Here is a 52,739-nt window from a genome sequence, read left to right on the forward strand (position 1 = left end):
CTCGGCATCATCCGCCGCTCCAACAGCCCCTGGGCCTCCCCACTCCACATCGTCACCCGACCCGACGGGGGATGGTGCCCCTGCGGGGACTACCGGCGCCTAAACGATGCCACCACGCCGGATCGGTACCCCATACCGCACATTCAAGACTTCTCGGCTAGACTGGCCGGCCGCTCAGTCTTCTCCAAAGTCGACCTGGTGCGCGGTTACCATCAGGTGCCAGTCCACCCCACGGACGTTCCCAAGACGGCCATAATCACCCCTTTTGGGTTATTCGAGTTCCTCCGAATGCCCTTCGGCCTCAAAAACGCGGCCCAGGCCTTCCAGCGGCTCATGGACTCCGTCCTCCGGGACCTGAAGTTCCTCTTTGTCTACCTGGATGACATCCTGGTAGCTAGTTCCTCCAAGCAGGAACACATCGAGCACCTCCGCACCCTGTTCCAGCGGCTCAGTGAGCACGGGCTCATCATCAGCCCAGCCAAGTGCCAATTCGGCCTCAGCAGGATCGAATTCCTCGGCCACCACATCACGCAGGACGGAGCCATTCCCCTGCCCGCCAAGGTGCAAGCCGTCCAGCAGTTCCCCCGGCCTACCACCATCAAAGGCCTCCAGGAGTTCTTGGGGATGATCAACTTTTACAACCGCTTCATTCCCGGACCGGCCTCCCTCATGCAGCCCCTATACGAAGCCCTCCGGGGTAAGAAAGACAGAATGGCGATCGAGTGGTCGGCGGACATGTTGACCGCTTTCGACTCAACCAAAAAGGCGCTCACTGGCGCCACCATGCTCGCTCACCCACAGCCCAACGCCAGGGTGGCCCTCACCACGGACGCCTCTGACCACGCGGTCGGCGCCGTGTACGAACAGTGGGTCGGCGGGGCCTGGCAACCGCTGGCCTTTTTCAGCCGCCAACTGCGCCCCCCGGAGGCCAAATACAGCGCCTTTGACCGCGAGCTCCTCGCACTGTACCTGGCAGTCCGCTATTTTAGATTTCTTCTGGAGGGCCGCCCCTTCACCGCGTTTGTCGATCACAAACCCCTGACATTCGCGATGGCGAAATCTGTGGACCCGTGGTCAGCCAGGCAACAACGCCAGCTCGCCGCGGTGTCCAAATTCACCACGGACATCCGGCACGTCTCCGGTCGAGACAACGTGGTGGCCGACTGCCTATCCCGCCCCGCCGTCCACGGCGCCCACCTGGCAGTGGACTATGCTCAACTGGAGCGGAGCAACGCACCAACCCCGATCTGCTCTCCACACCCACAACCCTCCCAGGGCTGCGACTGACCGACGTCACCTGCGGCCCGTCCGCCGTCACAGTCAAATGCGACACCTCCTTGGCGCAACCCCGCCCCGTAGTCCCGGCGTCCTGGCGAAAACGGGTGTTCGACATCGTCCACAGCCTCTCACACCCCGGCACCCGCGCGTCCATTAGACTGGTGGCCAACCGATTTGTCTGACGCGGCCTGCGCAAAGATGTGCGCGTCTGGTCCAGATCCTGCATAGCTTGCCAGCGTGCCAAAATCCACCAGCACGTCAAAGCCCCACTCGAGGAGTTCACCGTGCCAGAAAGAAGGTTCGACCACGTCCACATCGACCTCGTCGGCCCCCTGCCGCCATCACAAGGTCACACGCACCTGCTGACAATCGTGGACCGTACCACCCGCTGGCCCGAGGCCATTCCACTGACGTCCACCACCACCGCCGACATCGCGAGGGCGTTCATCGGTACCTGGGTCGCTCGGTTCGGCGTCCCCTCTGACATGACGTCGGATAGAGGCCCGCAGTTCACCTCTGATCTGTGGGCCGCCATCGCCCGAAACCTCGGGGTGGCCGTTCACCGCACCACGGCTTACCACCCCCAAGCCAACGGACTGTGCGAGCGATTCCACAGGTCCATGAAGGCGTCCCTCCGCGCCAGCCTCGAGGACGAGGCTTGGATCGACCGCCTCCCGTGGGTGCTACTCGGCCTACGCTCCGCGGTCAAGGAAGACCTGCAAGCCTCGGCGGCAGAACTCGTGTATGGCCAGCCGCTGCGTGTACCCGGAGAGTTCCTGCCCACCGCCACGACCCCCTGGTCAGCTGACCAGCAACGCCGCGCTTTCGCCAACCGAGCACAACAGTTCGCTCCGGTACCCACCGGCCGGCACGGTGAACCAGCAACCCGCGTACCACCTAGCCTGCACATGGCCAAATTTGTTTTCGTGCGCCATGACGCCCACCGAGGACCTCTACGGCCCCCATACGACGGACCCTACAAGGTACTCCAGACGGGGAACAAGTTCTTCCTCCTCGAAGTGGGCGGCAGAACTGACAAGGTGTCGGTCGACCGGCTCAAGCTGGCGCACCTAGAGCCCGATGAACCCGTTCAAGTGGGCCAAACCCCACCGCGGGGCAGGCCGCCTAAGAGCCCGACGCGTCCGACCGCCCCGCTCCCGACACCAACCGCCAAGAGCCATTCCGGCCATGCCATCAAGCCACCACGCCGGTTCGTACACTCCCTACTAGCGGATTCTGGGGGGAGCTGTGTGGCGTACCGATCACAGAAAGGACACAATCCGCTTTCCGGTCCGTAGACTATAAATCAGGCGCCATGCCTTTAAGAAGGATCACACCTTTAAGAAACTCGATCTGCAACATAGTTAAGCCCAGAGCGGGGGAGGAGCAGTCGAAGCTGTGCACCAGAAAGGCAGTCATACTTTGTGTAGTCTCTGACTCCATTTTGTGTTCAGCATGCAGCCTCAACAATTAAACCTTTTCTGTTGAACCTCTCTGAGTTCAGTATTTTTTGCTAGGAGTACGTAGACTCCTACAAAGTGGTCTATTAAGTAAAATTAGAAAGTTTTTCCACCGGTTCATTTTTTTGGAAGACTTTACAGTAAGGTAAGTGTATTTTTAGCCCCGATTTTTTATAATAATTTTTTTCAAAATTTAAAATTATTGTTTAAAATAGTTTTTTTTACAGTTATTTATAGTTTATTTAAGTAGTGCGATGTTTTTTTAAATTTTCTTTCAAGTTTAAGTAGTGTTTTGGGGCCAGGAGTTTTCATGAGTTTTGACAGTTCTTACTATCAAACTCATGAATGAACTTTTGCAACCTCCCATTGGTTGCCCAGTGCTCACGTGATCCCAGCCGGCTCATCGCACTAAGTACGCCGCTGGGTCATGCATGCACAGGACCTGAAGTGGGCCAGTGACAGGAAATGCAATGCGGGCCAGGATTGAAATGTCAGCGCGCCGGGTAAGTGCACATCGGGGGCTTGCACGCGCGGCAAGTCCCCGAACCTCATTTCTGGCCCGTTAACTCTGTTTCTCTCTCCACAGATGCTGCCTGACCTGCTGAGTGTTTTCAGCATTCTCTGTTTTTATCTCAGATTTCCAGCATCCGCAGTATTTTGCTTTTGTGTCACCGTGTTCAATGGGTGCTTGGTGATTTTATATCACACAACCATGTATCTTTACACAGACTACAAAATATGGAGGATTGCCTCATTCTTACAACAGCCTCTCCCAACAGTCTGCTGTGACTCTGGGAATTCACCTCAACAAAAAGGTGGATTATGACCTGATTAACCGTTTTCTAGAACGGTGTTAATGATAGTACACTTACCTTTTTTTTAAAAAAAACAGCTCTTTCATGCTGAAATTTGGTGACACAAACAATATTTCTTTATTGCAGGCAGTACCATTCACATCGCTTTCAAGAAAATCTGCCTAACAATATTTCCAGTGACGTATCTTTAAATGGGAAACACAGCGCACGGTGTAATAGCGCCGCCTGGCAGGGAGTCGCGTCAATTTCACTGTCCAGTGGAACCTGGAAACTGACACACATTGAAGTCAGTTACATTGGGCAGCATTGATAAAATCCGGGTGGGACAGTAAACAACCTGCCTGCAGCATCACTCGAGCTGTCCCCAGGAATATCCACACAGTTAGTAGCAACAATCACCTCGAACCCTCCTTAACACTTCGATTTCTACACTCTGCCGTTAGATGAGACAATCATTTTTTTTTTAATTGCCAAGGATTTAATATACAGTCATCGGTGAAAGATAATTGAGAGAGAAAAATGTACGCTGGACGAAGAAGAAAGAAACCTATTAAAAAAACGTAAGTTTAAAAAAATTAAATATATTGTGTGAGTTTAAATCTGCGATTTGGAAATGCATTTAGAATTATATTAACTAATGTATTTAAGAGGGTTAAAGAACTGTTGTGGCCTGAATTTTTTAAATATATATTATGTATATATGTGTGTGTATTTATGTGTGTGTGTGTATATATCTTGAGACATAACTATCTTGAGTCTTATGTTTAATACTTTGCCAAATTGCAGGAAAATATAAAACAAAGAAATGAAGGCACTGTAAGTTTCAAACTGTAAAATTTGAGACTGTGTAATTACAGTCCATTCCTCTACAGTTAAGTGCATTAAATACTTGGTTAGCCCTCCATTGTCCTGCCCTCCTTGATTGCATAGAATGTACAACACAGAAAGCTATTCGTAACAAAAGTGAGTTATTAAATTGTATATTAGACATTGGATTCCGCATAAATTCTGACTTGTGCTTCACATATATGGACATATTCTGGTAGAGCTGATGAACTGCACTGAACATCCGATTAAGCCACGAACGATTGTTTGCCTACATAACAGAGACTGCACTCCAAAAATGATTCACTGTGTGAAGCGCTTTGAGACACTTCTGGAAAATGTGATAAGTCGCTGTGTACAGGTACTATATACAAAGGAAGGCAACATTACACATATTTGAATAATTATAAAAGCACCACGTTAAGAATTGACCTCCCTCCTTTCAGTTTCTTTAATATTTTATGGGATTCAGAATGAGGAGTGCTTGGGGTGGTATGTGACTGGAGACATGAGTATAATAAGAACATAAGAAATAGGAGCAGGAGTAGGCCAATCGGCCCCTCGAGCCTGCTCCGCCATTCAATAAGATCATGGCTGATCTGATCCTAACCGCCAGTCCACTATCACAGAACCATCTCCTGAATCTAACAGAATTAGACACACGAAATAGGAGCAGGATCAGGCTACACGGCCCCTGGGCCCGCTCCGCTAGCCACAGGGCCATGACCGATCCGAACCTAGACTCATGTCTAAATTCCTGCCCGCTCCCCGTAACCCTTAATTCCCTTTACTTCTAGGAAACTGTCTATTTCTGTTTTAAATTTATGTAATGATGTAGCTTCTACAGCTTTTTGGGGCAGCATATTCCATGGACCTACCACCCTCTGAGCGAAGTAGTTCCTCCTCATCTCAGTTTTGAAAGAGCAGCCCCTTATTCTAAGACTATGCCCCCTAGTTCTAGTTTCACCCATCATCGGGAACATCTTCCCCGCATCCACCCGATCCAACCCCTTCACAATCTTATATGTTTCAATAAGATCGCCTCTCATTCTTCTGAACTCCAATGAGTAGAGTCCCAATCTACTCAACCTCTCCTCATATGTCCATCCCCTCATCCCCGGGATTAACTGAGTGAACCTTCTTTGTACTGACTTGAGAGCAAGTATGTCCTTTCTTAAGTATGGACACCAAAACTGTACGCAGTATTCCAGGTGCGGTCTCACCAATACCTTGTACAACTGAAGCAATACCTCCCTATTTTTATCCCCCTAGCAATGAAAGCCAACATTCCATTGGCCTTCTTAATCACTTGCTGCACCTGCATACTAACCTTTTGAGTTTCGTGCACCAGGACCCCCAGATCCCTTTGTATTTCAGTACTTTCCAGTTTCTTGCCATTAAGATAATAACTTGCTCTATGATTTTTCCTGTCAAAGTGCATAACCTCACACTTTCCAGTATTGTATTCCATCTGCCAAATCTCTGCCCACTTACTTAGCCTGTCTATGTCCCCTTGCAGGTTTTTTATGTCCTCCTCACTCACTACTTTCCCTCCCATCTTAGTATCATCTGCAAACTTTGATATGTTAAACTCGGTCCCCTCCTCCAAATCGTTAATATAGATTGTAAAGAGTTGGGGACCCAGCACTGACCCCTGCGGAACACCACTAGTTACTGATTGCCAGTCTGAGAATGAACCATTTATCCCAACTCGCTGCCTTCTGTTAGATAGCCAATCCTCTATCCATGCCAGAATATTACCCCCAATCCCGTGATTTTTTATCTTAAGCAATAATCTTTTGTGTGGCACCTTGTCAAATGCCTTTTGGAAGTCTAAATACACTACGTCCACTGGTTCCCCTTTATCCACCCTATATGTTACTTCCTCAAAGAACTCCAGCAAATTTGTCAAACATGACTTCCCCTTCATATAATGCCACAGCTCCAGTGAAAAATGAAAGGCAGACTTGCATTTCTATAGCGCCTTTCACGACCTCAGGATGTCCCAAAGCGCTTTACAGCCAACTAAGTACTTTTTTGGAGTGTAGCTACTGTTGTAATGTAGAAAATGCGGCAGCGAATTTGCACACAGCAAGCTCCCACAAACAGCAATGTGATAATGACCAGATCATCTGTTTTAGTGATGTTGGTTGAGGGATAAATATTGGCTGGGACACCGGGGAGAACTCCCCTGCTCTTCTTCGAAATAGTGCCACGTGATCTTTTACAGCCACCTGAGAGGGCAGACGAGGCCTCGGTTTAACGTCTCATCCGAAAGACGGCATCTCTGACAGTGCAGCACTCCCTCAATACTGCACTGGGAGTGTCAGCCTGGATTGTGTGCTCTGGAGTGGGACTTGAACCCACAACCTTCTGACTTATAGGTGAGAGGGGTATGAACTGAGCCATGGCGAACACTTTTGGTTTCAACAAGAGGTGTGTTATATTTAAATGAAATTGTACGCCTGTGATTCCCTATCGTAGGGCAAGTGAGTTTCAGCCCTTGTTCCAGGAGGTGCTGAGCAGTGATTAGGGAAATCCACGTGTGGGGAGGGAGGGAAGTTCAGTGAGCAAATCAGCCCAGTCTGCTCTACGAGAAAAAACCTTGATAATGTCAATTGCAGAAGCTTGGGAATAGACGACCTGCCCATTCTCTTGGATGGGGGATGCGTGTAGTGGCTGGGGAGCAGATCAGAGGGCAATGCAATAAAAATAAAGAATAGACTTGGGGGAATAATGTGCAAGATTCATACCTTAGCATTTGCAACTTGTTATTGATGAATTATTTACACTTGTTTAAGATATAATATGCAAAGGGCAATGCTCAGTTTTGGCTTGTTCTGACTCTTGGCGTTATGTTAGTGCCAAAGTAGGGCCTCTAGAGGAAGTGAAGTCAAATCCATCCAGAAGACACAGGGAGAGGGTGAATGCGGAGCTGGAACAGCTGGCTGGGCTTCTACCATTTCCTGAGGAGGTAACTTCAAAACTCGACAAGCTGTCGGTTCTACGCCTGACTGTCAGCTACTTGCGGGCAAGGACCTTTTTCAATGGTAAGGCTCAGTTACAGACCTCACTCAAAAACTGTTTTAACACCAGCTCATTTCTTATTATTTGTAATGGCATCTGAAAGGATTCCCTGTCAAATTAAACTTTGTCTACATGATCTGCTTACCTTTGTTTGTAATAGTTTCCAATAACTTACTAATTAGGTAAAGAAATGGCAAGAACGTTATGTGTAATGTAGTTGATGTAAAATAAACCTTTGATACCGATTGTGACTACTCAATCAAAGGCTAGTTTGAAACTGAGGCATTGAGTGACACAAAAGGTTACAACACTGACTTATCACCTCTAGGATTTGGGCTTGAATGCAAGACTAATGTGTGATGTAAGAAAACTACTAGGCACTGGGTCTAAGCATTAAACAAAGCTTTAATCAACTGTTTTACAACATGGAGGTCTAGTTGTGTCCTTCACTAGTTCCTGTTAAGAATGTCCTGCGCAAGCTGGGCCCCTGCCCGAGTATTTATACTCTCCCTGGACAGTGCCACCCGCAGGCCGCTCAGTATTATTTCATAAGTCTTTCTTTCATGAATGACTGATTCATGTCAATGTGATCAGTCAGATTTTCTCTCTGTGGCAGCTGAAATGCATATGGGCAGTCTCAACTCGGTTCCGAGTAGGTGCAAGCCCACAACATAAAACTGCCTGGATCTAATTGGCCTCGAGTGTCCCAGCGCACTCCGAGAAGCCATCAGGATGGATAGTGGTGTGGGAAATGGAACTGTCAGATTGGTTCAGCACAGTGTACTCTTCAGGACATCATTGGGGCAGAGTAGAGACAGCTTAATGCTGCATCTAAGCTGTGTTAAGTCTGACCTAGACATTTTGATGCTGACACAGCAAGCAAAAGGTGAAAATAAAATTCCATTCTCTCGTCCCTTAACTGAAAGGGTACAAAATTCACGCCCAGAAAAAAAAAACAGAACTTTAGAATGAGGGGGGGTGGGTGGGAGGGGAATTTCCTGTGGGGGCATAATCAGGAAGTTACACCTGAAATTGCACCCATTTTGCACCCAGATTTCCTGCCAATCTCATTAACACATGCCAGAACGTAAAAATGGACGTAAGCAAGCGGAAATCCACATAACCAATCGGGGCCTGAGGAAAGTGCCAAACTCACACCATATATTCCTCCTTTAAGTATGAAAATGAATGTTTCAAGCCATCCATGCACATTAATCACAGCGTGTTTAAGAACATGCAATCTTGGAAGCTTTTCAATTTTTAACGTGACTTATACTGATGCCATAAAAATCATTCAAAGAAACATTAAAATACAGAACAAGTCCAAGTGAGGATACAAAAATATCTCTCAAAATTGCGATCAAACACCCAAAAAAATGACGTCGTTTCCTGCTGCGCCTAAAATTCTGGACTTAATTTTACACCCGATTTGAACTAGCGTAATTGCAGGAAATTTGCATGTATGGCTTTTTATCCTGGGGGTGGAGCCATTATAATGAGCAGCGATGCTTTCGGGTGCAGGGATTGATAGGCGAGCAGAAAAGAGCCAGGAAATTCGGGCGTAGTGTAATTTACGCCCGAGTTTCCACAATCTTTTACGCTGGGTATTTGCTTTATGCCCCGACTACACGTGTCTCTGGACACAAATAGATAGGAAATTCCACCCCAGTGTTTCTTCAGCATACAAAATTAGACCATGGAATCATGTAAACAGTTTTGTCATTTCATCTCCATCCCAATCTCTGTTGCTGTATCAGCAGAATATGTTGAAGTGTTTCTCCATGTTTGAAAGTGTGAAGTTTTTTTTGGATAGAGTTTACTTACACAGTACGTAGAATGATGGGATGGGGCGAAGAAAGGATGGGAGTTATCACTGCAGATAGCTTTTCTTTAGTGAATGTGATTCCAGAACACACACTGGTTCATCATTTTGTACCAATGGACACATGGTGGGGCAGAGTACAGGGAATTTTATCCTGAATCTAACCCATGTTACATCTGATTTACAAGAGATTTATCATAACACCATAAATAGAAGTTATCATAAAGTGGGAGAAAACGGGAGAGGGGAATTGTGTTTTTTAATCACAATGTGTAATTTATTACAATAAATTGTGTAATTTTGTTTTTGAGGTAAAAGTCTTCATTCTGATTGCCTTAACCCATGCTCTGTCCATTGACCTGTCCCAGTTTATGCTTATTAAAGAACATAGGAACAGGAGTAGGCTATTCAGCCCACTGAGACTACTTTGGCATTTTTGTTAGTCATGCCAGCTCTACCTTTTATTCCTAATCCATTGCCCTTTCTCCTTGTCCCTTAATACCTTAACTCCCTAAATCAGTATGCATCTCCCTCTTAAATACTTCAATTGATTCTTTGCCTATGTGTTTCTTTGCAATACATTGTACATTCTCGCAACCCTTCAGAGAATCATAGACCAGTACAGCACAGAAGGGGTCCATTGAGTCTGCGCTGGATATCACACTATGATCTGCCCAAAATCTTACCATAAGTATGTGATACAGGAAACTTTCGTTTAAACGGAGGTTAAATGTCCGGAACGCTCTATCCACCGGCAAAATTCAGGAGTCGGTTCAGATAACTTTTTTTACTTTTAGTTGCTTTTTTTCTCCATTTGTGGCTCTGCACGCGTCTAGCTGAAGCTGTTGCTTAGCTACAGAGACGCTTGCAAGCTGCGCCGACTGTTTTGAAGCAGGTTTGTTGCTTTAGACGGAGCTCTGAGCTCCGTATCTTTTAACTATAGCGCTCGTTTCTCCGGCAGTTTTGATCGACCGGCACCTTCTCGGTCCCGTCAGTGCCGGATACCAGAAAGTTTCCTGTAGTTGGGCACTATACCATTATGTTTTTTAATTTTAGGGTCTTCATGTTCAGTAAGGAAGATAAGATAAATTTATATTTATGAAAATTAAAAAAAACTCTTTGGGGGGGAAATTCGGTTGCTTTGCACCTCCCGTTAACACCCTAAGAGGGCGCTAATGGGGCGCAAAGCAACTAGCGCCCGGGCGCGGTGATGTTTGCGCCGCTCGCGAAATTGACCAGACATTTTGCGGCAGCGCTAAACACTACCGCCACGATCTCCTGCGCCCGCAGATTGTTTGTGACATCAGTCGAGAGTACAATGGCCCGGTAGCGCCCCAGACCGGATATTGAGTGATGCCCCCTGCCTTAGCAACGACAGGTTGAGGGGAACGTTTTGCAGTCGGGAAGAGACTGGGGGAGCGCTATTTAAAGGCGACCGCTTCCTGCCTTTTTTTATCGGCGACATTTTTGCACCACGCATTCTGAGAGAGAGAGAGACTTCTGGAGAGATTCAACGTTATGTGAAGGAGTTTTGGGTGCTGAGCAGCACTTTGCAGGTTCATTTTGATTTGACCTTCCTTGCATCGATTTAGAAGAGACTATGGGGGCTGCACTCTGAGCTCTTTCCCCGGGCCTCTCCATTGTTCTTTCCAGCAGATTTGATGTACAGGTCTCTCCAGGCCGAGATTCAAGGCCGCAATGAGCAGGGTGTGGATGGAGAGCAAGATCGACCCTCCCCTTTAAGAACTGGCCGGCGCCAGTGTGTCTGTGTTCCATTGTTGGCTGACATCACATGAGCTTCGCCAGCGCTCTGAGGTAGCGCCTCGCTCCTCAGCGTTAACGCCTTAAGAGAGGTGTGTAGTGCCTGATATAGCGCTGCAATCACCTCCAGGGGCGATAGAAGCCAAGTTTGCAGTCGGAGGCGATAATTTACGGCAGGCGCTAAACTTTGCGCCTGGCCAATGATTGCGCCCCCAAACGGGGCGATACCGAATTTCTCCCCCTTGGGATTTAAAGAGTGTGATAAGCCTTTCACTGAAAAATAACCCACTGGCAGGATCTGTGGTCTAACCTTTGCTTTGTAGTTTCTCCTTAAGTAAAGCACTTCCTGTGATGTATTCCATTGATGTCCTGCGCTAAGCTTGCCAGCAGGAACCCTAAAGGCTGGATGATTAAGTTGCAAAGCAGCTTGTTGGTTTACTGTATAGAGGAGGAGAACTGTGAGATGACACTGGCTTCAAAGGGAATCCAGTCTTGTACCTGTGGAGGGGTTTATGGTCAGCTTAACAAATCAAACATGACAGTAAAGTGGATAGGAAACTCCCATGGGCCAAGCATTGCTATTTCACAGTTTCCTAAGCATCTGCGATGCCCAGCAACACAAGCTGTGTAACATTTCAATAAGACAGGTGCGCATTTGGGTTAAATTTGTAACGTACTAGTGGTGAGTCTTAGAGGTGTGAGAGCAGAGACACTTTACAATGACAATGCTGCCCCTTAAAAGAAAATGGGCCAGAACTTCGGGTCCCCACGGGTGAGTACGCGCTGGGTACTCACGCGTAGGCCCAACGAAAGTGCCGGTTTCGTGCATGCACTGTGCATGCGCGAGAAACCGGAACATCCATTCCCTCAAAGGAAGGGGTTCAGCGGTCGAACGCGTGCGCCGGAGAGGCAGCGCGTACGCCTGGAACTTCCGTTTTTTTTCCAGGTTTTTCCGGGAGGGTAAGTCTCCAGCAGCTACGCTTATAAAAAGCAGTCGCAAGGCCTGCTTTTAACAAGGTAAGTGGTGAATTAAGTAAAATTAAAACATTTTTTCCACAGGTTTATTATTTTTGAATACTTTAAAGAAAGGTAAGTTTATTTTTAACCCCGTTAGCGGAGTGGGCCTTTGGCGTAGCGGTAAGCATCCCCGCCGCTGGGCCAGAAGGTGTATGGTTTTGAACCCCGCTCCAGACAGTCCCGGCGAGTAGAGTCGGAGCTCCGGCTCTAAATTCTGGGTTGACATCCAGCGGGATACTTGCGTCCATGGGTGTGGGTGGCCCCCCCCCCTCGTATGGGTTGTGGGAGCCCGTAAAACCCTCCCGCCATAGGACTAACCACCCTAATGGCTGGCATGAAGATGGTTACGGTCGCGGGAGGAGCATTTAACGTGGCCAGAAATCCGTCCACTACTTCATACTGTTCCCCAAAGGGAACAGTATGCAGACACGATAAGAAGAAGAAGCCCTGTTAGAAACTGTAATTAATTTTTTCAAAAATTTAAATTATTGTTTAAAATAGTTATTTTATGTAATTTATAGTTATTTAAAAATGTGATTTAAAAAAAAAATTATTTGAAGTTTTAGTGATGTTTTGGGGCTGAACTCTATTCATAAATTTGACAGCTCTTCCTGTCAAATCTATGAATAGGGAATCCCTGCTACGATTGGCTCACCATGGCCCACGTGACCCCAGGGGACGCATCGAACTAACTGCGCCCCTGGGATACGCAAGCACTGCGCGCCGGCAGTTGGAGCAGGCCCAGGGTCGGAATCCCACACGGCCCCACAGCACAACGGCCGGCGCGCTAGGTAAGTGCACCCGCGGGAAGCCTCCAACCCGAATTTCTGGGCCAATATTAATAAATAAATGGGCTTTTGGTCACCTCCCCAGTCTCCTGCTCCCAGCTTGGAACTGGACGTTCCACAGCTGTACTGAGGTGTCTGGCCCGGAATTTGCAGTCAGCGGTGAAGTGAAGGCATTCGCTGCTGGCACTGAAGTGCACTTCGCACAAGGATCTCTCGATCCCTGTGTCGAGAACTTTGGGTTTTCCGATGTTCAATTCAAATGAACAAAGTATAATGGGGATCCCCTTGTGCGAGCTGCTGTGACGTCAACAGAATGTCTGACCAGCCAATCAAAACGCATAATTCTCACAGGAAGTGGGTAAGCTCTTGAAATTCTAATTTTTTTAAAATGTTGGAGAGCAAAACAAAGATTGGGGCTCTCACATGGGGAAAAGGCAAACCTGAAATAAAGATGGACAAACCTTAAAAAAATATAATTTTTTTTTTTAAGTTTCTTAAAAAATAAATTTTTTATTTAAATTGGCAAATTTCACACTGCACAAAATTAAAATTAGTTTTTCAGGTGCTTAACATTTGTTTAGCAGTAATAACGCTGTCAAAACCCCAGTTACATCTAATCCCTTTGGGTCTAACATTTAGTGAGGAATTCAACAGTGTAATTACTGCGGAAGAGCATTTTGTCAGTTTCAATGATTTGGGTGATTACACAGATTGCCGGCTCTGTGAGTGGGGAGAGAGGTTTGGGGGCACAGCGCAGCCTGTTTCGGAGCTGTCACCGACAGACCGCAACTTCACGATTTCCACATGCGCCAAGTCCCAAAGTTGCGGTCAGTTTCAAAGGCGGAATGACGCCGAACGCTGCCAGTTTGCAGTCATTCCAACCGCAAATTCCGGGCCTATATTTTTGGTGTGGATTTTTTCTGGATTAAGGTGCGGGTCCTCCGTATTCATAGAAAAAGAATTTCCACGTTTATGGTCTTATTAATGGCATCAACACCACCAGGTCAGGTTAGATGTAGTCTAAGCTCATAATTTTCTGCACTAACAATATGCATTAATCACAACTTCAAAATAGCACCCCCTTAAACCATTGTGATATTTCCATTTCACGCGCCAGTCATCCTTGTGGATTTTCTGAATGGGCGTGACAATATTGGTGACAAGTATTGCAGAATTATGGGCAGTTTTGTAGCGTCGACTTGTACCCATGAGGAACAAGGTTGAATCACATTTCCCTTGGGCACCTTTCAGCTATCTGAGAGAGGAGAGTTTCACCACATCAATCTGGGTTGGATTTGACCCCAGGTCTCGAGCTGAAAGGTCAGTGTGTTAACCCATTATACCATCCAGTCAGCTAAATGGGACTGTTTTAAAGCATTTTTTCTTTGATAAATTGTGATTTGTGTCACTATAACAAATATATCTGTCCGCGAAAGATCAGCTTTTTATGTACAAGACACTCTTCCAAAAAGAGTTTAAATCTGTTGAAGTTCTGAGCAGATTGTTTGTTTGTATCAGCAATACTTAGCTTGTAGTCTATCGCCGGCCCTTCAACTGGAAGCTGACCATCTTTCCATCTATTATAAAATCTTGCGTAGGGCATGCGCTTCCTGTACATAAACAGTACTGCTTGGTGTCATCATTTGTGGACACACTTTTGTGTGAATTGCAGTGCCAAAATTTCTCATTCAGTTTTGCTACGTTAGCTGTCACAGTGTAGTTACAGCCTTTGGCTACGAGGTACCTCTTGGAGGGATTTTCGAAAGTCTCTCTCCCAACTCGGTCACCATCATATATAAAAAACTTATATTCATCAATTGCCACTAATTGTGCTGTTTCTGTTGCAGTTGCTTTGAAGAACCACAGATGTCCCTCTGTGGGTAATGGGGCTAAAGGCAACAATGGGCAACAAGCTCTTAGCGAGGTGCACTTGTCCGAGATGGAACTGATTTTGCAGGTAAGGAAATTAGTTTTTTCAAGAAAGTCCAGTAACTGCTACCCATTGAGTATTCTGTGAGTTTCCTTATATATATATATATATATATATATATATCAGGGGGGAGCTAAGGTCGAAGGATTGGGGGATGGTCAAAATCCAGATTTTGTCGACTTGGCATAGAAATGCCACAACGACATCCTCCAATGCCGTACTGCCATTTGCGTCAGACTCAAAATGGCAACACGATCGGGAATTTAAAAGCTAAGTTTTGGTCGAGTGCTGACCTACAAAATTGGCTCTCCCCAATGTGACCCTCCACCCCCCCCCAACTCCCCACTGGCTTCCCCACTGGATATATAGGCTTGTTCTCCAGGCGACCAAAACTATATAAAGATCATAACACATAGAGAATTATAGATACTTGTAGATTGGTGCCTGCCTGCAGAAACATGGTCAAGAGTGGGAGCTCAGTGGAATGAGCGAGTGTCCGCCCTGCACATTGCCGTTCCAGTGCCATCAATAGACATGGGGAGAAAAGTGGGGGGAACAAATCCCTCTTCCACTATTGATGTAACAGGTGAAAAACATCTCAACTCCAATCTCAACACTTAATATACAGGAAACTCTTTGGTATCCGGCACCGACGGGACCGGCGTATTGCCGGTTGATCAAAAATTCCGGATGACGGAGAGGGTTATCTACCGAGGCTATTTTTAACAAAGAAAAATAAAAAAATCAAGAAATGTGCAGTATACAGTAATTGGGTACTCACCTACAGAATGTTGTGTTAAATGGATGGTGGAAGATGCTTGATTAAGTACAGTACTACCAGGTGAGGGTAATGCAATGCAATGACTACCAGCAGCGTGGGGGAGACACACAGTACCCCTGTAAAATGGCGGATCAGAAGAGACTACCCGGCAGCGCGGGAGAGTCAGACTCCTGTTACAGGGGTTTTGAGGTGTTCCGACTTCCGACAGCGCCAAGTAGTGGCAGTTTGGAGAACTACCCCCACTGACTAACTCGGCGACCGTGGGAGACTCGGACTCGGCAACATTGCCGGTTATTGAGGTGTTGTATTCGGAGTGAGAATTTTGCCGGTTAATAGAGAATTCCGGATATTTAGGTGTCGTTTAAACGAGAGTTTCCTCTACAAGGTTCCTATCCACACGGGATAAATCAAAATGCACCTACTGGCTGCAAATAATTGACTCACTGAACTTTTAAATTCTCGAGTGCGTTGCCAATTTTCCGATTGCATGTGGGTGGTGATGTAAGAAAAAGGAGGCTTACCATCAAGTAACTTTAAAGTAAGCTTTAAGTAACTTATAAACACACTATATACAAGAGAGGTCTTTACCATGCCTCTGGTAGAAGCCTCTTACAATACTGAACAGACCAGTATTTATACCAGTCCAACAGGAAGTGACACATGACAGGAAGTGAGGTATGTACACAGTTCATAGTTCACAGTTCACAGGAAGTGATGACATAACTCCCCGGAAGTTATTATTTTTATCACAGGTGGCACAGTGATGCAGGGCATAGGAACAGCAATGTGCAGGGTGAACACTGTGCCACCCACATGCAACTAGCAAATCAATATTGACCAGCAGCATCCAGTATAAACTAATAATTTGCTCATTTAGATTTAGGATAGGAACCTTGTATATTAAGGGCTAAAAATTTGGTGGCGCCGCGTTTGGGGCGCCAAGCTCGCCTGGGCGCCGGAATTTGCGCTCCGGCCAGAGCCGCTTGCGCCCTCCCGATATTCAGTTGGAGCGCCCCAAGAGGGACTCCGGGCGCTGCTCGAGGCTCCCCGCGTCCCGCTTGGGGCGCTCAAACTGAATATCGAAGCGCTACGTGCCACAGCGCCACACGCTGCGGCACGGCGCGCTGCGGTATTGCAGGCCTTCCTCCCCTTCTTAAGGGGGAGGGGCCTGCACCAGCGCGATCACCGATCGCGAGTGCCGGCAAAAGAGCTCGGCACCGAGGAGAAGTGCCGGGCTCTCGGGACACAGCCGGCACTGCCCGGGGGGGGGGGGGGGATCAGGAGGCCGGGGAGGGCGGCGCAAGGAGGTGTTGGCAGGCGGCCACCGGAAAAAATGGCTGCCCCGCATCTCCACCTTAATTTGCGCCACTACCGCCACAGGTAAGCCCCGTGAACTGGTCGCGATTTCGACCGGCGCTACGGGGGGGGGGGGGGCGCGACCCAATATTGCGCTCGGGGCGGTAGCGGGGCGCTGCGCACACCGATGACGTCATCAGTGGTGGCGCAGCGCTACAGGCTAACGCCGCCATCAGCGCCCCGCCGAATATCGCGGGAAGCGTGGCCAGTGGCGCTAAAGCCACTGAGTGCCCTCTTTAGGCGCTAACTGGTGGCGCAGCCCACCGAATTTCTAGGCCTAAGTGTTGAGACTGGAGTCGAGATGTTTCTCATCTGTTGTACCAGTAGTAGAAGTTTGTTCCTCCGCCCCCCCCCACCCCGTCTATTGATGGCACTGGCTCGTGCTCGGGTATGGTAGCAGCAACTCTGGCTGTTATTTTTTTACCTCCCCCCTTCCTAGTCCAGGGACTTTGAGGTCAATTGTCGTGCCCTCGTCACTGCCTTAGCTGAGATCACCTAACTCAGCACAGACCAGGGATAAAGCTTGGGACCTTTGAGGTCTGCATGACTTAGTACCACGCCACACAGTCCATTCACCTATTGCCCCATAGCAGGAGTCATATTTAGATAGGATTTTTATGTATGTTAAAAGCGTGATATCATTGGCACCATATAATTTCGCGTTTTTGGTGTATGCAGGCACTGGATGGTTTTGTGGTGGTTATAACTGCCGAAGGAGACTTCTTTTACACCTCTCAAACAATTCGGGATTATCTGGGCTTCCATCAGGTCAGTTTATTGATCTTATTACTTAACAAGACTCCTCCATAAAAACTGCAAAGACCTTTATTGACAATAAATGAGCTTTCACGGGTTGAGGCACTACACCTCAAAAGTCTGTGAAGTGCTTTGAGACGTCCTGAGGACATGAAAGGCGCCATCTAAATGCAAGTCCATTCTTTTTCCTTCTTTAACTATGGTAAGACTAATTGGCCAGCAGTTTCCTGGTTTGTGCCACTCCTCGTTCTTGAACAGTGGTGTAACATTTGCCACACTGAGTTCCCTTTGCAAATAATGAGTTTTCCCCTTCCATTTCAGGCTGATGTCCTGCACCAACCCGTGTTTGAGTTTATACACACGGAAGATCGTCATGAGTTTCATCGTCAGCTCCACTGGGCACGGCATCCAACGCCAGGACCCCAAAGTGACCCCGTGGGCCAGGGTAAGAACAACAGTGTTGATCTAAAGTGGCACAGTCAGGAAAAGGTAACCATTGGAGATGTTTGTGTTGTGTCGGTACCTTTCTACCTAAACACAATTTAGGACTCAGAACTCAGAGATTCAAACATGAAGTGCTTTATTGGAAGGAAAGGAAGTTCTGGAAAGTTCCGAACAAAGAGAGCTAAACTTAACAGAGAACACCCAACCATTTATCTCCTGTGACAGCGCCACCACAGGTGGGAGGAGAACACACAATACATAACATTTCCTCCCCTCTTAAATGGAAGGTCCACATTATTCCTCAACAGGTAAGTTACTTTCAATGCACTCAACGAACCTAGGGTAGAGGTAGACTGCCTCAAACCCTGACTTTACCCTGGGGTTTATTCTGCCCCAGTCTTGTGGGTAAGTCACTAAGCCTACAGATCCAAGCGTCTTGGAGGCCGCCGCTCTCTGACAGGATACCGGCGGTCATCGCTGGCTTCCACAGCAGTAGGCATTGACACAGGCCTGGATGGAGAAGGTGCCTGTGTCAGTCGAAAGTCAGGAGTTTGCACAGGTGGAACAGTCTCTTTGACTTCCTGTGTTGGAGAAGAGCACTGTGGCAAAGGATGCTGGTTTGCGGTATCATCTGGAAACAGTTCAGGCCAACCAGCCGTTGGAGCCTCTGTGGCTGTCTCTGCTCCTAGCAACAGTTGATCAGTGTGTCTTCTCCAGACGACGTCCTCAGCAGTCTCGACCGTGTAAGACACAGGGCCTGTCTGCGCGATCACCGTAGCGGGAACCCATTTCGGTCCAGTGTTGTAGTTTCGAGCTAGGACGTGCTCTCCCGGATGAAACCGTCTCTCCTTGGCTCTTTTCTCTCTCTTTTCAACTTGAGCTTGTTGTTGACAATGGACAACCTGTTCTACCCTTGAAGGTTTGAGTAAGTCAAAACTTGTCCGCAACTGCCTCTTCATCATGAGCGAAGCGGGGGAAGTTTTGTTTGTGGCATGCGGCTCGTTCCTGTAGGACAACAGGAAGCTGTTCAGACGTTGGTGGATTGAGCCCTGACCTTGCGATGCCTTCAAGGCGTGCTTCAAAATTTGCACAAACCTTTCTGCCTGGCCGTTAGTAGAGGGATGATAGGGCGCAGACCTGAAGTGTTGGACACCATTCACATGCAGGAAGGTTGCAAACTCCTGTGATACAAATTGTGGACCGTTGTCACTTACGAGTTGTTCTGGTGAGCCATAACGGCTGAACATCTCACCAAGTTTCTCAATTGTTTTCTCTGCCGTGGTAGACCTCATCACAGCGACCTCCGGCCACTTGCTACGAGCGTCCACAACCACCATAAACATCTTCTCTTCGAAAGGACCGGCGAAGTCCACATGTACTCGCTGCCACACTTCTGCAGGCCAATCCCAGGGGTGTAGGGTTGCCAGCTGTGGAACATTCTGGACCCTTTGACATGGGGAACATGTTTTGGCTTTCTCCTCAATATTCCCATCGAGACCTGGCCACCAGAAGTAGCTTCTTGCCATTTCCTTCATCCGAACCATCCCACTGTGGCCTGTATGAAGTTGTTGCAGTATAGGTTCCCTCAGAGGTGGCGGAATGATGACACGGCGTCCCCAAAGAAGACAACTTGCCTGGACGGAGAGCTCATTTCTTTTTGAAACGTAAGGTTTCAAACTAGGAGAATCTCCTATAGCTCTCCCTCGAATGACATCGTCCATTACCTCAGACAGGACTGGATCGTTGCGGGTGTACCTTCGCACATGAACTGCAGTGACAGGTGCTCCCTCCACTTGTCTAAAGTAGAAGATGTCTATCTGATGAGGCTCTGGGGGAGTAACAGGCAAGGGTAGCCTCGAGAGACCGTCTGCGTTGCCGTGCAAGTCTGATTTGCGATATTTGATGTCGTATGTGTGTCCTGACAACAGTAAAGCCCACCTTTGCATCCTGCTTGCAGCGAGAGACGGAATTCCGGTGTGGGGCCCGAAGATTGAAGTCAATGGACGGTGGTCCGTCAGGAGTGTGAACCTTCTCCCAAACAGGTACTGATGAAATTTTCGAATTCCAAAAACGATTCCCAAGGCCTCGCGCTCGATCTGTGCATAGTTACTCTCGGCCTTGTTCAAGGTGCGTGATGCGAAGGCGATAGGTTTCTCTTCACCTGAAGGCATGATGTGGGATATGACTGCTCCCACACCATATGGTGATGCATCACATGCTAGCTGCATGGGTAGCTTTGGGTCGAAGTGTGTCAGGACCTCCGATTTCAGCAATGCTTTCTTTGCTTGGGCGAAAGCTTCGTTGCACAGTTCAGTCCATTTCCATGTTTTGCCTTGACATAGCAACTGATGTAACGGCTTCAGCAATGTTGCTAAGTCTGGAATAAACTTCCCATAGTAGTTAAGTAGCCCCAGAAATGAACGTAACTGGTTCACATTCTGGGTTGCTGGGGCCTCCACGATCGCCTTGACCTTTGACGGCGCCTTATGCAGGCCAGTAGCGTCAATCACATGCCCCAGGTACTCAACTGAAGACTGAAAGAATTCACATTTGTCTTTATGAACTCTGAGTCCGTACTCTTTCAGTCGTTGTAGTGTCGCATCCAAGTTCAGAAGATGATCCTCCTCATTTGTCCCAGTGACAAGGATGTCGTCCAGGTAGCACTGGACTCCTGGCAGTCCACTCAAAATCTGATCCATTGCCCTTTGGAATAGAGCAGGGGCCGACGTAATTCCAAACGGAAGGCGGGAGTACCTGTATAGCCCCTTGTGTGTCACAATTGTCAGCAGCTCCTTTGATTTGTCATCGACATGCATTTGTAGATAAGCCTGGCATAAGTCTATTTTGCTGAACTTTTGCCCTCCGGCCAGGCCCGTAAAAAGATCATCAATGAGGGGAAGAGGGTACTGTTCCGCAGACAGCACCGGGTTAATAGTCACTTTAAAATCCCCGCAGATTCGAACAGATCCATCCTTTTTCAGGACAGGAACAATGGGTGTGGCCCATTTGCTCACACTCACAGGCTCCAGGACTCCATTCTCGACTAAGGCCTCCAAGTTAGCCTCAACTTTTGGCCTAATTGCATAGGGTACAGGTCAGGCTTTGTGAAATTTCGGCTTGCTGTCAGGTTTAATGTCCAGTTTCACGCTGATCTTTTTCATGCTCCCAAGTTCCCCATTGAAGAGTTCTGCATGTTTGTTTAACACTGCAGTCAGACCTGACTCCCCTTTTGACATCATGCGGACTGCAGGCCAGTCCAGCGTGATTTTCTCTAGCCACGCATGTCCCAGTAGTGATGGGTAATTTCCCTTTACCACATATAGTGGCAGTTTTGCAGTCTGTCCGTTCAATTTAACTGTCACCTCAATGACGCCTCTCATGGCCACAGGTTCGTCGGTATACGTCTTTAGCACAATGTTTGTTGGCTGAAGGGTAAGATGCTTTAGCATGTTGTTGTAGACAGTGTCTGAAACAAGGGACACAGCCGCGCCTGTGTCCACCTCCATCCGCACTGATTGTCCCTCCACCAGTGGTGACACCCAGTAGCCATTTGAACCACCTGCAACCATCAGTATGTGCACCTCTTCCTCCTCAGAGGTGTCGCTCCCCTCTGTTTTGCTTGTTCCATTATACTGCACTGAATGAACACTCTTTTTCCTCTCTTGTCCAAATACAGACATTTTGCTTCCATGCTTCCCAGCTCTGTCTGTTCTTTTTTTTACCTCTACAGGCGCGTTCAATGTGACCCTTTTTGCCACAATTTCGGCATTCCAGCTCCGTACACCAGCAGTCATTAGCGTGATGGCCCGTTTTCCCACAACGGTAACATGTGCCGTTCCACGCACCTTCAGGCTCAGACGGCACCTTGTGAACTCTCCCTGTTGAACTCAACTGGTGAGCCTCCTTTTCCGCCATCTCCGTGGAGACACTAACTTCAATGGCCTTTTCAAGAGTAAAGTTGTCCTCAGTAAGAAGGCGCTTCTGTGTGGCTGCATTTTGCAGACCACACACAAGTCTGTCTCTAATGGTGTCATTCAGCACCTCCTTGAACTGGCAGTGTTCCAACAACCTTTTTAAAGCAGCAATAAACATCGTCACTGATTCCCCCTCTTGATTCCGTTTGTGAAATCTAAATCTCTCAGCAATAACCAGAGGTTTTGGTGAAAAATGTGCTCCAAGAATTTCCACTAGTTGCTTATATGTTTTAGTTCCTGGCTTATCTGGCTGCACGAGGCTGCGAAGTAAATTGAATGTCTTCGGCCCGATTACACTCAAAAAGGTAGGCACGACCTTTTCATTTGCCACCGCATTCGCCAATACAAAATAGTCAAAACGTTCCGTATATGCGCTCCATTGCTCCACATTTTCATCAAAATCACCGATGTTTCCTAATATAGTAGCCATCTCACGTTTCAAATTAAATTTTCTGTTTACTCACTGCACCCGTAACGTACGCAGATTCATCCGCTCCTCGTTGCCACTTGTTGTGTCGGTACCTTTCTACCTAGACACAATTTAGGACTCAGAACTCAGAGATTCAAACATGAAGTGCTTTATTGGAAAGAAAGGAAGTTCTGGAAAGTTCCGAACAAAGAGAGCTAAACTTAACAGAGAACACCCAACCATTTATCTCCTGTGACAGCGCCACCACAGGTGGGAGGAGAACACACAATAGAACACACAATACATAACAGTTTGTTTCTGTTGGACCAGACGCCAACCTGGGTCTGTCAGACATGAAGTGCTTTTATATTTACTAAGGGAGCCCTGTGGAGTGGTGCTCAACTGGAAAGCTGCGATTCTCTGCTGTTTTCTTTACCTAGTGAGGCCCCTGCTAAGACCTGTAGAAGCTGGAAACCACTGATTTCCACTGCTATGTGTCAGGAAATCCAACTCCAGGCTTTTCCTTCTAAATGAAGACTTGATGGCAGCTCACATGTCCCACATAAAGTAGGTCTCCGCCGCAACAGCACCATCAATTGTGGGCTCATTTCTATTGGCAAGTCTGAGGAAGGATGTTCTTGCCATGGAGGGAGTGTGGTAAACCACTGTTATTGTTTACACTGTTGTTATCACTACACAAGGTTACCTCTTGCCTCGGACGCTGTTATACCTAGGCATACCTCAGCTGACTCCGCCCATGGCTCCGCCTGCTTGCCCAGGTATAAAGGTGATTGCTTGGCTAGTATTCTTCCTTGCTGGAACCGATCACCCACGAGGGTGGGCTCTGTTATTTAGCCAATAAAAACCTATAGTTACTATCTTAACTCGTCGCTTTTCATGGAATGAATTGATAGGTATATCAGGGAGTGCAGTGAAGATTCACCAGGCTGATGCCTGGGATGGCAGGAATGACGTATGAGGAGAGATTGGGTCGATTGGGCTTATACTCGCTGGAGTTTAGAAGAATGAGAGGGGATCTCATTGAAACTTATAAAATTCTGACAGGACTGGACAGACTAGATGCAGGAAGGATGTTCCCGATGGCTGGGGAGTCCAGAACCAGGGGCCACAGTCTAAGGATAAGGGGTAAGCCATTTAGGACTGAGATGAGGAGGAATTTCTTCACCCAGAGAGTGGTGAACCTGTGGAATTCTCTACCACAGAAGGTAGTAGAGGCCAATTCATTAAATATATTCAAGAAGGAGTTAGATATATTTCTTAAGGCTAAAGGGATCAAGGGATAAGGGGAGAAAGCAGGGACAGGGTACTGAATTTGGATGATCAGCCATGATTTCATTGAATGGCGGCGGAGCAGGCTCGAGGGGCCGAATGGCCTACTCCTGCTCCTATCTTCTATGTTTCAAGTGCAGCCGGTGTCAGGCTAACCAACGTGTTTGCCATTAGCTGCACTCTTCGGACATGAAAGCAATTCAGAGTTAGTTCATGTTTAAACCGTTTGAGCTGCAACATCTATTATACAGGAAAAAAAAATCTGCTGATATTGAAGAATCCAGTTTGTGTGCGGCCTGATCAAGCTCAGACGAACTTGGCTTTTCAGCCCTGTATTGGAACGTCGGTAATAGTGACTCGAGAGGCATGGTCCTTTGGGGCTTTGACATGCAGGATGGTAGAATTGAGTTCGTGCCAGTGATTTCCCCCATGTGAGGTCCTCATCTCAGCTGCACTTTCAAGAGGCGGCGCCAAGGAAAATCAGGTGCCTCTCTGTGGGGAAGGCAAGAAAATGAGAGGAATATCTATCCCTGCCGGCCTTTAAGTGCAGAAGGCTACAGGGTGCCAGTAACAGAGGTTTGGGTGGTCTCACAACTCTCTCTTTTAACCAGGAGCCCAAAGCCCAAAGTGGAAGAAGCGATGGTGGGTAGGGGGGGTGGGGGTTAGCGGGTAGAGAGAAAATAAAATCAGCGACTCAACAATGCATGTAGCCAGTCAAAGTCAAAACTCCCATTCTTTATCAATAAGTTTAAATTGCCCATCTGACAGCATACGATTTACATTGAGAGGCATGCTTGGCTCAGCTGGTAGCAATCCTGCCTCTGAGTCAGAAGGTTAGGGTTCAAGACCCACACTAGGACTTGCGCACATAATCTCGGCTGGTGCAGTGCAGTACCGAAGATGCGCTGCTTGGTGGAGCTGCCGCCCTTCACACTGCACCCTTTGACACTATTTAAAGATGAGCCTGTCGTTCTGGTGTTCTGGCCAACATTGCACCCTCAATGAACACCACCCAAAGACAAATTAACAAGTTGATCATGTGTCTCATTAATATTTCTGGGATCTTGCTGAGCGCACAGTGGCTGCTGTATTTACCTACATAATAAGTATTTACCTACAAAATAAGTAGGGATTAAAATTGTGAAAAGGGAATGTTATGCCAGCAGATTTGTTGCGAATATATCACAGTGTAATTGCAACACCGTATAATGTTATTGCTCTCCCATGATGGGAGTGCGGTGACTATGTACGCACACGCACAAAAATATATATAAAACGTGTCTGTCTCTTAGGAGAAAGTTGGCCCAATATACCAATTACCACTGGCAATCCAGAACAGCTTCCACTAGAAAACTTGTCTTTTATGGAGCGGAATTTTGTCTGCCGGTTTCGCTGTCTGCTGGACAACTCCGCTGGATTCCAGGTAATTTTCTGGTCAATATTGACAGTGGCTAACCTAAAGCCCTTGTTAAATAGTCTAGATATTAAATGAGAGGGATTAAGAATGAGAGGGAGGTAGATTTGACTGTAATAGCAAAACATAGGGGATGCATATATTCATGAATACACTGAATATTCTTCATAAAAGCTTAAAACTGGAATACGCAGCATACAGACATCTAAAAGCAGTCATGTACTATTCATATTGTTACTGAGGTACTCCTCAAACAGACATCAGCTCCTCTATAACTAACACAGTTCAGAAGGATGTTCCCGATGGCGGGGAGTCCAGAACCAGGGGTCACAGTCTAAAGATAAGGGGTAAGCCATTTAGGACAGAAATGAGGAGGAATTTCTTCACCCAGAGAGTGGTGAACCTGTGGAATTCTCTACCACAGAAGGCAGTAGAGGCCAATTCATTAAATATATTCAAGAAGGAGTTGGATATATTTCTTAAGGCTAAAGGGATCAAGGGATATGGGGAGAAAGCAGGGACAGGGTACTGAATTTGGATGATCAGCCATGATCTCATTAAATGGCGGAGCAGGCTCGAGTGGCCGAATGGCCTACTCCTGCTCCTATCTTCTATGTTTCTATGACTACTGTTTTGCGGTTACATGACCATTGTTCCTCATAAGTTTTGCCCTTACCAATCTCCTCACCTGCCCATTCTTCACCAATAGCAACAAGTCCCTTGTATTTTTTATATAAAATAGTGATGGTCAGGGAAAATGATGGCGACATGTTGGGGATAGGGCGGGGGGCAGGTGGAAGGTGCTTTGGGTTTGGGTTAGCATTCCAACACATGCCTATTGCCATTTGTACAAGTACCTCAGGAGAGGAGGGGGGACAAACTGGGGCGAAAAAACGACTGGCAAACATTTGTGCGGCAGCGTACTCAGCTGTGAGAGTTTCACCAGTGCCCCTCATCAGGGGGCACTCATTGTAAGACACAGAGGGTTGACTCTGTTCCAGGCACCTCCTTGAAAAGCTCCTTCCAAAAGCAACAAAAGGCCTTGAATGTGGGAACAACTATGACGCATTGGCATCTGTACAATTGTTTCTTGTGGTTAGCCAGAAGTAACATTCCTTACACTGTGTTCCTCCTATTCAAATATTATCCTCCCATCTTGATTTGGTTACACAAAAGATAACTCCGCTCACGTCAACAGACTAAGCAGGATTGAATTCCAGTGGATTGTGCTGGACTCTTGCACTGTCAGGCGATGCTGGCAGGACTGAGTTACTCTTTTAGATGCCCTCGCAGTACTAAGTGAAAGCCATTCTTTGGTAACCCCTGCCTCCGTTACACTGCAGGATCCAGAGCAGAGGTGCCTCACTTTGCCAACACCAGCACCAGTGAGGCAGAACAGACAGAGCCTGACATCCCCTGAATTATAGATCTCCTGCAGCTACTCTAAAATAGAATCACAAAGCAACCGATGAAAGATGAACAACCTTGGAGCCTTGTTAACAGCTTGGAGATTTTATCTCCTCTTTTCAAAAACAGTGTGGCTTTTCAAAAGGATTTGAAGTCTTTTTAGCAGCTCAAAAATACACATGATAGAACAGAGGGAGAATATAACAGCAGCGAGAAAAGCTGTGTGTTTTGCACTTTAACTTACATTCTCCAATGTAGGGAAGACAACAGAGTTGACGTTATGAGTGGGTTGTCCTCAGTATCGTAGTCTTTTGTTTTAAGGGTGATTTCCCCCACCCCCCCTCTCGCTCACCTGAAGGCACTCACTCTTGCTGGAGTGCAGTTCCAGAGGCCATGGCTGCCCTCCAGTACCTCACTGGCCATTCTTCACGTACAAGACTCGGCAGCGACCATCAGCAGGCTGTTTGACCACGTGAGGGGCAGCACAGTCAAACCCACTCCTGTCCTTGCCCAACATGCATGTACTTTCCAGCAGGAGTCAATGGATAGTGAACAGGAGTCTGTTATGAATCTTATGATCCATGAAGAAAGACTCATGAAATAACACTGGACGGCCAGCTGGTGGCGCCGTCCAAGGCGTATAAATACTCGGGCGTGGGCCCAGCTTGCCCAGGACATTTTGTAAGACAGGAACTAGTGAAGTACAACTAGACCTCCATGTTCTGAAACAAGTTGATTAAAGCCTTGCTTTATACTTGAACCAAGTTCATAGTGAGCTTTATTACGTCAGAGTCTTTGTTGATTTTTTCCCCTCTTTCCTAGCCATGGGGTACTGAGGACAACTATAGCATCCCTGCTTCCACCCTTGCTGCGATCAGGTAATTGAGCAGAGACTGGACACTGAACCTGGCGCCTTCCTGGTCTGTCTGGTTCATTACTGGGCAGTGCATTTACCCACTGAGCCACCAGGGGAGCCCTCTTTGGTGTTTTCTCTGCAACCACTAAATCTAGGGTTGAGGCAACCAACTGAAGTTTCAACATTCAATTATGATTCATTTCCATGCACTTGACGGACCTCAGTCTGAACTGAACACTTGAGATATAGAGCAATAGAATTAAAATCATAAATCAAAACTGAATCTGCAGCAATGCAGGAGTCTGTACATTCACAGGTCTTAGCAATATCATTCAGCACTTCTTTACACAAAGGGTAGTGGAAATATAGAACCCTCCCCCCCGCTAAAAAGCTGGGGGGTCAATTGAAATTTTCAAAACTGAGATTGATAGATTTTTGTTATGCAAGGGTATTAAGGCTTACGGAACCAAGGTGGAATGGTGGAACAGACTCGAGGGGCTGAATGGCCTCCTCCTGTTCCTAGTTCACATAGCAAAAAACTCTTTAGGTGAGTCCTCAAAAGGGGTTTTATTAGAAGAGCCTTATCCTCAGTGCGTGGAGAAGGACAGCTTCTTCCTGACAATGGGACGGGGGGGGGGCGGCGGTCACGGTTGGGGAAAGAGGTGACTAGTGATGATGTGAAAGTGGATAAGTATTCTGCACTTTTGCTTCATTATATTTGGGGATCGGGGAGTATTTATGTAGCACTTTTTCTCAACATTAAATGGATGAGATGGAACCTATAATTTAACCCCGTTGTAAACCTGACTCATGCCATATCAACATCCTATCAATTAATTTGGGATAGTTAAAATATGTATACAAATGTCATATATGCATACCCACTCATCAAGTTGTAGTGTATGTACCCGTCTACCTTTAAGAGAACTATTGTATGTAACCGTTCACCTTTAAGAGAACTATTTTAGGTGTGGCACTACTTTGTTTGGCTTCTGTATACGGTAATACCGACGGTGACCACACCAGTATATAAGTGTTGTGCCAGGAGTTATTGGGCAGATTCGCCCTGACCTTCGAATAGTAAAGTCCTGTTTTAAGTTACTCTTGGAGTCTGTGTATTAATTAACTAAACAACCCACAGACTTTACAGTGGCGACGAGTCCGATCGTACCCTGCGGCAACAATACGTCCGAAGCAGTTAACGAGCGTCGAGAAGAGGCAACCGCCCTCGTCGTTCTGCTGGGAAAAAACTCGAGGCTGCAGAACTAGAAAGGAGGAAGAATTTAGAGACAAAGACTTCCATCAGCAACAGGCACTGACTGTCCCTTCTGCCACGGTGAGGAGTGAGCCGATCAGCACGAGAAGCAAGGCGGCCACGGTGACTGTGAGTAAGGGAAAGTAAAATGAATAACCGGAGGATAAGGGCGGTGCACTCGACCACGGTCGAGGGGGAAAGGAGCCGGACAGAAGTCGGGCCCAGAGGCGCTGAGACTGGGGCAGCGTGGAGCAAGGAAGCCGCAGTACAGACAGGCTGGGGGACGCAACGGCGTCGTGAGACAGCTAGACTGCGACCGGCGAAAAAGGCCGGGCAGCGACTGAAGCCACGAAGCGCTGCGACCGGGAACGTAGGCGCGGGAAGAGATAAACTCAGCCGCAGCCGGGGGAGGGAAGCACCGGACTGCGAGACGGCTGGGAGAGGCGTTTGGGAGCCGAGCGAGCGGGAGAGGCAGAGCCGACCAAGGGAGACTGCGCGAGAGCCAGTCCAGCGGCTGAAACTGTTCTCCGTCAACGGGGTGTACCCAGCGCCGGTAGAGCCGAGCGAGCGGGAGAGAGACCGAGCCCGAGCAAGGGGAACTGAGCGAGAGCCAGCCCAGCGGCTGAACCTGTTCGCTGTCAACGGGGTGTACCCAGCGCCGGTTGCCCTGCCGAGAAAAGGGAAAGCCCTGAAGCCGACGCGCAGGCTGTGAACCTGAAAGCCAGCGGCCGTCGCCTGTGGGGGGAAAGTGTACCCCTCCCGCTAGGGAAGAAACGCGGGAAGCCGCCATTAGGCGGGGAAGAAGACAGAAGCGGGAAACCGCCATTGAAGTGGGCGGGGAGAGAAGATAAGCGCGGGAAACCGCCATTTTCGCGGGAAAACCGCCATCTTAGAGAAAAAAAAATAAGTTAAAGAAATAATTCGGGGTGTTATCAGAAAGAGAGGAAGATGCCTAAGCGTGGTAACATCAACGATTTTAATGCCGAGGTAGAAGACTGGGCCACGTACGTGGAACGCATCGAGATCTATTGTGAGGCCAATAAAATAGAAGAAGATGACAAAGCTATAACCTTGCTAAACTCGATGGGCGCGAAGACATACGGGCTCTTGAAGCATCTACTATCACCAGCTAAACCGGCGGATCAGACTTTCGATGATATTGTGGCTGTTCTGAAGGATCACTTGAATCCCACACCGTTGATGTTGGCGGAACGATTCAAATTCTATGCGAGAACGCAACGGAAAGACGAAAGCAACGCAGAATACTTGGTCGAACTGCGTAGACTAGCGAAATACTGCCAGTTTGGAGGGAATCTGACAGAGGCATTGCGAGACAAGTTCGTGTGCGGGTTGGCAAAGGAAGGAACGCAAAAGCGACTACTCGAAGAGAACGACCTTACACTTGACAGGGCTGTCCTTATTGCAGCATCGCACGAAGCCGCAGCGAAGGGAACTGCGGAAATGCAGCTAAAGACAGCAGCACTAAGTGTGGATCAAATTACCTCGACAACAACAAAATGCTATCGTTGTGGGAAGACAACACACGACCAGAACCAATGCTGGTTTAAGAACCAGGAATGTAGGAAATGTGGCAAACTGGGTCACATAGCTAAGGTATGCCGGTCAGGGAAGAAGACCAACAACCAAAGGACCAACAACCAAAGGAAGCCATCACAGGAAAAGTACAACAAGGTACACAAGGTGGCTGAGAAGAGTTCAGACGAACAGAATTCAGACTCAGACCCAAACGGCCAGGAGCTGGGTAGTCTGAGAATTCACAATGTGAGTAAGGAAGCTGACCTACAAACTATCTGGGTCATGCTAAAAATAGCTGGAATCCAAGTGAAAATGGAGTTGGACACTGGATCAGCTCTATCAGTCATAAATCGAAGGGATTACCACCGGCTATTCTCACATATACCCTTAAGAGATACCAAGTTCGTATTGCAGACATACACGGGGCATAAAGTATACCCCATGGGAAAGATAAGAGTCAAAGTGAGAGATAGGGGTAAAGAACACCCAAGAATGAACTTATACGTACTACATGAGGGAGGACCACCACTTCTAGGACGGGAGTGGATCAAGAAAATAGACATGGAATGGCACTATCTAAAAGCCATAACGAGTGAGGACTCGGTGCAGACAATCAGCTCAGATTCTGAAACGGATGACGATAAGACCAACCCAAATATGAAAGACAAGGCTGAAATGGACTTGCCGACGAAGGTTGGAAAAACGAAGGCATGCATAAAGGCTTATGCTCCAGAGAAGAACAAAGTTTCAGAGCAGAACTCCACCGAACAACGACAACCTAGTTTGACAGAAAATTCTGAGCCTGTTCAAGTTACGGACATATCCATGACGGAAGAACACCGAGCTCGGACTCAAACTTATTTCAAATCACGACAACAATTAGAACAATTGAGTTACCGTCTCGTACAAGAGATGAAAACAATGAAAAAGTTCTATGACACCGAATGGGAGAATCTGGAAAGACAACAGAAGCAGCTAGCTCAAGCAGAGAGCGACCATAGAGCCATCGTGACCAATTACCGATCACATCTCCCTTATGCTGTTCAGGAGTTAGAATATTTGCAGGAAGAAGCAAATGAAGAGGAATCTTCAGGAAGCCAGGATTTTATTCCAGTTCTTCTCTACGACTCCTTACAAGCAGAGTGTGAGAAGTTGAAAGAACAGTATGAACAGGCCCAGGCTACAATTCTGGAAGGGGTTAACTCGGCAACCTCCGAAAAGCTAGTTTCAGTGGAAGCATATGAGCAACTGAAGGTTGAACATGAGCAAGAAGTCCAAAGGCTGCAGGAAATTCTTGATGAGCTCAAGGCCAAGACAGACTCATCGGTAGAAGTTCCATCCATAGATGAGAAATTAGAGGTGAAAGACATGGCAGAACATGAAAGACAAGGTGTACAAGAACTCATAAAAATATTAAAGGAAACCCAAGACAAATATGGGGCGGCAATGACCGAGATTCAACAACTTGAAGAACAGATTCAACTGGGAATCCGTTCAGTGGAAGAAAAGGGAACTGTAAGAAACACAGAGACTGTAAGAATGGCCTCTGAACATGAGCTAGAGAGCATCAAGGCGCAACTTCTCCGAGCGCTGGAAGCCAAAGTACAAGAGGAAAAGAAGGTGAAAGCATTGGAGGAAAAGGTGGATGAAATGGAGAAGACTCTGACCCACAGTGTTCCCGTGGAAGAGTTAACGGTCAGCCAACTCCTTCATATGCTGAAGGACAAGACTCTACAATGGGAACAATCTGAACACGAGCTTCAATCTTCAAAGGGAAGGAGTTCGGAGCTCTCAAAAGTTATGGAAATAGCTGAGGTTGCAACACAGATTTTACAGGGATGCCAAAAGTACGCTGAATCACGTCAATGTGAACAGCAGAATGTTGAAACAGCTGCTCCAGTAGAAGGATTGAATAGCCTGATCAATCAATCCCCGAGGGAAGGGGAAGTGTTGAAATCACAAACGAGGTCATTAGTGAAGGATTTGCAGGAAACCCAGGAAGAGCGGGATGAATATGAACACATGAAGAAGTCTCTTCAGGAAAGATGTCTAGGGAGGGAACAACAGTCGGCTAACGTCCAGTTGGGTACGGAAGAAGTAGCAGGCCCTCTCGCTAGACTAGCTCAGGACGACACCGAATATTACCATGACCTGTTGAGTGACACGGAATATTACGATGACTTGGTCTGCCCAGCTTGTGATGAAAACTCCCAAAGTGCAGAAATCAGGATGAAGCACTTAAAGTCTAAGGAACATAGGGAGATGGTGGCGCTACAGCTGGCAGCGGATAAGGGAGCCCCGAGAGTCTCCAAGAAGCAGAAAAGAAAAAGATGAAGCAGAAGACGATAACCATCTAAATCATTATCACTTCTATCAGATCATGCACGTGGGCCCCACGAAGGGGGCCAAATCAGTTGGAAAGTAGGAAAAATTACCAAGGCAGTCCAGCTGTTTGTAAAAGTCAGCACTGCTGGTTCAGCAGGACGGAAGTTCAAGCTGTTAAGCCAAGGGAAAGACTATTGGATGAGTCACGCTAGAAATGTGAACCGGCTACACCACAGAGATGTTGTTCAGACCGAGTCAAGACCAGAGACTGAATCTGTGAACTGTTCCCGCAGAGACTGAATCTGTGAACTGTTTCCCGCAGAGACTATATCTGTGAATTGTTTTACATGAAGTTGATTATATGTTATGTTTAATGGGGAATAAGTATGTTGTAAGCTAAAAAGGGAGGATTGTAGTGTATGTACCCGTCTACCTTTAAGAGAACTATTGTATGTAACTGTTCACCTTTAAGAGAACTATTTTAGGTGTGGCACTACTTTGTTTGGCTTCTGTATACGGTAATACCGACGGTGACCACACCAGTATATAAGTGTTGTGCCAGGAGTTATTGGGCAGATTCGCCCTGACCTTCGAATAGTAAAGTCCTGTTTTAAGTTACTCTTGGAGTCTGTGTATTAATTAACTAAACAACCCACAGACTTTACACAAGTCACACTTGTTGTTGGTAAAACTAGTGGGATAGAGATCCCAGTTTAGAAGATAGACCATTTGCCACATTGGGAACTCACCAGAGTGAATAATATTGACTGCTGGCTTTTCTAGGAATTATCTCAAAGGGCAATGAGGCCCATGTAAGTTAGTAAGTGGAATATATTTCAATATCTGATAATAAAAATATTTCTATTCATGTGAGTGAACAGAAACTGAATCGAAACTTTCCTCTACCCCCAGGAGGTGGACTAAAAGCAGGCAACCAGAGAAACCTCTGCCCGCTCTCACATAAATGGCGCTGTCATCATTTTTCATGAAATGCTTGCTCTAGATTTCAGGAGAATGTTTCCCTTCTGTATCTTTCACGCAATGCTGTGTGCCATCTTCTGTTTTTGGTCTGTCCTCTTCTGACATGAAAACCTGCTGATTCCTCCCAAAGGCTAAGTTGAGTATTAGTGACATTTACCACAGGTCCATCTGCTGGGTGCAAGGTAGAGACAACATGGGTGGTTAGGTCAGGTTCTTAAGCTACCACGGCTGCGGTAGGCATAATGTTTGAGACCAAGAGGGGCGGAGATGTGCCATGTTACTCCCCCATCACTTTGCACATGCTCTGAATACAGGACCAACAAGAAGCTTGAATTGGAATTTTTTAAAAAGGTTTTGTGTATACCAGAATATATACATGCAATTTAAAATTGCAACCACCCGCTGGAGCAGATGTGCTTAATTGAAAGGCCTGAGTGTATTTGTCTCTGAACAGGTCCTAAATATACAGGGCAGATTGAAGTTTCTTCATGGACAGAGCAAAACCGCTGAAGATGGCTCCCTGGTCCCAGCACAGTTTGCCCTGTTTGCTATAGCATCACCACTCCAAACTCCTTCCATTTTGGAAATCCGAACAAAGAGCATGATCTTCAGAACCAAGCATAAGCTGGACTTCACACCTATGTCTTGTGATGCTAAGTAAGTATCAACCAACACAATAAGACACTCGGCCTATTGATCCCAGGGTTTCTCAAGAGATGTTGCAGCAATCCAGCCTTGTGTTTATTTGCAGACCTATAGTAGGTGCTTTAGGGTTGTTTTTTTACTAATTTACTTAATTGCTTTTTTAATTTATTTCTTTCCCTCCTGAATTTCCCAGTCTCACACACCTTCCCACTGAAAGGACAGGATGCACACTTGCTCTCACAGTTCCACCAGTGCTTCTCCACAACTGAGAGAACTCCAGGAGGTGGGCAAGAGCAGGTTATGGTTGCTAACCTCTCTCCCTTTCGAGAATCACGGGCAACAGCCCCAGATGATTCATTTTTCACTTCCTTAGCTCAGGGCACTCAGACCAGTGTTCCTCTGTCTCTGTCTCTCTCTCTCTCTCTCTCTCCCTCTCTTTTCTCACTTTCTCTCTCTTTCCTCTCCCCCTCGTCCCCCCTCTCTTTCCCTCTCTTTCCGTCCCCCCTTCCCACTCTCTTTCCATCCCCCCTCTTTCCCCATCTTTGCCCCCTCTCTCTTTGCGCCCCCCTCTCTTTGCCCCCCTCTCTTTGCCCCCTCTCTCTTTGCCCCCCTCTCTCTTTGCCCCCTCTCTCTTTGCCCCCTCTCTCTTTGCCCCCCTCTCTCTTTGCCCCCCTCTCTCTTTGCCCCCCTCTCTCTTTGCCCCCCTCTCTCTTTGCCCCCCTCTCTCTTTGCCCCCCTCTCTCTTTGCCCCCCTCTCTCTTTGCCCCCCTCTCTCTTTGCCCCCTCACTCTTTGCCCCCCTCACTCTTTGCCCCCTCACTCTTTGCCCCCCTCACTCTTTGCCCCCTCACTCTTTGCCCCCTCTTTCTTTGCCCCCCTCTCTCTTTGCCCCTCTCTCTTTGCCCCCTCTCTCTTTGCCCCCTCACTCTTTGCCCCCTCACGCTTTGCCCCCTCACGCTTTGCCCCCTCACTCTTTGCCCCCTCACTCTTTGCCCCCTCACTCTTTGCCCCCTCACTCTTTGCCCCCTCACTCTTTGCCCCCTCACTCTTTGCCCCCTCACTCTTTGCCCCCTCACTCTTTGCCCCCTCACTCTTTGCCCCCTCACTCTTTGCCCCCCTCACTCTTTGCCCCCTCTCTCTTTGCCTCCTCTCTCTTTGCCCCCTCTCTCTTTGCCCCTCTCTCTTTGCCCCCCTCTCTCTTTGCCCCCCTCTCTCTTTGCCCCCCTCTCTCTTTGCCCCCCTCTCTCTTTGCCCCCCTCTCTCTTTGCCCCCCTCTCTCTTTGCCCCCCTCTCTCTTTGCCCCCCTCTCTCTTTGCCCCCCTCTCTCTTTGCCCCCTCACTTTACCCCCTCACTTTGCCCCCTCACTCTTTGCCCCCTCTCTTTGCCCCCCTCACTCTTTGCCCCCTCACTCTTTGCCCCCTCACTCTTTGCCCCCTCACTCTTTGCCCCCTCACTCTTTGCCCCCTCACTCTTTGCCCCCTCTCTCTTTGCCCCCTCGCTCTTTGCCCCCCTCGCTCTTTGCCCCCCTCGCTCTTTGCCCCCCTCGCTCTTTGCCCCCCTCGCTCTTTGCCCCCCTCGCTCTTTGCCCCCCTCGCTCTTTGCCCCCTCGCTCTTTGCCCCCCTCGCTCTTGCCCCCCCTCGCTCTTGCCCCCCCCTCGCTCTTGCCCCCCCTCGCTCTTGCCCCCCCTCGCTCTTGCCCCCCTCGCTCTTGCCCCCCCTCGCTCTTGCCCCCCCTCGCTCTTGCCCCCCACTCGCTCTTGCCCCCTCGCGCTTCCCCCCTCGCGCTTCCCCCCTCGCGCTTCCCCCTCGCTCTTCCCCCCCCTCGCGCTTCCCCCCTCGCTCTTCCCCCCCCTCGCTCTCCCCCCCCTCGCTCTTCCCCCCTCGCTCTTCCCCCCCCTCGCTCCTCCCCCCCCTCGCTCTTCCCCCCCCCGCTCTTCCCCCCCCTCGCTCTTCTCCCCCCCTCGCTCTTCCCCCCCCTCGCTCTTCCCCCACTCTCGCTCTTCCCCCACTCTCGCTCTTCCCCCCTCTCGCTCTTCCCCCTCTCTCGCTCTTCCCCCTCTCTCGCTCTTCCCCCTCTCTCGCTCTTCCCCCCCTCTCGCTCTTCCCCCTCTCTCGCTCTTCCCCCCCTCTCGCTCTTCCCCCCCCTCTCGCTCTCCCCCCTCGCTCTTCCCCCCCTCGCTCTTCCCCCACTCTCGCTCTTCCCCCACTCTCGCTCTTCCCCCCCCTCGCTCTTCCCCCACTCTCGCTCTTCCCCCTCTCTCGCTCTTCCCCCCCTCTCGCTCTTCCCCCCCCCCTCGCTCTTCCCCCTCTCTCGCTCTTCCCCCACTCTCGCTCTTCCCCCCCTCGCTCTTCCCCCCCTCGCTCTTCCCCCTCTCTCGCTCTTCCCCCTCTCGCTCTTCCCCCCTCTCGCTCTTCCCCCTCTCTCGCTCTTCCCCCTCTCTCGCTCTTCCCCCCCCTCTCGCTCTTCCCCCCCTCGCTCTTCCCCCCCTCGCTCTTCCCCCCCCTCGCTCTTTCCCCCCCTCGCTCTTCCCCCCCCTCGCTCTTCCCCCCCTCGCTCTTCCCCCCTCTCGCTCTTCCCCCCCTCGCTCTTCCCCCCTCTCGCTCTTCCCCCCCTCGCTCTTCCCCCCCTCGCTCTTCCCCCTCTCTCGCTCTTCCCCCTCTCTCGCTCTTCCCCCTCTCTCGCCCTTCCCCCCTCTCGCTCTTCCCCCCTCTCGCTCTTCCCCCCCCCTCGCTCTTCCCCCTCTCTCGCTCTTCCCCCTCTCTCGCTCTTCCCCCTCTCGCTCTTCCCCCTCTCGCTCTGCCCCCCTCTCGCTCTTCCCCCCCTCGCTCTTCCCCCCCCTCGCTCTTCCCCCCCCTCGCTCTTCCCCCCCCTCGCTCTTCCCCCCCCTCGCTCTTCCCCCCCTCGCTCTTCCCCCCCTCGCTCTTCCCCCACTCTCGCTCTTCCCCCTCTCTCGCTCTTCCCCCTCTCTCGCTCTTCCCCCTCTCTCGCTCTTCCCCCACTCTCGCTCTTCCCCCTCGCTCTTCCCCCTCTCTCGCTCTTCCCCCTCTCGCTCTTCCCCCTCTCGCTCTTCCCCCTCTCTCGCTCTTCCCCCTCTCTCGCTCTTCCCCCTCTCTCGCTCTGCCCCCCTCTCGCTCTTCCCCCCCTCGCTCTCCCCCCCTCGCTCTTCCCCCCCCTCGCTCTTCCCCCCCCTCGCTCTTCCCCCCCTCGCTCTTCCCCCACTCTCGCTCTTCCCCCTCTCTCGCTCTTCCCCCTGTTTCGCTCTTCCCCCTCTCTCGCTCTTCCCCCTCTCTCGCTCTTCCCCCTCTCTCGCTCTTCCCCCTCTCTCGCTCTTCCCCCTCTCTCGCTCTGCCCCCTCTCTCGCTCTGCCCCCTCTCGCTCTTCCCCCCTCTCGCTCTTGCCCCCCCCCTCGCTCTTCCCCCCCTCACTCTTCCCCCCCCTCTCACTCTTCCCCCCCCTTTCGCTCTTCCCCCTCTCTCGCACTTCCCCCTCTCTCGCTCTTTTCCCCCTCTCTCTTCCCCCACCCCAACCTGCTACTGCACTCTCTCCATGGTTGCCTTACTGCTCTCTCTGTGTGGTCTTGCCATTCCTGCTCTCTCCTGGATCCAGCTGCTGCTATTGGTCTCTCCCGGGCCTTGCCGATGCTGTATTCTCTCCCCAATCCTGCCATTGCTCTCTTTTTATTTGGAGTGTCAGCTGGGGCTCAGTGGGTAGCACACTCGCCCCTGGGTCAGAATGTTGTGGGCTCATGTCCCACTCCAGAGACTTGAGCACAAAAATCTGTGCTGACACTCCCAGTGCAGTACTGAGGGAGGCCTCGTCTGCTCTGTCAAGTGGATGTAAAAGATCCCACGGCAGGGGAGTTATACCCGGTGTTCTGGCCAATATTTATCCCTCAATCAACGTCACTAAAAAAGCAGACTATCTGGTCATTATCACATTGCTGTTTGTGGGAGCTTGCTGTGCGTAAATTGGCTGCCGCATTTTCTGCATTACAACAGTGACTACACTCCAAAAAGTACTTCATTGGCTGTAACGCGCTTTGGGACGTCCGGTGGTCGCTAAAGGCGCTATAGAAATGCAAGTCTGTCTTTTTTTTCTCTCTTGGGCGCTGCTGATGCTGCTGTTGTCTCTCCTGGGCCCAGCTGGTGCGCTCTCTCTCCTCAGTCATTACAGTAACTCAGCCTTGATATTGATAATATATTTTCAATATGCAATGTTGCCTGACCCAACAACAGTGAAACTTTGACAATAGCAAAATACTGCGGATGCTGGAAAACTGAAATAACAACAGAAAATGCTGGAAACACTCAGCAGGCCAGAGCAGCATCCGTGGAGAGAGAAACAGAGCTAACGGTTCAGGTCGAAGACCTTTCGTCAGAACTGGAAAAAAGCAGGAAAAGGAACAGATTTTAAAGCAAGTTTGGGGGCTGGGAAAAGGGGGAGGGGTGAAAGAACAAAAGGGAAGGTCAGTGATAGGATGGAAGGTGGGAGAATTAAAGAGACATTAAGAGATATTCAAGGCGAGAGGAGATGGTAATGGGACAGGTTAAGAAACAAAGGATGGCTCGAGATGAAGTGTAAATTGCGCTGGCAGAATGAAGGACAGCTGCCCTGTGGGAGAGAAGAACAGAAGGCACAAACAAAAAGTGTGGATAATAAATATATATGTGATAGGGACCGAGGTTATGATCTGAAATTGTTGAACTCGATATTGAGTCCAGAGGGCTGTAAAGTGCCTAATCGAAAGATGAGGTGCTGTTCCTCGAACTTACACAGTGAAACTCTTATTGCCCTGAACCTGTGTTGACCAAACAATAATAAGACGTTTGGCCTTAAAAGGACCACAGCTCCACTTTAGCAGCAGAACAATATATACATTACCTGGTATAACACTCCTGTCCTTGTGAACAAATCATCACTCGAATTACCATCACAATCCAGACGTCGCACTTCAACGTGTCACCTTTAGTACAGATGCAAAACTATGTGAAAGAAGAGGAAGCCAGTCATTTCAGAATTGGTTCTTGTGACCTAGAGTCCGAAATTTAGAAGGAGTGACAATTGTTGGATTCACCGGTGTCCCGACAGCGAGGACTTGAACAGTGGCCTTAAAGGGACACACCAGATTAGCAACAAACCACCACAATCACACTCCAGACCCCAGTCTACATATCAGCAACACCATGGGAGATATGCGAGTGTGTCTGTATTTGTATTTACCATTAAACAAACAAGTTTTATTCATTTAGGTGATTTTATAAATTGTAGTTGTAAAAATGAACCTGGTGATTGTATGTCTCATAAAACATAATGCACTACAAAAGATGCAAAAATATTTTTTTATTGGTTTTATTTATTTTAAAATCGCCTCTGTGCCAAAGAGAATGAACTTGATTGCGTAAAATCTCCAAATAAAACATAGCCACAAAAATCAAAATAACCCTTCTTGATTTAATAAATAGAAAAATCAAATACTACAAAAGCGAACCAATTTTGGTGATTTCACTATTCCATTATTTACTAGGTCAATTTGGCCGATATTAATCTTGAACATGGACCCTTCTCCTACACTTCTAACTATACCACCATACAGTCTTTGCCTTGCTTCCTTGAAACAAGCTGAGAACATTGACTTGAAGATGAGTGTGGTAAAACATAGGCGGGACATTTTAACTTTTCTCCCTTGTTGGGAACAGAGCAGGGGAGCAGTTAAAATGGAGTGGCTCCATTTCCAGCACCATTCCCTCCAATTTCCAATTTTAGTGCCATTGGTTTTAGCGGGGGGATGAGGTACCCACTGGACTCGGGCGGGAGCCTCATTAATAAATGCCAATCGGAGTCCTATTATGTCAATAGGACCCCGACGGTATCGTAACCAGGGCCTGAGTGGGGAAACCAAGGTGGGAAGGATGAAGAGGCCCTCTGGGTGACTGAAAACATTGCCTTTGTGCAGCCAGGAGCGCTCGTCTGGGCCCCACAAGGAAAGTTAAGGCCTCTCCTGCCCCGGGCTCCCCCCTTCCATCCCACGAGACCCTGTCAAAGCCCCCTCTTTGCCACTTGCCTGGAAAATGGCCTAATTTTCACCTGCCAGCAGTCGCTTTGTGCCCACTTTCGGCCTGTGGGAAGTTGTCCGACGGTATTTAAATGAGGCCCAGGAGTTAAAGTACCCAGGGCCTGAAACTTAGGCCAGCGAGTGCATTTCACGCTGGCCTTGCTCCCTGCCCACCCGAAATCCAATGTGGGTTAAAATTGACCCAGTAATGTCCTCAGTTTCATGCTGTGCCCATTCTAGGGCCAAATCAGTCCTCAATCCAAGCCATCCTGCCCGCTCACTTGCAATGGCACATGAATCTGGCTCACTGCTCTGAAAGTTTGGATGCATCTAATGTATGTTGGTGAAAAATACTGCCGTCACTCTTTTATGACTTGAAAATAGGGAGAGGAGTGTTGGGAAGATGAAAGTAAACCTACAGATTCAGCTGCAAACTGAAGAAGCGTTCGGCTGTTGGAATGGTATTTTATTGGCTTTTGACCAATTCAGTGAGGCCTCGTTCTGTGGCTGAAGCTCAGCTGAGATCATTAAGTGGCATTCGATACTCACGGTTGAAATATTTTGTAATCCCCTTGTCCGCTCAGATTTCCAGTCAGGACCAGTAAAAACCAGTTGATCGGCTAAACTGATTTCAATTGGAGTTTGGATCAGGACTTCTATTCCATTTAGCCATCTGACCCTAACCACAAATCCTATTTGTGATTGTTTGCTTTTGACAGGGGCAAGGTTATCCTTGGTTATTCGGAGGCTGAGCTGTGTATGCAAGGGACAGGATACCAGTTCATTCATGCTGCGGACATGTTATATTGTGCTGAAAATCACGTGAGAAGTAAGTAATGAGAACCAGTCTCTCCTTAGATCGTTAACTGATACATTTTAATATCAATGCATAGTACACGGTCAATTTAGAATGACAGAGGAGCAGTGTTCCTCTTTTGGTCAGAGGAGCAGTGTTAAGTTTTGTGTTTTTAACTCAAAATATTTTCTTGGGTTCAGTGGCATAGATCACCCCAGTAAGTGAACACTTTCTCCCTATGACCCGGAGTGCGCCTTTACCTAACCAATACCCATGTGAATGCAACAAGCCCTGGGGTTGAACAGGAGAGTTCAATTAATTTTTTTAACAACAGCGGACTTATGAAGACCTCTTGGTAAGAACATGGGGGGAAAAATTCAGTTGGCTGCGCCCGGGCGTGGCACTGCCCACGCCTCCCGCAAAATTCAGCGGGAGGTTAGTGGTGACGCGAACCGGTAGCGCCCTGCGGTGCTGCGCCGCTGGCGATGACGTCATAGGTGTGCGCAGCGCCCCGGCCACGATCTTCGGGAGCGCCCCCTGACTTACCGCCGGATGCTATGTCCGACGGGGTCAGGGGGGTGTACCTGCGGCCGGGGAGGCGCAATTTAAAGGCGAGGTGCGGGGCGGCCAGTTTTGTTGCTGGCCGCCTGCCTGCGCTCCGGTCCCAGACCTCCTGAAACGCCCCCCCGGCCCCCTGCAGAGTGCTGGCTGCGCTCCAAGAGCCCGGCACTTCTCTTGAGTGCCGGGCTCTTTTGCCTGCACTCCCGATCCCCGGGGGCCCAGCTGGGCCCCAGGTCGCGTTGCACAAGGCCCCTCCCCTTTAAGAAGGGGAGGAAGGCCTGCAATACCGCGGCGCGATGTGCCGCAATATTGACTCACAGCACCCCAAGAGGGATGCGGGGCGCTTCCAGTAACGCCCCGCTTCCCTCTTTGGGCGCAACCACTCAATTTCCGGCACGGGGACGCTAATTTTTCCGGGGCGCTACTTTTAGCGTCCCGGCGATGTTAGCGTGGGGCGCTACTCAATTTTTAGCCTAAGCCTTTTAAAGACAGACTTCCAAACTTTGCATCTTATTTTATCAGTTCCTAAACTAGAAAACCCAATGTATAAAATTTAAGGAAATGCAGCTTTGATTTTTTTTCCTGAGATTCTTACAACTGTAGTACAGTATAGTTTATTTTAAAAGTATTTACCTCCTGTAATGTTGGACTGACCAGGGGGGAGATTTGATACATCTCATTGGAAGCAGTTTCCACTCCAATTAAACAGTCTGAGCTCCCCATAGTTACCAGTTAATTCAGCAACTGTTTACTGAATGGTTTATCGCTCACCACCGCATTCTCCCGGCTCTACATGGTCAGCAGTTGCCGCATGGGTGTGCTTTGGAGAGGGCGGTAAGAGGACTGGCGAGGTCCAAAATTGATGAGCGTGCGTCAATTCACTGTTGCATGCCAACTGAAGTCACGCTCCTGGTCATTAAAATACTTGCGGCGAGCGCAGGCAACGGCAGCCTTGCCGAAAATGGCAGCCGCCGCTGGAAGCGGGCGGAAGTGAGGCGGTCGCCATTTTCTTTCAGTAAAACGGGCCTTAACGGCCAGCGCTAAACCCTCCAATTTCTAGGCCTATCTCTCCAGGTTAGAGAGAGCTGCTAAACAAACACCCATAGGATGTTGAATACAAAAAATGTTTGCTAGTCGGGGTAATCTCTGGCATCTCTTGAAGCTCAAGCCCTGTGATTGTAGGATATTCACATCTACTAGCGATCTCACTGGATAGGATGGCACTGCGCTCAACAGATATTAGCATATTAAACCCCCTTTTGTTTCATGGTAGTAACAATGCTTAATTTTTGTCATAAGCAATCAAAATATTTACTGTTTCAGGTGGAATTTTCACCCATTCAGTACAGTTAGAGGACCCAATTTCTCATTTGGCCCAAGACGCCTTATAATTTGACACTAATTGGACTTTTCATTCAGAGAGGCCATTAGGAGGACCGCACTCGATGGCCCAAATGGTCTCCTTCTGTGCTGTGCTGTTCTATGATTCTATCATTATCAGTTGCATCAGGGGTGTGCTTCTGGGCTTGGAGGTGGGACTCATTTTTAAGGCAGAATAGAAGGAGCTCCACGTAATGTCAGAATAGACTTTGGCTAACTTAGGAAATCTTGTTAATGCCACTGTGCAAAAGGTGGAAAATATTCCATTTCCCACTTTATTGAGCACAGTATTCACCTGAAAATAAATAAAAATCCATGTTATTCCACTTTAAAACCTCCCAAGTAGAGCCATAGTCAATGGGGGAATAGTCCACTTTCCTAATGTAGGCTGCACCACCATTGGTGGTCATCATAAAAATAAATGGTTGTCACCACCTATAAGCGACTGCATGGAGTCAAGTCTTCATGTGATAATTCTGGAGGGACAATGATGAACAGAGGATATATATTCAGAAAAATGACTACTATTATGTGTTATAGTGGTGAAAACGGGAGAAAGTGGGCTAACTGTCTTTCGGCTCCTAACAAAGGAAAAACGATGGGCTTGGGTTCAGGCCAATGCTCGTCTGGTCTACAAGAACGGAAGGCCCGATTACATTATAGCAACACAAAGACCTCTGACGTGAGTAGATTGTATTTTTCAACCAGGAGTGATTTATCTCGGAATCTATCGCTGAATGGATACTGTCGTCACTTGAAACAAATACGGTGTGTGATATATTGAACATGATGAAAATCCTGGTCAACATGCTGCAACAAATAACCTTGCGTTACCTGAACATGTGATGCAATCTCAACTTATTTACCTGCATTGCAGTCTCCCTATCTCAGATAGTCAACCTGTTGGCAAAACTCAGCAATTACAGCAGAAGATTATTACACAAACTGCAAAAGGTTGACCATGGTGATAGATAAGAATCTACATGGTAGGGAGAGAGTTGTAATGAGCGACATTGTGGGTTAGAATACTATCATTTCACCCGTGAGACTTTGGTTTAAATCCAGACCGGACTGACTACACAAAAATCTCCTTGTTGTCCAGTGTAAGGGTTCCAAGTGAAATTAGTTTGCTTATAACCCTGCTTATTGCTACAACTCCACAAAACTGCCACTAATTTGGCACTGATTAGCACTAAGAAAAGGGAGAAAGAATGCTAGGAATCAGCCTGAAAATAGATGAGCCACAATGACATTAATGCTGGGAAGTGGATGCAGTGCCGTGGGATCCTCTTCACTTGTGTTGTCCCATCACATCCTCTTCAGTGTTTCGTTGCGGAGAGTGAGGATGTGCAAGGCTTCACAAGGTAGCTCCATAAATGGGAATGTTGTTCGGAAAGTATTTGAACTTGGATTCCAGGGCATGTTCTATTCAACAGTGCATCTTGTGGAATTGTTGCCACTGTCACTTTGAATCATATGACTCTGTGTGTGAGTGGCGGGAAGGGATGTAAGCAGGGAGGGATGGGTGTGCGTGTGTGGTGGGAAGGGTCAGGTGTAAGCGGGGAGTGGAAGAGAAGTGTTGTCTACATTCAAGAGTTCATGATACAATATTATGCAGAAGGACATAGACAGGCTAAGTGAGTGGGCAGAAATTTGGCAGGTGGAATATAATGTTGGAAAGTGTGAGGTTATGCACTTTGGCAGAAAAAATCAAAGAGCAAGTTATTATCTAAATGGAAAGAAACTGCAAAGTGCTACAGTACAAAGGGATCTGGGGGTCCTGGTGCATGAAACACAGAAGGTTAGTATGCAGGTACAGCAGGTGATCAGGAAGGCCAATGGAATCTTGGCTTTTATTGCAAGGGGGATGGAGTATAAAAGCAGGGAAGTCTTGCTTCAGTTATACAGGGTACTGGTGAGGCCATACCTGGAATACTGCGTACAGTTTTGGTTTCCATATTTAAGAAAAGATATACTTGCTCTCGAGGCAGTTCAGAGAAGGTTCACTCGGTTGATTCTGGAGATGAGGGGGTTGACTTATGAGGAAAGGTTGAGTAGGTTGGGCCTCTACTCATTGGAATTCAGAAGAATGAGAGGCGATCTTATCGAAACATATAAGATTGTGAGGGGGCTTGATCGGGTGGATGCGGTGAGGATGTTTCCACTGATGGGTGGGACTAGAACTAGGGGGCATAATCTTAGAATAAGGGGCTGCCGTTTCAAAACTGAGATGAAGAGAAACTTCTTCACTCAGAGGGTAGTAAATCTATGGAATTTGGTACCTCAGAGAGCTATGGAAGCTGCGACATTAAATAAATTTAAAACGGAGATAGACAGTTTCCTAGCAGATAAGGGAATTAAGGGTTACGGGGAGCGGGCAGGGAAGTGGACGTGAGTCTAGGTTCGGATCAGCCATGATCCTATTGAATGGCGAGCAGGCCCGAGGGGCCGTATGGCCTACTCCTGCTCCTATTTCTTATGTTCTTAAACACATCACTGTAATAGCCATTCCTCCTAAATGTTACTGCCCTTCATGTTGCTTACTAGGGAAAGGTTAGGAGAATGTTTTCTGATGCAGAGGGTTGTTAGGAAATGGAATGCCCTACCAGAAATAGTGGGGGAAGCAGACTCCATAATATCTTTTAAAAAGCAAGTGGAATTGAAAAAGAAAAAAGGATGTGGGGCAGTATGACTAAAGGTACACATAGTTAAGGTTTTAATCTTGCATACCAATATGGTTTGAATAAAGAGAAGCTAAGGGGGTAAAAATTCATCTCCGATGGTGGCCTAAAACGGACGAGATTACATCGGCCGCCCCTTATACATCCCGCCTGCTATTCAGTTCTGTTCACTTTAATGGAACTGAGTATCGGGTGGGTCGTATAACAGGCGGCTCTTGCAATTCCGCCCGTTTTGCATTACTGCCCAAGATGAGTTTCTACCCCAATATCTTTAAAGCAGTCTTTTTACATTGGAAATTGTTTCACGCTTACGGAAAATGTGAAAAAAGTAATTTCTGAATTAATTGATAGGGACGATGAAGGGGAAGAGTACCTCAGCAAACGTTCCTTGCACCTTGCATTTACATACTCTACTGGAGAAGCTGTTCTTTATGAGGCTGGAACCTTTGCTCCAGGACTTCCAGATCTTCACCAGGTGAAACGAAAGGGCGGAAAAGCCAAGAAGAGCACCGGGAAGTTTAAACACAGGGAGAAGAGCGAGAGCATTGACCCCAATTCCTTGTTAGGGGCCATGATGAAGCAGGATGAATCTGTGTATGTCAGCCACCCAGCTACAGAACCTAAATGCTCCTTCAATGCTGGTTTTTTCAATGAAATTGGTAAAGATGAAGTTGAGATTAGAATGGAAGGCATTGATCCAGTATCTCTTGGAGAACAAAAGTCCTGCTACCAAGATGATGGTCTCTTAGCTACTTTGGAAAACATCTCCGAGAACAGCCAACACAACCAAGTCAATGTTGAGATACAAAGCACACTACAGGACCTAGGTGTTGAGATGGAAGATCTAGAACTGCTCCTACTTGATGAGAGGCTCATGCAAGTTAAAATAGACCCTAATTATGCTCCTTCTCTGAGCGACTTTTTAACAAACCATGAAATTTTATCTTATGTTCATGATTCTTTGATAAAGAGTAGCGATGGATTAGAACCGGTAGAGGAACAGGCAAGTGCTGCTACTAATGCAAGTAAATATCTAGTGCATGGTCAGCAGTATCAACAACCAAGATGCAGTCAGATACAACAGCATCAAACAACGTTCCAGCAAGTTGACCCAATTCAAAAATCTCTGCTCAGTTCACAGGTGTACGTGGACAATGAGGGGCATTGCAGTGGGCACCAAATATGTGTCAGTAATCAACCAGACCAAAGCAGGCAGCAGCTTCCACAGGCAGTGCACACTGGGCAATGTAATTTGCAGTTGCAAGAAATGGGCATGCAGCAACAACAGAATAACATGCAAGGGTCTATCCAAAATATGCAGCAGCAAATGCGCATTGCTTCAGATCATTTTTGTAATTTACAAATGGAAGCAAACAGAATGGACCACAATATGCAACAACAGGACCAAAACCTCCAGCACTTGCATTTCTTCGAACACAATGTGCAACATCGCTGTAAAATCCCATATGAACAACATATGCAGTCCCTTCAGTCGCATGACGCACATCAACCAGGTGTAAACATGCAGCAGCAAATGTGTAGTGCACCAAACCACCAGCAGCATTGCTCTCGTGATCCGATGCAATGTCAAAGTCAAAGCAATCGTCAAGAGTTGCAACATTGCATACAAGAAGGAGGAGAAAATGAACAACAGCAGCAGAATCAAACTATCCAGTGGTGGCCCCAGAGTGCGGAAGAGACCCAGAGCCAGGGGTGTTGCAGTGTGCCGCAGTGGCCAAAACCAGGGGGGAATATGGCATGTCAGGAAAGTGTCAAATACTACCAGGTCTCTGCAGTGATGGGACCTCCAAAAGACAAAGTTGGCAATTTGCAGGTGACCTGGCCAGAGAGCCAACAAGGCGCAGACACCAACCATCAACAGAAAAATTGTGAGTGGCTTACCCATGAAAGTTGCCCATTTAATTCTTATGGCCCAGAACAACCTGCGAATATTTCTCGTGACCAAACAGCTGTGACTCATGAGTGGCAAATGATCAACCCTATTGAAACTACGTCCCCAAATTATAACAGCCACAGGGTTGTGATGAAGAACACCACATACCCTAGTGGGACTGAAGATGATGTTATTGCTCCTTCATCTTCATCCTGTATTAGTGCTGAATCTTTCTTGCAAATGATGACAGAAGACCAACCAACAAATGATATTGTTGACATATTATCTGCACCAGCATTTCAAAATGAGGTAAGCAAAGATATTTTAGGAAAGCTTTTAAATAAACCTTTTGATTATCTATCTATCTAGCCATATGTATGTCTTTAAAAAAGACTTAAATTTATACAGTGCCTTTCTTACCTTTAGGACATCCCAAAATAATTCATGGTCAATGAATTCGTTTTGAAGTGTAGTCACAGTTGTTTTGTAGGCAAACACAGCAGCCAATGTGTGCATAGCAAGCTCCCACAAACAGCAGAGAGATGAATCAGCAGTTAATCTGTTTTGATAGTGTTGGTTGACGGGTGAATTTTTGGACAGGACACCTAGAAAACTCCCTGCTCTTCTCTGACAATGTGCCATGCAATCTTTTATCTTCACCTGAACAGGCAGGAAGGGCCTCGGTTTAAGGTCTCATCTGAAAGATGACACTTCTTACAATGCAGCACTGAAGTGCCCGCTAAGATTATGTGCTCTGGAGTGGGGCTTGAATCCACAACTTCCTGCCTCAGAGGTGAGAGTGCGGCCACTGAGGCAAGTTGACACCTATGCGTGCCTGTGCGCCAGCCATCCAGTTACATTAATGGGTATCTCGATAGTTTTATTATTTTATACTTATAATAACATTTCCTGAGACAGCAAAAAAAATGTGTGTGTGTGTGTGTGTGTGTAAGATGGTGAAATTGTGATCTAAAATTATCTGTGATCTTACAAAATTGAACATTGTGATACAAGTGCATTCAAAACCAGACTGGACTGTGGCTGAGATCAATATGATTGTGTATATACAGTCAAAAATCATGTGATATAGGCAAATATATTCAAGTTTCACTTTTTAAATTTATCAGTATTGCTTTGCATATAATTTTGCCATAATAATGCCCTTACCTGCCCCAGATTATTGTCTATAACCAATTTTCTACAGATGTTTGTATCTTCTGGTCCGTCTGTCAGTTTTTCTGACTAGTTATCTGTCTAATTTACCTAAATGTCTCTTAGAGATTGGACTAAAAATAAGCTTATTAACCGTTGAGGATTGTCAACAAAGCCTTCAGATATTCAAAGCTCCAAAGGATTTTGTATGTCATTCAAAACTTGGTACAGTAGATGTTTAATTTCTGTGCACATGATGTATTTCACTGTCCATCTTACCATTCAAGTTCTTGGATATAATGTCATGTCATCATCATGGTCAGGGTGTTCCACGTCTAAATATATGTAAATATCCAGAAGAAAGGACAACTTTCAAGAACGATAAATGATGGAATGTTTTTTTTGGTGGTGGGTAAGCTACAATTGGTCTAGGTGTCCCCAGGTTTTTTGTAGGGGGTGTGGCGGGTTCAATCAGGGTTCCCACTCCCAATCACTATCTAGTGACCAGGATTTCCTTGCAGGAAAGTCATGTGTGGACAATGCATGAAAAAAGACTAGGTTCAGATGCAATGCTGCCTCTCAGAAAAATAGCCTACTGACACTCGCTGTTTAAACCTCACATGTGAAGGCTCACCACTTGTACAAGGCACTGGAGGATAACCAGTGCCCATGGGACTATAGCTCAGCATAAAAAGAAAGCTCGCATACGATAGTGCAGTGGTTATGTTACTGAACTAGTAATCCAGAGGCCTTGGATTAATAATCCCACCATGGCAGTTTGGGAATTTGAAAATGTCACCTGGAAATAAAATCTGGTATCAGTAGGAACGTTAGGAACAGAGGGAAGCCATTCAGCCCCTCGAGCCTTCAATGAGATCATGGCTGATCTGTACCTCAATTCCATTTACCTGCCTTTGCTCCATATCCCTTGGTACGCTTATCTAACAAAAATCTATTTATCGCAGTCCTGAAAGCTCCAATTGTCCTAAGATCCACAGCCTTTTGAGGGAGAAAGTTCCACATTTCTCCTACCCTTTGTGTGAAAAAGCGCTCCCTAATTTGATCCAGGAATGGCCTAGCTCTAATGTTAAGGTTATGTCCCCTTGTTCTTGATTCCCCACCAGAGGAAATAGTTTCTCCTTATCTACCCTATCAAATCCGTTTAACATTTTAAACACTTCGATCAAATCACCCCTCAATCTTCTATATTCAAGGAAATACAAGCCAACTTTATTCAACCTCTCCTCATAATTTAAGATGGGCAGCACGGTGGCATAGTGGTTAGCACTGTTGCCTCACAGCGCTAGGGACCCGGGTTCAAATCCGGCCTTGGGTGACTGTCTGTGTGGAGTTTGCACATTCTCCCCGTGTTTGCGTGGGTTTCCTCCGGGTGCTCCGGTTTCCTCCCACAGTCCAAAGATGTGCAGGTTAGGTTGATTGGCCATGATAAATTGACCCTTAGTGTTAAGGGGGATTAACTACGCGGGGTTACGGGGATAGGGCTTGGGTGGGATGGCTGTCGGTGTAGGGACCGGGTGCTAGGGTTTGGATGATCAGCCATGATCTTGTTGAATGGCGGAGCAGGCTCGAAGGGCCAAATGGCCTTCTCCTGCTCCTATCTTCTATGTTTCTATGTTAACTCCCTAAGCCCCGGCATCATCCTGGTGAATCTGCACTGCTCCCCCTCCAAGGCCGATATACCCTTCCTGAGGTGCGGTGTCCAGAACTGAACACAGTGCTCCCGATGGGGCCTGACCAAAGCTCTGTACAGCTGAAGTATAACTTCCACCCCTTTGTATTTTAGCCCCTTTGAGATAAGGCCAACATTCCATTAGCGTTTTGGATTACTTTTTGCACCTGTCCGCTAGCTTTTAGTGATTTCCGTAAATGGACCCCTAAATCCTCCACAGTTCCTAGATTCTCACCATTTAGAAAATATTCCGATTTATCTTTCTTTTACCTCGCACGTGCCCACATTGAACTCCATTTGCCATAGTTTTACCCACTCACTTAATCTGTCTCTATCACTTTGTAACCTCCTGTCCCCATCTGCACTACTTGCTGTCCCTCCTAGCTTAATGTCATCTGCAAACTTGGATATACAACTTCATTCACTCCTTCATCCAAGTCATTAATAAATATGGTTAAAAAGTTGAGGCCCCAGAACTGATCCCTAGGGAACACCAGTTGTCACATGCTGCCAATCAAAGTACATCCCCTTTAACCCATTCTGTGTCTCCTACCTCCGAACCAGTTTCCAACCCAAGTCAAAAGGTTACCTACAATTCAGTGTGCTCTCATTTTTGCTAATAGTAGTAAAAGTGACCACGAAGATGTCAGATTGTCGTAAAAACCCACTAATGTTACTTAGGGAAGGAAACTTGCTGTTCTTGCCTCGTCTGGCCTATATGTGACTCCAGTCCCACACCAACGTGGTTGGCTCCTAACTGCCTTCTGAAAAGGACTAGCAAACCACACAGTTACATTAAACCACTACCAGTGGTTCAAGAAGAGGCCCACCACCACCTTCTCCAGGCAACGAGGAGTGGGCAATTAATGCCAGCCTTGTCAGTAATGCCTACATCCCGAGGATGAATTTGAATAAAATCTTGCATTTATAGAGCGCCTTTCACATTCTCAGGACATCCCAATTAATGACTTTTGAAGCATCGACTGCTATTTTGTAGGCAAATGTGGCAGTTGCATACAGCAAGGTCCCCCAGACAGCAAATGAGAAAAATGACCAATTATCATCGTTTTTTGGTGGTGTTGGTTGAATAGTGCCATGGGATCTTTTACATCCACCTGAACAGGCCGACATCTCAGTTTAGCATCTCATCTGAAAGACAGCACCTCTGACAATGCCACACTCCCTCAGTACTGCACTGAAGTGTCAGCCTAGATTATGTACTGAACTCTCTGGAGTGGAGCTTGGACCCAGGACCTTTGGATTTAGGCCGCAGTGGGACTACTGAGCCAAGCTGCAAATTGATGGAATGGAAAAAATTGAATTGGGGAGGGTCACTCACATAATCTACCACTGATCCACCCAATCTTTCATGTCCTTCATCTTTTTTTTCTCCTCTTGCTTTCCTTTTTTTAACTTTCATAAACAACAGAAACATTTTCCTTGAAGCTTATCCAAAGTTATCCATCATTTCACCTGATATATTTCACTTACGTTTTTTTAGTTTTGCTTTTCTTTCTTCCCTTTGTTCTTTCTCGTTCTCTCTCTCTGTTTTCTCTCCTGGTATTAGGACTCACACCATGTTTTTTTTTTCTCTAGAATTTGCCATGAAGGAATACAAAGTGTTCAAAAGCCTCCTAACTATGAAGGGTTGGTTATTCCATCCAACTGGACCAGAGGTTGGCCTGCTCCCAGGATGAAGAAAATGACATAATTGTGAAAAAGCTTTGTAAAAGGATGAATTTTCAAAACATATTGTCATATTGTTGTCACACAATGAGGAAGGGCAGAGCTGGAAAGGGAAATTCCCTTTTAATATAGGACAGAAAGAAAGAAAGAACTTGCATTTATATGACCTCAGAACATCCCAATGTGCTTTACAGCCAATTAAGTATTTTTGAGGTGTAGTCACTGTTGTAATGTAGGAAACGCGGCAGCCAATTTGCGTACAGCAAGGTCCCACAAACAGCAATATGATAATGATCAGATAATCTGTTTTTTAGTGATGTTGGTTGAGGGATAAATATTGGCCAGAACTCCCCCACTCTAAATAGTGGCCATGGGATCTTTTACATCCAACTGAGAGGGCAGATGGTGTCTTGGTTTAACGTCTCATCCAAAAGATGGCAGTGCAGCACTCCCTCAGTACTGCACTGGAGTGTCTGCCATGGATTATGTGCTCAAGTCTCTGGAGTGGGACTTGAACCCACAACCTTCTGATTCATAGGCGAGGGTGCTGCCCACTGAGCTATGGCTGACACCCCAGCTGAACAATACTGTAGTGGACCACTCCCTCTTGGTACAAAGGAAGGAAAGAACAAGCAGTCCCAGTCGCATTCTGCAGAGACACAATTCTATTGACTAGTCACAGAGGTGTATTGAA

General features: G+C 47.6%; 1 protein-coding gene across 1 annotated transcript; it reads left to right on the forward strand.

The window, feature by feature from the left end:
- The first annotated feature begins 3,665 nt into the window (after positions 1-3,665).
- Positions 3,666-52,057, forward strand: LOC147096998 (aryl hydrocarbon receptor-like). Its single transcript, XM_085972721.1, has 11 exons — positions 3,666-4,113; positions 7,241-7,428; positions 14,641-14,750; positions 17,539-17,628; positions 17,938-18,061; positions 25,026-25,156; positions 33,962-34,164; positions 40,925-41,034; positions 43,483-43,624; positions 45,975-47,826; positions 51,956-52,057. Exons 1-11 carry the CDS (start codon positions 4,073-4,075, stop codon positions 51,965-51,967), a joined length of 3,003 nt encoding a protein of 1,000 aa, XP_085828847.1. The 5' UTR covers positions 3,666-4,072; the 3' UTR covers positions 51,968-52,057.
- Positions 52,058-52,739: the final 682 nt, after the last annotated feature.

This window comes from Somniosus microcephalus, chromosome 33 (genome assembly GCF_052327205.1).
Source record: "Somniosus microcephalus isolate GS21.2 chromosome 33, FLI_Smic_1.0, whole genome shotgun sequence".
NCBI classification, from domain to species: Eukaryota; Metazoa; Chordata; class Chondrichthyes; order Squaliformes; family Somniosidae; genus Somniosus; species Somniosus microcephalus.

What these genes read in the sequence shown, in the direction of transcription:
- LOC147096998 (XM_085972721.1), top strand. Translation starts at nt 4,073, where the DNA reads ATGTACGCTGGACGAAGAAGAAAGAAACCTATTAAAAAAAC. An exon ending in TGCTGAAAATCACGTGAGAA is followed by an intron (nt 41,035 to 43,482) that starts GTAAGTAATGAG and finishes TATGTGTTATAG; the next exon opens with TGGTGAAAACGGGAGAAAGT. An exon ending in GCAACACAAAGACCTCTGAC is followed by an intron (nt 43,625 to 45,974) that starts GTGAGTAGATTG and finishes ATTAATTGATAG; the next exon opens with GGACGATGAAGGGGAAGAGT.